The sequence below is a fragment of the Mustelus asterias genome, unplaced genomic scaffold (assembly GCF_964213995.1).
Source record: "Mustelus asterias unplaced genomic scaffold, sMusAst1.hap1.1 HAP1_SCAFFOLD_533, whole genome shotgun sequence".
NCBI lineage: Eukaryota > Metazoa > Chordata > Chondrichthyes > Carcharhiniformes > Triakidae > Mustelus > Mustelus asterias.
This window is the reverse complement of record NW_027590484.1, coordinates 234,864-306,952: the sequence shown is the minus strand read 5'-3', so window position 1 is coordinate 306,952 and position 72,089 is coordinate 234,864. Positions and strand designations below refer to the sequence as shown.

Here is a 72,089-nt window from a genome sequence, read left to right as displayed (position 1 = left end):
CTCCCCTCCCCCTTTTCCCCCCTCTTCCCTCTTCCCCCTTCCCCCCTCTTCCCCCTCCCTCCTCCTCATGCCCCCTTCCGCTTCCCCCCTCTTCGTCCCCCCTTCCTCCCCCTCCCCCCTCCGCTTCCCCCCCTCTCCGTCCCCCTTCCTCCCCCTCCCCCCTCCCTTCCTCCCCCTCCCCCCTCCCCCCCTCCCCCTCCCCCTCCCCTCCCCTCCCCCCTCCCCCTCCCCCCTCCCACCCTCCCCCTCGCCCCTCCCACCCTCCCCTCCCCCGGTCCCCTCCCCTCCCCCCATCCCCTCCCCATCCTCTCCCATTCCCCCCTCCCCCCTTCCCCCCGTTCCCACTCCCCCCTCCCCTTCCCCCATCCAACCATCCCTCCCCCCATTCCCCTTCCCCCTTCTCCCCTCCCCCACCCTCCTCTTCCCCCCCTCCCACCATCCCTCCCCCCATTCCCTGCCCCCTTCCCCGCTCCCCACCCTCCCCTTCCCCCCTCCCTCCTCCCATTCCCCTCCCCCTATTCCACTTCCCCCCTCCCCCTTCCTCCCCCTCCCGCCTCCCCTTCCCCCCTCCCCTTCCCCACCTGCCTCCCCCCTTCCCCTCCTTCTCCCCCACCCCCTCACACACCCCACCCCTCCCCTCTCCGGCCCCACCCCCGGTCCCTCCCCCCCACTGTTGCCTCGTAACGGTCCAGTGAGCGGGGCTGGCGAGCCCCCCCAAGTCCCTTCCCTCCCCACTCCCCTTCCCCCTATCCCCTCCCCTCTCCCCCTCCCTCCCTCCCCCTACCCCCTCTCTCCACCCCTGCCCCCTGCCCCCCCTCTCTCCCTCCCCTACCCCCTCCTCCCTCCCTCCTCCCCCTAACCCCTCCCCTCTCCGCCTCCCCTCCTCTCCTCCACCCACTCTCCTCCCCCCTCCGCCCCCTCCCGTCCCCACCTTCCCCCCTCCCCCCTCCCCTCCTCCCTGACCCCCTCCCCCCCTCCTCCCCTCCCCCCTCCTTTCGCGCTCCCCCCTTCCCCCCTCCTCTCCCCCTCCACCCCACCTCCCCCTCCCCTCCCCCTCCCCCCTCCTCCCCCCCTCCCCTCCCCCTCCCCCTCCCCCACCTCCCCCTCCCCATCCCCTCGCCCTCCCCTCCTCTCCTCCCCCCTCTTCTCCCCCCCACCACACCCTCTCCTCCCTCCCTCCATCCCCCTCCACCCCCTCCCCTCCCCCCTCCACCCCATCCCCACCCCCTCCATCCCCCCTCCCTCCCCCTACCCCCTCCTCCCTCCCTCCCCTACGCCCTCCCCCTCCGCCTCCCCTCCCCCTCCCCTCTTTTCCTCCCCCTCCTCCCCCCAACACCCCCTCTCCTCCCCCCTGCACCCCCCCTCCCCTCCCCCCTCTCCCCTCCTCTCCCCCTCCCCTTCCCCCTCCTCTCCCCCTCCACCCCACCGCCCCTCCCCCTCCCCCCACCCCTCCCCCTCCCCCCCAACTCCCCCTCCCCTCCCAATCACCTCCCCCCTCCCCTCCTCTCCTCCCCCCACTCCTCCCCTCACCACCCCTCTCCTCCCCCCTCCACCCCCTCCACCCCCTGCCCTCCCCCCTCCACCCCCTCCACCCTCCCCTACCCCCTTCCACCCCCTCCCCCCTCCACCCCCCTCCACCCCCTCCCCTCCACACCCTCCCCTCCCCCTCCCCTCCACCCCCTCCCCTCCACCCCCTCTCCTCCCCTCCATCCCCTCCCCTACCCCGCTCCCCTCCTCCCTCCCTCACACCCCTCCCCTACTCCCCTCCCCTCCTCCCCTCCCTCACCCCCTCCCCTCCCCCTCCCTCCCCACTCCCCTCCCCCCTCCTTCCCCTCCCCTCCCCCCCTCCCCCCGGTCCCTCCCCTCCCCCCCCCCACTGTTGCCTCGTAACGGTCCGGTGGGTGGGGCTGGCCAGCCTCCCCCGGTCCTTCCCCCCTCCCCCCCTCCCCTTTCCTCCCCCCTCCCCACTCCCCTCCACTCCCCCCTCCCCTCCCCATCCCCTCCCCCCTCCCATCCTTCCCCCTCTCCTCCCCCGCTCCACCCCCCTCCACCCCCTCCCCTAACCCCCTCCCCTCCCCTCCCCCCTCCCCTCCCCTCCCCCCTCCCCACCTTCCCCCCTCCCCCCCTTCCCCTTCCCCCCTCCCATCCCCCCTCCCCTCCCTCCGCTCCTCCCCTTCCCCTCCCCCCTCCACCCACCCCCTCTCCCCCCTCCCCCTACCCCCTCCCCTCCCTCCCCCCCTCCACTCCCCTCCCCCTCCCCCCCTCCCCTTTTCATTCCCTTTCCGGGAGTGAAGGGGTTGATGTACACGGAGAGATTAAAGAGTTTGGGCGTGTACTCACTGGAGTTTAGAAGGATGACGAGATCTGATCGAGGTATATAAAATACGAAAAGGGATTGATAAGGTTAACATGGACCAAATGTTTCCCCTTGTGGGGAATCTAGAACAAGAGGTGACAGCTATATGTTGAGAGGTGGTAGATTTAAAGCTGAAATGAGGAGCGATTACTTCTCACAGAAGGTGGTGAGTTTGTGGAACTCGGTGCCCCATAGCGCGGTGGAGTTTGAATCATTAAATGGTTTCAAGAAGGAAATAGATATATTTCTGATTTAAAGAAAGAACAGGTCAAAGAGATAAGGGGAACAGGAGGGGAGATGGGTTGGAGACCAGGGAGAGATCAGCCATGATCTGGTTGAATGGTGGATCAGGCTCGAAGGTCTGAATTGCCTACTTCTCCTCATTCCTCTGTGCCTATGTAACATCTACACCCAAACAAACATGGCTCAATGTTTCGGATCCCAGTAGCGTTTGGGTCAGTGCAAATTTGGGAGGTGTAACAACTCCTAAGCATTTTGTTCTGGGTCCGATTACTTGCTAGTCGGCTAGTTGCTGCCCCTTTTTTTGCATTGTAGAAGTGACTCAGTTCTAATATTTCCCAATTCCCAGTGGAGATTTGACCCAACTTGTTCTGCTGGGCGAGCTGAGCAGCAGTGAAATAATCAGAGTATGTGTCTGAATACAACTGTACCATTCCATCTCTGTGCTGGTTGGCAGTGTGAAAGGGTGAAATGTTTAGTAGTTTTTGAGAGGGAGGGGAGGTGGTGGACGGGCCAAGTTCTCTGTGACCAAAACCAATCATCTCCCCTGCGTTTTATACCCTGGTGATGGAACAGAAAATTCATCTTGCACAATGTTGTTCAGAAGATGGCTCGCTTGCCTTGTCATTCTTATCGAGAGGTCGTGCTGCAATGGATTATTAAGGATTTTCTTGCCTCTTGATTCAGGGTCCTAAATCAAAAGTGGAAGTAACAATTTTGTGGGTATAATTAGTGCACCTACTTAGGAAGACAGAAGCAAAAATAAGACTCTAAAATGGCCTCTAATTGGAAAATGAATTTCAATTAAAATGCGTGTTACACTTTTCTATGAAGAATAAAGAAGTCTCATGCATCTCGGATCAATGTGCAGAGGGTTCATCATTATAAGCAATGATGCAGATTAATAAAACCATTTAAAGAAAAGTAAACTAAGCACTCAGGTTCATTCCTAGGTGAAAACTGGGGAAGTAATGTTTTATAAATCCTGCATGTTGGGATGCAGCAGTAGGCCCTGACTTTGCCGTCTAAACTGTCATCTTCACCCCTGCCATGAGGAGCTGATGGACCTTCTGCATCTAGGATTAAGGCTATCCAAGCCAAACTTTGCTCACGGTTCCTCCCACACACTTGCTTTGAATTTGCATCTCCTTTCGTAACACCCTTTGCACCCTTTTATTGTCCATTCCTACTGAACTGTTGACCACCCCATTTCTTGGTCCCCATGTTAACTGATATTGTCAATGGGTTCCCTTTCCTTTGCTACTGTCCCATTCCCCTTAAAATCTGACACCATCACCAACTTAAAAAAAAACTACCCCTCTCCCTCTGTCCTTGCAAATTTCCTCATCTCTTACCTTCCTTTTCCCTCAAATCCCTTTCCAACTTTCCTACAGTTTGATGTTTGACTTGTTCAAACAAATTTCTGTCATGTCTCAGTACTGAAATTCTCAGCATCAGATAAATGGTGTCCTGTGTAACTGTGAGCATGGTAAACTATCCTTGATGTGTCTGCGGCCTTTGACACATTTCAGCATCCAATCCCGTTCACCGTTAGGTTGGATGAGACTGTCCTCGTCTAGTTTGATTCTTACCTGTCCATCCATAAACCGAGACTGAACCACAATATTTGTAACCTTTTGTCCCTGAGGTGACATTTTGACTAAATATCAGCTCCATCACCAAAATATCCCACTTACATTTTTGTAGCATTGCCCTGCTCCCACCCTGATTCAGCTGATCTGCTGCTGAAACCTTCGTTCGCATCTCAACTATTCCAGTGCTGTGGCTGGCCTCCTGTTTGCCAAACATTGTTCAAAACCCTCTGAATCCTAACTTGAATCAGGTCTGCTCAACCATCACCTCCAGTCTAGCAACGCCTCAGTTTTCATGTCATCCTTGTTCTCAAATCCATCGAATGCCTTACCCCTTCCTGCCTCTTGCAGTCCCGCAGATCGTTGTGCTCCTCCATTTCTGGCAACTTGCACGTCCCTGCTTTTGACGGGTGATCATGATGCACAGTGGTTAGCACTGCTGCCTCACAGCGCCAGGGACCCGGGTATGATTCCCGACTTGGGTCACTCACTGTCTGTGTGGACTTTGCACATTTTCCCCCTGTCTGCGTGGTTTTCTTCCGGCTGCTCCAGTTTCCTCCCACAGTCCAAATGACATGCTGGTTAGGGACATTGGTCGTGCTAAATTCTCCCTCAGTGGCGACTAGGTGATTTTCAAAGTAACTTCATTGCAGTGTTAATGTAAGCCTACTTGTGACGTTGATAAATTGCCTTTAGCTGCCTAAGCCCTACATTGGAGGTTAGCGAATGTTGTCCCATTGTTTAAGAAGGGGAACAGAGACTTCCCCGGGAATTATAGACCGGTGAGTCTCACTTCTGTTGTCGGCAAGATGTTGGAAAAAATTATAAGGGATAGGATTTATAGTTATTTGGAGAGTAATGAATTGATAGGTGATAGTCAGCATGGTTTTGTGGCAGGTAGGTCGTGCCTTACTAACCTTATTGAGTTTTTTGAGAAAGTGACCAAGGAGGTGGATGGGGGCAAGGCAGTGGACGTGGTATATATGGATTTTAGTAAGGCGTTTGATAAGGTTCACCATGGTAGGCTTCTGCAGAAAATGCAGATGTATGGGATTGGGGGTGATCTAGGAAATTGGATCAGGAATTGGCTAGCGGATAGGAAACAGAGGGTGGTGGTTGATAGTAAATATTCATCATGGAGTGCGGTTACAAGTGGTGTACCTCAGGGATCTGTTTTGGGGCCACTGCTGTTTGTAATATTTATTAATGATCTGGATGAGGGTATAGTTGGGTGGATTAGCAAATTTGCTGATGACACCAAAGTCGGTGGTGTGGTAGACAGTGAGGAAGGGTGTCGTAGTTTGCAGGAAGACTTAGACAGGTTGCAAAGTTGGGCCGAGAGGTGGCGGATGGAGTTTAATGCGGAGAAGTGTGAGGTAATTCACTTTGGTAGGAATAACAGATGTGTTGAGTATAGGGCTAACGGGAGGACTTTGAATAGTGTGGAGGAGCAGAGGGATCTAGGTGTATGTGTGCATAGATCCCTGAAAGTTGGGAATCAAGTAGATAAGGTTGTTAAGAAGGCATATGGTGTCTTGGCGTTTATTGGTAGGGGGATTGAATTTAGGAGTCGTAGCGTTATGTTGTAACTGTACACAACTCTGGTGCGGCCGCACTTGGAGTACTGTGTGCAGTTCTGGTCCCCACATTACAGGAAGGATGTGGAGGCTTTGGAGAGGGTGCAGAGGAGGTTTACCAGGATGTTGCCTGGTATGGAGGGGAGATCCTATGAGGAGAGGCTGAGGGATTTGGGATTGTTTTCGCTGGAAAGGCGGCGGCTAAGAGGGGATCTTATTGAAACATATAAGATGATTAGAGGTTTAGATAGGGTGGATAGTGATAGCCTTTTTCCTCTGATGGAGAAATCCAGCACGAGGGGGCATGGCTTTAAATTGAGGGGGGGTAGTTATAGAACCGATGTCAGGGGTAGGTTCTTTACCCAGAGGGTGGTGAGGGATTGGAATGCCCTGCCAGCATCAGTTGTAAATGCGCCTAGTTTGGGGGCGTTTAAGAGATCCGTAGATAGGTTCATGGACGAAAAGAAATTGGTTTAGGTTGGAGGGTCACAGTTTTTTTTTTTAACTGGTCGGTGCAACATCGTGGGCCGAAGGGCCTGTTCTGCGCTGTAATGTTCTATGTTCTATGTTCTATGTTTGGAATACTCTTCCTAAACCTCTCCCCCCTTTTAAACGTACCAGTTTGACCACATCTATACTAATATAACTTGTGGCTCAGTGTTAAATATTTTTAGACCAGTCCCGTGGAGTACTTTGGAGATTGTTTCTATGTTAAAGGTGGTTAAACTACACATTGATGTACTCTGTGCAGTTCTGGCTTCCAAATTATAAAAAGGATACAAAGATGTGAAAAAGAAGATTGACAAGGGTGATAGTACCACTGAGAGGCTATCCTGTATCAGGAAAGACTGGGCTTATTTTCTCTAGAAAAGGAAAGACTGATGGATGGACGGCCTGGTAAGTTCGCACAGGCCAATTGGACTGAATGTTTTGTTTCTTGTCACCTGTAATGACAAAATAATGTTGGACCTGACTAGCTATAGCGGCAGTTTGCTGGGGAGATGAGATGAACCATTATGAAATGCCTATTGTAAGTTCATGTTTCTCATTAGGCGCAACGTAGTTGGTAGCATTCTCACCTCTGAGTCAGGTGGTTATGGGTTCAAATACCACTCCAGTGACGTCAGACTAGAAACCCAGATTGACACTACGACAAAGTACTATACTGTCAAAGACGCCGCCTTTCGGATGAGACACAACCCATTCTTCCCTCTTGTTCCGGTATAAAGGTTCCCAGGGCAGCATTTTGAAGTGTCCTGTGTCCTGTCTCGTATTTATCACAGTAAGAAGTCTCACAACACCAGGTTGGAATGTGAGTGGAGAGAGGGTTAAGCACGGGTGCTTAACCTGTGCTTAACCCCCTCTTCACTCACACTGTCTGTACCTTTAAGAATTAATTACCTGTAAAGACTCGCATTCCAACCATTATTTTGTAAATTGAGTTTGTGTCTTTATATGCCCTTTTTGTGAACAGAACTCCCACTCACCTGATGAAGGAGCAACGCTCTAAAAGCCTGTGGCTTGTGCTACCAAATAAACCTGTTGGACTTTAACCCCTGGTCTTGAGACTTCTTACTGTGCTTACCCAAGTCCAACGCCGGCATCTCCACATCGTATTTATCACTCAGTTAATATCATAAAAACAGAGTGTTGACGTCATGAAAGGTACTATAGAAATATAATTCTTTGCTTTTTTTATCTCGACCCTTTGAGATTCGAGATTTGGCAAAATAGGGTTTTGAATCAAGATTCATTCTCAAGACAACAGCTGGTTTTATTGTCTTAGGCATCTAGTTTGTCATCTAGTTTGCCCAATTTAAAGGGAGAGAGAACATTCCCTCGGTACCAAATGGCATTGGCCCTGTGTGGAACGTGTATTGTTCTGCTTGGAAGTCCACCTGATGAATGAAAAATCAGCGGGTGTAATATTTATAATGCAGTGTCATTTGGATGAATAAATTTTCCACTCTGCAAGTTTCTGTTTGTGATAGACCTGTTTATTGACTGTTCATCGAATGTTTTCTGTGCGAGATGGACAGTGGGTGATGCAGCATTTATATTCAAAGTGCCTAAACCAGAGGTGAAAGAGGAGGATCCGGCCTATGAAGAAAAAGTGGTAAAATCAGTAAAGGAAGCATTTGTTGAAAATATTTTCATTTGTACATAGTATTGCAATTCATTCATACATGGAAAGTCTCTTTGCTTTACATTCATTTTAATTTGGATCAAATAGTTCACAAATTAGAATTGATTAGGTTATCATCTTGGGGGAACCAGCTGTGCGTCACTGCCACCACCCAGAGAAAGTACAGCTTTGCTCGAGGGTGCTGGTCTTGTTTTAAAATTTTCAGCTTTACCGCTCCATCTTTTAGAGCAGGTGCCCATTTAATCCTCGTCCATCAGTGCTGATTCGCAATACTTTCAGCCTGAATTTCCTTCGGAGGATTTTTAGTATCCTGACTTCACAGGGTGGTTAGTCCCATGTTTGAAAGCTGGTACTGGCAATTGCAATCTTTCATTCGCTGAATGATGCACATCATTCAATATTAGATAACTTAGAATATGGCCAACTTGCAGAAGGATCAAACTATTGTTAGATCAGCAATGATAATGTCCTAAGAAGACGATGATAATGTGGTAACCATAACTGATAGGTGAGAGACATGCTTCTTCAGTAAGTAGTGGCCTTTTAATGTTGATTGATATTTCCCCGTTCCTTGTGTTGTGATGCTTTGAACTAAGCAGAGGTTTTGTGTCCTATTTGTGTTGTGGCCGTGAGGTGAATGGCCAATCCATGACATTGAGGGGATATTTGACTAAGTGTGGCATCAAGAAGACCGAGCAGAATTGAACTCAGTGGGAATCAGGAAAGCTGTCCACTGGTTGGAGTCGTACCTCACACAAACGAAGATGGTTGTAAATGTTGGAGGCCAATCCTCTCAGCCCCAAGACATGATTGTAGGAGTTCCTCAGGGTGGTGACCGAGGCCCAAACTTTTTCAGCTGCTTCATCATAATGTCGGATGTAAGGGTGTTTACAGATGAGAATTGCACTACGTTTTGTACAGTTTGCAGCTCCTCAGATACCGAGGCAGCCTGTTCTTGCACGCAGCAAGACCTGGATAATGTTCAGGCTTGGACTGACAAGTGGCAACTCACTTGTGTACCACCCGAGTGCCAGGCAATGATCATCTCCAACAAGAGAGACTCGAGCCATTTTCCCCCTTAATAATCAGCCGCTTTACCATTGTTGAATCTACCGCCATCAACATTCTGGGGGTTACCATTGACCAGAAACTGAACTGAGCAGATAATTACTGAGAGCTACAAGAGTAGGTCAGAGGCTGGGAATTCTATGGAGAATGACCCACCACTTAAATCCCCAAAACCTACCCATAATCCGTAGGCAGGAGTCAGAAGTGTGAAGGAATATCCTTCATTTGCCTGGATGAGTGCAGTCCCAACAACATTCAAGAAACTCAGCACCTTCCGAGGCAAAGCAGTCACTTGATTGTCACTCCATTCACCACCCATAAATTGGCAGCAGTGTGAACCATACGCAAGATGCACGACAGTATCTTTTCAAGGCTCCTTTGACAGCACCTTCCAAATCCATGACCTCTAACACCTAGAACAACAAGGACAGCAGATGGAAGACAAGACTAGGAGGGGCAAAAGTAGACCACATGGCTCTTCGAGCCTGCTCTGCCATTCAGTTTGATCATTGCTGATCTTGGGCTTCAACTCCATTTCCCCGTCCATTGTTGATGTGCGTACCACACAGACTGCAGCTGTTCAAGAAGGCTGCTCACCACCACCCCCACCTTGAGGGGAATGGATGCCGGTCTAGCGAGTGATGCCCACGTCCCATGACCCTCCTTTTTGTGGGCTGCGATAAGTGGAGTTGTGGCCTTTTCAAATCAGCAATTAGTTGTCTTTTTGCATTGTTCAACTGTATAAATATAAACTGTATAAATATTCCCCAGTGCTTCATGGATGGAACGAATCATATTTTTAATCTCTCAAAATTGAACAGGTGTTGGCTTTTTAACCTTGGACACTCTTGCTTTGGTTTTGCAATAACCTCTGAGCTAATGGAGCAATTTTAGCATCAGGGTAGTGCCAGCAAACCATTGGAAATGCTATAGAATAGAGGTTATTAACAACTAAGCTATTTTAGAAATATTGTGGTAGATAAATGGCTGTTTTTACCGTAAGATATTAACCACCAAGCTTCCTCCTCTTGCCTGCACAAACATTCGACTAACTTGTGCTTTTAACAGTTTTTTATTGTGAGTTGGATTAACATCAGTACAGATACAGTCAGTAACACAGGGTGCTGAGGGGAGAGGGGTTACTGAGTGACAGTGTGAGGGAGCTGGATTAACATCAGTACAGACACAGTCAGTAACACAGGGTGCTGGGGGAGAGGGGTTACTGAGTGACAGTGTGAGGGAGCTGGATTAACATCAGTACAGACACAGTCAGGAACACAGGGTGCTGGGGGAGAGGGGTTACTGAGTAACAGTGTGAGGGAGCTGGATTAACATCAGTACAGGCACAGTCAGTAACACAGGGTGCTGGGGGGAGAGGGGTTACTGAGTGACAGTGTGAGGGAGCTGGATTAACATCAGTAAAGATACAGTCAGTAACACAGGGTGCTGGGGGGAGAGGGGTTACTGAGTGACAGTGCGAGGGAGTTGGATTAACATCAGTACAGATACAGTCAGTAACACAGGGTAGTGGGGGGAGAGGGGTAACTGAGTGACAGTGTGAGGGCATTGGATTAACATCAGTACAGATACAGTCAGTAACACAGGGTGTTGGGGAGAGAGGGGTTACTGAGTGAAAGTGTGAGGGAGCTGGATTAACATCAGTAAAGATACAGTCAGTAACCCAGGATTCTGGGCGAGAGGGGTACCTGAGTGACAGTGTGAGGGAGCTGGATTAACATCAGTACAGATATAGACAGTAGCATACGGTGCTGGGGGGATTGCGTTACCGAGTGACTGTGTGAGGGAGCTGGATTAACATTAGTACAGATACAGTCAGTAACACAGGGTGCTGGGGGAGAGGGGTTACTGATTGACAGTGTGAGGGAGCTGGATTAACATCAGTATAGATACAGTCAGTGACACCAGTTTCCACATCCTTCCTCATTACAGGAAGGATGTGGAGAAGATTGCAAGGGTGCAGAGGAGATTTACAAGGATGTTGCCTGGATTGAGTGGCATGCCTTATGAGGATAGGCCGAGGGAGCTCGGTCTTTTCTCCTTGGAGAGACGTAGGATGAGAGGAGACCTAATAGAGGTATATAAGATGTTGAGAGGCATAGATCGGGATTCTCAGATGCTTTTTGCCAGGCTGGAAATGGTTGCTACAAGAGGACACAGGTTTACGGTGCTGGGGGGGGGGGGGGGGGGGGGGGTTGGTACAGGGGAAATGTGATGGGGAAGTTTTTCACACAGAGGGTGGTGGGCGAGTGGAATCGGCTGCCATCAGTGGTGGTGGAGGCAAACTCAATAGGGTATTTTAAGAGACTCCTGGATGAGTGCATGGGACTTAATAGGGTGGTGGGTTATAGGTAGGCCTAAAAGATAGGGATATGTTCGGCACAACTTGTGGGGCCGAAGGGCCTGTTTTGTGCTGTAGCTTTTCCATGTTTCTAATCCTGAACAGTGCTAAATTTGAGGCTGTCACGTATAGTACTATACACATTTGTGTACTATCCTGTATGTAGAAATATAGGTTGTGTTTGAAGAGCATTTTTCAATTTACTAGCACAAAGTGAAATCTCAATTACAGTGGGAATGATTTAATATCACCACAGCAGAGAAGGTTGTCTTTATTCTTCTTTCCCCACCTCACCCAAATGTTACTCAGTTGCCCAATTTACAAAGTAATACCAGGTGAAAGGCTGTTTTCCAAAGACACGTACTATTACGCCTCATTAAAAACAAATCTGCAGCCCCCACAAGAACTGTAGATTGACTGTAGATTAAATGAGATGTGTTTGCATACTCTTGTCACGTTAATTCTCAATGCTTTATTTTCTTATTAACATTTTTTTTTGCTCGACAGATTTGATTATCTGCTGCAACAGACCGAGCGTTTTGCCCACTTTATCCAACCTGCTGCACAGAAAACTCCAACGTCTCCTTTAAAGATGAAACCCGGGCGCCCTCGATTAAAGAAAGATGAGAAACAGACGCTTCTGTCGGTTGGACGGTAAGATATATTCCAGGCAATGTGTTTTTGGATTCATGATGCAAATTCTGAGAGATTTCAACTTGGAAAGTGTTCCTGGCGTTTGAAGGCCAAAGAGGCGTTAATGTTGGGATCAAAGTAGAATGGTGGAAGTAAAGCTTTCATTCCTCCTTGAGGTTTTGGGGCCTCGGCTTTCAGTGATTTGGATATAACTCTTTACTGCTTCATCCATATTTGCAGACTAGGTTAGGAGCAACCACAAATTGGGAACATATGATGGGGTTGCAAAGAGGGCATAGCCCAGTGAGTGGGCAAAGCTGTGGCAAATGTAGTTCAGTGTGGAGAAGTGTGAGGCCACCCACTTTGGAACTGAGAAAGGCAAATCTAAGTGTTTTCGACAAGAAAGATTAGTTGTGGAGGAGCAAAAGAGATTTGAGTTTCCATATAAATAACACGATATTACTGCACTGTTACAAAAGATAATGAAATATGCTAAGAGGAAGATGGCATTTATCTCAAAATAGATTGGGAAGAAAAAATGAGGAAGCTGTACAGAGCCTTGGTCAAACCTCAGCTGGAGAACTGCCTTTGGTTCTGGGCAACGAACCTCAGGAAAGTAATATTGGTCTGGCACCGGGATGCTATCTGGTCTTAGTGTCAGGTTATGAGAACATAACATGTTCCGTAAATCTGGCTTTCATTCCGTTGAGTTTAGAGTATTAAACAGAACCAAATTGAGGAGTTTAAAATGATTAGGGGATTTGGTAGGGTAGATACAGAGACTAATTTCTTTTGAGGGAAATCTGGTTCAAGGGGGGCGCATCTTAATATTAGAACGAGGTTAGTGAGGATTGAAAGTGAGGGCTATTTCGTTCCACTTGGTGGAAAGTTCTGCCCCAAATGGCGACGGGTGTTAAATTTTCTGAATGGATTTTTTTCTTTGTTGGCTGCACTATCAAGTGATATGAAGCAACAGCAAGCATGATTTAATTGAATAAACAGATGTCTGAGGTTGCATGGCCTACACCTTTTCTCTGCCTTTTTAAAGTTGAAACAGCATCTTAGTCACCAAGTGTTCAAATATCCTGCATCCGTATAACAGGCGTGGAATTCCTGTCAACATTGTATTGAAAACACGGATGTTATGAAAAGTGTCACATCGAATTAAATTAAAAAGTACTAATATGCTGTGTAATCTACCAGGGTCTTGGGAGAGTATTTACATAACAGTAGATTTCAAAGTTTATGTTTGGAATCAACTTTAAATTAAAACAATGGCCACCTGCATGAATTGCAATTTTGAATCTTAGTTCAATAACATGCTGTACGTAGGGCATGGTGGCACAGTAGTAAGGGTGGCAGTGTGGCAGTGGTTAGCACTGCTGCCCCACAGCGCCAGGGACCCTGGTTCGATTCCCGGCTTGGGTCACTGTCTGTATAGTGTTTGCACATTCTCCCCGTGTCTGCGTGGGTTTCCTCCGGGTGCTCCGGTTTCATCCCGCAGTCCAAAGATTAGGGTTAGGTGAATTGGCCATGCTAAATTGCCCCTTAGTGTCAGGGGAACTAGCGAGGGTAAATGCATGGCATCATGGGGATAGGGTCTGGGTGGGATTGAGGCCGGTGCAGACTCCATGGGCCAAATGGCCTCTTTCTGCACTTTAGGATTCTATGTACTAATCTTCACCACAAAAGTGATGCACAATATCCAAAATAATTTGTACGGTGCTGTTTATTCTGAAGTGATTGTGGATTTGAAATTGACTGCAGGAACAGCTCTTTTAAATTGGTTTGGAAAGTAATAGTAACCCCTCGCACAAACAATTCACTTTTAATTCTTAGCTATCGGCATCGTCGTACGGAACAGGAAGAGGATGAAGAGCTACTGTCAGAAAACAGCAAGACAACCAATGTCTGTACAAGGTTTGAAGAATCCACATCATGTGTGTAAAGCCATTTTATTCGTTATTTCATACATGAGTTAATGTAGCTCAGTTTTCACTACCTTTTCCCAATTGCTTTCACATTTTCAGTCACCATTCATCGATGTGCAGTGTTCAATTTTGTCAAAATGAGACTTGTGGGAACATTTGAGACTGTTGTAATTAAATCTCCAAAAACAGCAACTCCCATTCTCCTGGTTTAATTGGCTGTATTTATTGGCATAAGGGGTCTTTTTAATGGAACAATCTACTAATGCTGACAGACACCACGGACTCACTCCAGCCTAACTTGTAATCTGACATCATGTTTTCTGACTGGATATTGTGGATATTGAGTATTTTGAGGTCAGCTTCAGCATGAATAAAATGCAGGGTAATGCTGAAAGTTCTCCCTCATGCCAGTATGACATGTGTTTCATATATCAGCCTTTCACCTTGCTCTTTGTTTTGTTCAGCTTTGCCCTCTCAACCAGTGCTCCCAAGGAACTGAGTTGAAGCTGCTCCAACTTATTTTTCATGGGGTCCCAGCAGCCATTTTAACATGTTAGTGTGCGCCACATGAAAAGGAACCATCTGTTTTCATGATGAATAATTGGATTATCATACAGATTGCGTACATGTAACATGCTGTCCTTTTGGTGTTGAGAATCATGTATAATCAGTTCCTTACCCTATGAAATGGTGAGCTGAATGATCTGTTCTCCCAAATGGCATTTCCCCAATCAAAGAACAACGAAAAGTACAGCACAAGACAGGCCCTCCAGCCCTCCCAGCCTGTGCCAATCATGATGCCCTTACTAAAATAAAGAAAAACCCTTCTGTCCTTATTTGGGTCTGTATCCCTCTATTCCCTCCCTATTCATTTACCCGTTGAGATGCTTCTTAAATGTTGCTAATGTGCCTGCTTCCATCACCTCCCCTGGTAGTGCATTCCAGGCACCCACCACTCTGTGAGAAACTTCCCCCACACATCTCCCTTAAATTTTATCCCTCTCACCTTGAACCTGCGCCCCCTTGTAATTAACACTTCCACCCTTGGAAAAAAGCTTCTGACTATCCACCCTACCTATGCCTCTCATCATTGTGTCCACCTCTATCAGGTCTGTCCTCAGCCTCTGTCTTTCCAATGAAAACAGTCCTAGTTTATTCAACCTCTCCTCATAGCCAACACTCTTGAGACCAGGCAACATCCTGGTGAACCTTCTTTGCACTCTCTCCAAAGCTTCCACGTCCTTCTGGTAGTTTGATGACCAGAACGGCACGCAATGCTCCAAATACTCATAACATATTCAAAATCCCAGTAATGTCCATGCAATGATTTCTCACAAACCAGTCAAAGCCCAGTAACCTGGTTCCTCACCATCATTCCTTCTCTCTGCCCTCCCAATCTTGCTCATACTTGCCTTCGTGAAGTTTAGGTGCTCTGTTTAACAGTTTATGTTTCTTTATATACTTTGGCCTTGTTTTATTGGTCAATTTCGTTGCTATAGAATGGTAGTAGTCGTGGTGAAAATCACCACCTTCGTTTTGGAGCCTGCGTCTGAACGCTGACATTCTTTATGCAAACATTAAGACCCTAATACTAAATGGATTGTGCTGCTTGCTTTTTGTTGTCTCAAGCTATCATGGTGCTTTCAGTTCAATGGTTCCTGAAACAGTAATACTTTTCCTTTTGGTCATGGCACTGATTTCATTTCCCCTTGAGCTGTACTCTGTACAGACTCTTGCAACGGTTGAAGGCTCTAAATGTTTGGGGTCTCTTCCACAGATGTAAAAGGAGGGAAACTCCGCGACTATCAGATCCGTGGACTGAATTGGCTGATTTCTTTATCTGAGAATGGCATGAATGGTATCCTGGCAGATGAAACGGTATGAATACACATTGATTGTAGACATAACAATTGTTTGGTGTAGGCATGTGAGATGTTTAGTTTAAAGGATTTAATAAGATAAATGTCTCTGTAGTGCACTGGTTATCAAGTTCGCCTCACGTGAAAGGTTCCCTGTTCAAAACGGGGTGAAGCATTCATTATATGTATTCAAGAGGCGGCTCGGTAAAGCACTTGGGGTGAATGGGATCAAAGGTTATTGGAGGGGAGGGGGGAAGCAGGATGAGGCTATTGAGTTGGATGATCCGCCATGATCGTAATGAATGGCGGAGCAGGCTCGAAGGGCCAAATGGCCTCCTCCTGCTCCTATCTTCGATGTTTCTAAATAGGGAACAAGTATCTTCTCCCGGATGTTCGAGGGTGTACCATTCAAAGATTAGCGGAAACCTGGAACGTTTGTTTTCTCCTCCTTCCTGCCAAAACCTAGCTTTTTATTTTATGGAAAACTTGAGGCACGGTTAGTCTGGACATGTCAAAACTGAGACGAAGATTTTTGTTAGATTAGTGTGAAGGGAAATGGAACCAAGGCAGATAAATGGAGTTACGATGTAGATAAGCTATGATCGAATTAAATTGCAGAACAAACTTGATGGGCCGAATGGTTTCTTCCAGTACATTTCAGAAATGCTTCAGGACAACAATGATGAAAAAAGTCTTTGATTCTAAGAGAATTAATTGTTTTACTTTGTTTAACAGGGTCTCGGGAAGACTTTGCAAATTATTGCTCTTCTTGGGTACATGAAACACGATAGAAACATTCCTGGACCTCACATGGTTCTAGTCCCCAAGTCTACACTGCACAACTGGATGCTTGAGTTCAAAAGATGGATACCGACTCTTCGAGCTATTTGTTTAATTGGTGACAAGGATCAAAGGGTAAGAACTGTGTTTTATGTTTCCAAAAATACTGTTGGAAAATACAGCTGATGCATGGAGTTTAATTTGAAAATGCATTGCACGTTGTGGAAGTAATCCGTGCAGTGCTTGTTGGATCTCCTGCCACATGTTGGCCGACCCCAGTGGGAAAGTACAAAGGCCGAATGGCCTCTTCCTGCACTGTAGGGATTCTATGGTTTGGAGAGTTGCAAAGAGCCAATTGCCCTTTGGCCCCTCTCCACCTTTGCCCGTCATGCCCTTGACTCTGCTCACTGCTGGCGGGGCTGGAAAACCCCAACGTCAGTGTTTTATTCAGTTAAATTTGTGTGATTCATGCCTGTGATCAGATCTGTTTCTGCTGCATCCCAATTGTCTTCTAGAAAAATAAATTTCTGGTGTTTGGAAAACTGAAATGTAACCCACTTCTTACTTTATCAGGCAGCTTTCATCAGAGATGTCCTCCTTCCTGGAGAGTGGGACGTTTGTGTGACGTCGTATGAAATGCTCATCAGGGAGAAACCTGTTTTCAAAATATTTAATTGGCGATATGGTTATGGATGAAGCCGAAAGGATCAAAAATGGGAAACCCAAGGTAAGTGTGTTTTCCGTTCATTTTCTCTGCTCTCTTCCCCATCCCGTCCATTACCACCAGAGTTAATGGCTACCATTGTAGTGAATGCTACATTTTCTGCCTCATCTTCAGGTGAATTGGGGAGAAACGCAGGCTTGATTTGTAGCATGGGGGCATGAGGAGGGGGCGACATGGTAGCTCGGTGGTTCGCACTGCTGCCTCACAGCGCCAGTGACCCATGTTCGATTCCCAGCTTGGGTCATCGTCTGTGTGGAGTTTACACGTTCTCCCCGTGTTTGTGTGGGTTTCCTCCGAGTGCTCCGGTTTCCTACCACGGTCCAAAAAAATTGCTGGTTACGTGCGTTGGCCGTGTTAAATTCTCAGTGGACCGAAGTGTGGCGACTAGGGGATTTTCAGAGTAACTTCATTGCAGTGTTAATGTAAGCCTACTTGTGCCACTAATAAATAAACTTTAAAACTTTGTAAACCATGTGTCACATTCTCGGTTATATATCATGGAGTGAGGTTATTTTTGAGCAAGGTGCAGTTATGTGTGGGACCAGACAGAAAATGAGGCACAGAAGTTTGCTGCACACTGTTCCCCTGGAGAGGGGAATGCAAAGACGGGGTAAGACGGAGTGGCAAAGAACAGTAAAAAAGAATTCAGTGTGGATGGAAGTGACTGTTCTCTGGTGAATGAGATAACGAAGGACAGGAAGATTGGAACAAAAGGTTGGAGGGAAATCCAGGAATAGAGATTTTGAAATGAAGGAAAATGATACATTTTGAGTACTCATGGTTAATATAATTGTTATTTGCTGCTTTCACTGTTCCTTCGCACTTCCATCAAAGCTTTAAGAGCTAAATTAAAAGGGTTATTTATTGTCACAGATGGAATGCGAATCTTGAGGAAAAGAGCGCTTTAATCTCACAATCCAATGCAGACAAATCATTTTTTAAGTTAAAGTTTATCAGTGTCACAAGTAGGCTTACATTAACACTGTAATGAAGCTACTGTGAAAATCCCCTGGTCGCCACACTCTGGCGCCTGTTCGGGTAACACTGAGGGAGAATTTAGCACAGCCAATGCACCCTAACCAGCATGTCTTTTGGACTGTGGGAGGAAACCGGAGCACCCGGAGGAAAACCACACAGACATGGGGAGAACATGCGGACTCCACACAGTTACCCAAGCCGGAAATCAAACACTGGTCCCTGTTGCTGTGAGGCAGCAGTGCGAACCGCTGTGCCATATTCAACCAAATTACTCCAGGGGTTCAGAAACTTCTGGGAAAGTTATTGCACCATCAATTATTGAGGCTCGATAGTTAATCTCTGGGTTTTAACACCAGTGGAAGAGTGGAGTGGAAATATTTGAATTGAAAATCAAAGATCAGATCTGCTTAATCAGACCGTAGTGTGATCTTGTTTTAAAAGCTTTTTAACCAGCTGCTCCTTCCACAACCATTGCTTTTTAACCAGCTGTCACTTCCACAACCATTGCTTTTTAACCAGCTGCTCCTTCCACAACCATTGCTTTTTAACCAGCTGTCCCTTCCACAACCATTGCTTTTTAACCAGCTGCTCCTTCCACAACCATTGCTTTTTAACCAGCTGCTCCTTCCACAACCATTGCTTTTTAACCAGCTGCTCCTTCCACAACCATTGCTTTTTAACCAGCTGTCCCTTCCACAACCATTGCTTTTTAACCAGCTGTCCCTTCCACAACCATTGCTTTTTAACCAGCTGTCCCTTCCACAACCATTGCTTTTTAACCAGCTGTCCCTTCCACAACCATTGCTTTTTAACCAGCTGCTCCTTCCACAACCATTGCTTTTTAACCAGCTGCGCCTTCCACAACCATTGCTTTTTAACCAGCTGCTCCTTCCACAACTATTGCTTTTTAACCAGCTGCTCCTTCCACAACCATTGCTTCGATTTGAAAGAAATGCCATTCAATTGTGGACGGCTCTGGAAGTTTCCATATTCGCGTCTTGCAAGTTATCGATAACCGTTTGTAATCTTGATGTACTATTAGTACACTTGCTTTTTGCTTCCTAATGCAAAGCATTTGGTGCCACTATATCTGAATTAATTGGAGAAATGACAGACACGAATAAACACCTAAAAGATCAGCGAACTTTTAAATGCAGTCTGAATCTACAGTTGTGCCAGCAGTATGATTCAAACTTGTACCCAGTTTGTACAGTCATGTTTTTAAATCTGCTAAATTTACAGCTCTCTGAAATAGTGAGAGAATTTAAAACAACAAATGTATTATTGCTCACGGATTCACCACTTCAGAACAACCTGCACGAACTCTGGGCTCTGCTCAACTTCCTCCTCCTGGATGTCTTCAATTCGTCTGCAGTAAGTAATGAGAAAAGCAGCTTGACAGTGACTGTACCGTTTGTCTCAGGTTCAATTACAGTGTTTCAACCTATTTCTCTTTGGAAGGCATGAGAGAATGCTGCAAAGTTGTGTCTTTTTCATTTTTGAACCCAGTGTCAGGGGAAGCTGTCCAACTTGCTGGAGGGTGTTGTGTGACACCATTGTTCCTTGCATTGGGAGCAGCCAGGGAGCTAAATGGCCGCAGTCTGTGTATTAATTTATCCACCTGCTCACATTTTCTGAGCACTATATTCACCATATGTGTGCCGATGCAGAGTCCAATTGGTGATGTCTGCTCCTCTAATCCTTCAAACTGCTATTGACCATTCCTGATGCTCAGTGTCACATCTGCCTTACACTGCGAAGCGGATTTAACATGCTTGATGTTTCCTTGAGCAAAACTGTCACCTTGTGTCATAATTCTAAACTTACATTAAAAGCAGGCTGGGGTGAGAGCTTACTTTATCCATATCTATCTCAATCCACAAATTAGCTATCAGAAGTATTTTAGTATTTATTTATTTTTGTTAAAGTAAGAAAAGCTATGTTTCTAACTGAATGCCTAACTGCCCATTCTTCCTGTGTGGGTGTCCTGTAGCTTGTTACAGAGATGGGAGTAGGTGGTCCAAGGGAAAAAATGATTTTTTTCCATGTTGAATTGCTCACATGCCGACCAGCTGAAACTGATTTGCAATTGTTATGAGCAGCTGGGCATGTGTTTTATGATATCATTTGTGAACGATCTAATTTGGATGCTACCTTTTTAAAATTGCCATTCTTGTTCTTCTCGTGATAAATAAAGTAATAATTGAAACCTTTGGATGAGGCGTTGATGGAAGTAACACAATATGCTAAAACGTTTGGGGTTGGCATGACGAGAGCCACTTGTTGTTCTTTGCAGGACTTTGATTCTTTGTTTGACACAAACAACTGCTTCGGGGACCAGAAGCTGGTTGAGCGATTGCATATGGGAAGCTTCTTATCTTATCTGTATTCTGATGCTGGTACGTCATTAAAATGCAAAGTTATTTCGGGCCCATCGTCCTCAGAAATATTATTCACAAAGTTGTATATTTGTGTGATGAAGTGATGTGCCTTGAGAGTGTTTGGGGCTAATTTGAATAAACAGCAAGGTTTCTTTTCTTCATTTACTGGGTGTGGATGTCGTTGACTAGACCACCATTTATTGGCCATCCCGAGTTGCCCTTCAGAAGGTGGTGGTGAGCTGCCTTCTTAAACCACTGCAGTCCCTGAAGTTCTAGGTACATCCACAGTGCTGTTAGGGAAGGAGTTCCAGGTTTTTTGATCCAATGACGGTAAACAAACAGCGATATGTTCCCAAAGTCAGAATGCGGAGTGACTTGGAGGGAAACTTCCAGGTGGTGGTGTCCCCAGGTACCTGCTGCTCTTGTCCTTCTAGGTGGCAGTGGCTGAGAGTTTGGAAGGTGCAGCCTAAGGAACCCTGGTGAATTCCTGCAGTGCATCTTGTAGATGGTACACATGGCTGTCACTGTTCATCGGTGGTGGAGGGAGTGAATGTTTGTGGAAGGGGTAGCAATCCAGTGGGCTGCTTTGTCCTGGATGGTGTTGAACTTCATGACTGTTGTTGGAGCTGCACTCATCCAGGCAAATGGAGAGTATCCATCATACCCCTGACTTATGCTTTGTATCTGGTGGAGAAGCTTTGGGGAGTAAGGAGGCGAGTTACTCACCGCAGGATTCCTGGCCTTTGACTTGCCCCGGTAGATTTAGAACTGTTAATTTATTGATTAAAAATGTGATGGCAAAAACTGAGGATCTATATTCTACTAAATGTTTATCCCGAGCAGTGTTAAATTTTGAGTTACAGCGTGTGAATTACAAATTAATTTGACTTTTATGAAGTGATAAAGAACATAAGAAATAGGAGCAGGAGTAGGCCATCCAGCCCCTCGAGCCTGCCCCGCCATTCAATAAGATCATGGCTGATCTGAAGTGGATCAGTTCCACTTACCCTCCTGATCCCTATAACCCTTAATTCCCTTACCGATCAGGAATCCATCTAGCCATGATTTAAACATATTCAACGAGGTAGCATCCACCACTTCAGTGGGCAGAGAATTCCAGAGATTCACCACCCTCTGAGAGAAGAAGTTCCCCCTCAACTCTGTCCTAAACTGAGCCCCCCCTTTATTTTGAGGCTGTGCTCTCTAGTTTAGCTTCCTTTCTAAATGGAAATAATCTTTCCACCTCTACCCTATCCAGCCCCTTTATCATCTTATAGGTCTCTATAAGATCCCCCCTCAGCCTTCTAAATTCCAATGAGAACAAACCCAATCTGCTCAGTCTCTCCTGATAATCAACACCCCTCATCTTTGGTATCAACCTGGTGAACCTTCTCTGCACTCCCTCCAAGGCCAAAGTATCCTTCCACAATTAAGGGGACCAATACTGCACACAGTATTCCAGCTGCGGCCTCACCAATGCCCTGTACAGATGCAGCAAGACATCTCTGCTTTTATATTCTATCCCCCTTGCGATATAGGCCAACATCCCATTTGCCTTCTTGATCACCTGTTGCATCTGCAGACTGGGTTTTTGCGTCTCATGCACAAGGACCTCTAGGTCCCTTTGCACAGTATCATGTTGTAATTTTTTTCCATTTGGATAATAATCCAATTTGCTATTATTTCTTCCAAAGTGAATAACCTCGCATTTGTCAACGTTATACTCCATCTGCCAGATCCTCGCCCACTAGCTCAGCCTGTCCAAATCTCTCTGCAGATCTTCTATGCCCTCCACACGATTCACTTCTCCACTTATCTTTGTGTCGTCAGCAAACTTTGTAACCGTACACTCAGTCCCCTCCTCCAGATCGTCTATATAATGGTAAATAGTTGAGGCCCCAGTACCGATCCCTGCGGCACGCCACTAGTTACCACCTGACAACCAGAAAAGCACCCATTTGTTCCGACTCTCTGCTTCCTGTCGGATAGCCAATCCCCCAATCCCCGCTAACATCCTACCCCCAACTCCGTGTGGCCCAATCTTCTTCAGCAACCTTTTGTGAGGCACCTTGCTAACGCCTTTTGGAAATCCAAAAACACCGCATCCACCGGTTCCCGTCCGTCAACCGCACTAGTCACATCTTCATAAAAATCCAACAAGTTTGTCAAGCACGACTTTCCCCTCATGAATCCATGCTGCGTCTGCTTAATCGAACCATCCTTATCCAGATGGCCTGCTATTTCTTCTTTAATGATGGATTCCAGCATTTTCTAATTGCCACCACTTCTTGCAGACATGACTTACCTGCGATCCACTGGAATTAAGTGGTGGCTCTATTCGTGTAACGAGAATGGTTTCTGCCCAGTCCAGCTGCATCCCACTTAGAATGGATTAGAAATGTTAAAGGGCACAAAGCTAAATGAACATTTACCAGGTGTTCTTGCATTCAGTAAATAGTGCCTGAAGTAAACATGGCATTTAAGGTGCTGGAATAGGCAACTTAGAAATTGATGAGACGAATAGATAATTATTGCCTTTCACTCGATGTAGGCAACTACCACAGGTGTTTTTAATTAGGGTGGACATTTTACCCAGATCTGAATAATTTGAATCACTTCAGATATTACATAATATGGTGAAGGGGGAGAGATTTCTTCAGCTTCATTTACTCTCAATTATGTTTTCTGTGGCCAGATATTGAACTCCTCAGTTGACCTTGGTAACAAGGCCCATTAAGCATCCCCACGGGCTGTTCCAATTGCTGATCCCGACGTTGATAAGAGCATTTCAATTGATGCTGGATCTCCAGTAGAACTGCTTCCTGATCACCCATTTGGGTGGATTAGCAAATTTGCTGATGACACCAAAGTCGGTGGTGTGGTAGACAGTGAGGAAGGGTGTCGTAGTTTGCAGGAAGACTTAGACAGGTTGCAAAGTTGGGCCGAGAGGTGGCGGATGGAGTTTAATGCGGAGAAGTGTGAGGTAATTCACTTTGGTAGGAATAACAGATGTGTTGAGTATAGGGCTAACGGGAGGACTTTGAATAGTGTGGAGGAGCAGAGGGATCTAGGTGTATGTGTGCATAGATCCCTGAAAGTTGGGAATCAAGTAGATAAGGTTGTTAAGAAGGCATATGGTGTCTTGGCGTTTATTGGTAGGGGGATTGAATTTAGGAGTCGTAGCGTTATGTTGCAACTGTACACAACTCTGGTGCGGCCGCACTTGGAGTACTGTGTGCAGTTCTGGTCCCCACATTACAGGAAGGATGTGGAGGCTTTGGAGAGGGTGCAGAGGAGGTTTACCAGGATGTTGCCTGGTATGGAGGGGAGATCCTATGAGGAGAGGCTGAGGGATTTGGGATTGTTTTCGCTGGAAAGGCGGCGGCTAAGAGGGGATCTTATTGAAACATATAAGATGATTAGAGGTTTAGATAGGGTGGATAGTGATAGCCTTTTTCCTCTGATGGAGAAATCCAGCACGAGGGGGCATGGCTTTAAATTGAGGAGGGGTAGTTATAGAACCGATGTCAGGGGTAGGTTCTTTACCCAGAGGGTGGTGAGGGATTGGAATGCCCTGCCAGCATCAGTTGTAAATGCGCCTAGTTTGGGGGCGTTTAAGAGATCCGTAGATAGGTTCATGGACGAAAAGAAATTGGTTTAGGTTGGAGGGTCACAGTTTTTTTTTTTAACTGGTCGGTGCAACATCGTGGGCCGAAGGGCCTGTTCTGCGCTGTAATGTTCTATGATCAGGAAGACTTGCTAAATTAAAGTGTTTTTATCACATTTTGGGAGGTGCAGGGTAAGGGAAATAGAATAATTTTTATTTGCTGAAATGTCTATCCACTATTTGAGAAGCTGAAATGCGTTGGGGGAGAGGAGGAATGGTAGGTTACAATTACTCGGAATTATCTCCTCTTCTGTTCACACTACAAGCTCCATTTCCTAACCATTCACTCCAAACCTCTGTCTGGTTCCTGTCTGTCTGAGGCTTCACCAAACTCTTTGCAATTGTGATATTCTAATTGAGCCTGAACTACATTTCCAACCCCATATTCTCAATATTACCAATACCACCACCATAATATCGCCCGCCCTTGTTCAAACCCTTAATTAGCACGAGGTTTTCCTAAACAGCCTCCCACCTTGCACCACGTGGAAGATTAAATTGACCAGAACTGCTGCTGACATGAACCAAGTTCTGTCCAACGCTCCATTTGTGCATCGCTGATGGTCAACCTTCAGCTGTTTAGCCCAAAGCACTGGAATTCTTTCCCTAAATCTCTCTGCCTCTCGAGCTCATCCTAATTGGGCGGCACGGTAGCACAGTGGTTAGCACTGCTGCTTCACAGCTCCAGGGTCCTGGGTTCGATTCCCGGCTCGGGTCACTGTCTGTGTGGAGTTTGCACATTCTCCTCGTGTCTGCGTGGGTTTCCTCCGGGTGAACAAAGAACAATACAGCACAGGAACAGGCCCTTCGGCCCTCCAAGCCCGCGCCGCTCCCCGGTCCAGGATTGAATCCTGAATCCAGGATCCCCGCCCAATTTTCCAGCCTATCTACATCCTAATATCCTATCCACTGAGCTGTCCCTCACAGCTACGATGCTTTGTTCATCACAACCTATTTACTCACCCCCACCCCCCCCATTCCAGACCATGTGATCTCCAGGGAGAGGCGAAAACCCCAGGGCCAATATGGGGGAAAAAAAAATCTGGGAAATTCCTCTCCGACCCCCTGAGGCGATCGAAACGAGTCCAGGAGATCACACTGGCGCTGATCAGAAAATGCTTCCCAACCCTATTCATTTCCACTTCTGCTTTACGAACACCATCTGAATTCCCTGCCCCTAGAGACAGGTTCCCAACTATTCGCAGTCTCGCTCTGTACTGGCACCAGCAAGATGATAATAGAATGAAGCCTTGAAATGAGAAACAAAGAACAATTAGCCCGCGCCGCTCCCCGGTCCAAACTAGACCACTCTTTTGTATCCCTCCATTCCCACTCCGTTCATATAGCTGTCTCGATAAGTCTTAAACGTTCCCAGTGTGTCCGCCTCCACCACCTTGCCCGGCAACACATTCCAGGCCCCCACTACCCTCTGTGTAAAATATGTCCTTCTGATATCTGTGTTAAACCTCCCCCCCTTCACCTTGAACCTATGACCCCTCGTGAACGTCACCACCGATCCGGGGAAAAGCTTCCCACCGTTCACCCTATCTATGCCTTTCATAATTTTATACACCTCTATTAAGTCTCCCCTCATCCTCCGTCTTTCCAAGGAGAACAACCCCAGTTTCCCCAATCTCTCCTCATAACCAAGCCCCTCCATACCAGGCAACATCCTGGTAAACCTCCTCTGTACTCTCTCCAAAGCCTCCACGTCCTTCTGGTAGTGTGGCGACCAGAACTGGACACAGTATTCCAAATGCGGCCGAACCAACGTTCTATACATCTGCAACATCAGACCCCAACTTTTATTCTCTATGCCCCGTCCTATAAAGGCAAGCATGCCATATGCCTTCTTCACCACCTTCTCCACCTGTGACGCCACCTTCAAAGATCTGTGGACTTGCACACCCAGGTCCCTCTGCGTCTCTACACCCTTTATGGTTCTTCCATTTATCGTATAGCTCCTCCCTACATTATTCCCACCAAAATGCATCACTTCGCATTTATCAGGATTGAACTCCATCTGCCATTTCTTTGCCCAAATTTCCAGCCTATCTATATCCTGCTCCGGTTTCCTCCCACAGTCCAAAGATTTGCGGGTTAGGTTGATTGGCCAGGTTAAAAATTGCCCCTTCGAGTCCTGATGCGTAGGTTAGAGGGATTAGTGGGTAAAGTATGTGGGGGTAAGGCGTGGGTGGGATTGTGGTCGGCGTAGGCTCGATGGGCCGAATGGCCTCCTTCTGCACTGTAGGGTTTCTATGACGATGATTTAAGACACTGCTTTAAAAACTCCTTGGTCACCTCTCAATGGGTTTTTTTGGGAGCTCGGTGTCAAATTTGTCTGATAATTGCCCCTGTGATGATCCTGTAGACATCTTATTATCATAGAATCCCTACAGTGCAGAAGGAGGCCATTTGGCCCATCAAGTTTGCACCAACCCCACATATTTACCCCGCCAATCCCATTGACACCAAAGGTTTATTTAGCATAGCCAATCACCCGAACCCGCACATCTTTGGAATGTGGGAGGAAACCAGAGCAGACACGGGGAGAATGCACAAACTCCACACAGAGAGTGACCCGAGGCCAGAATTGAACCTGGGTCCCTGGCGCTGTGAGACAGGAGTGCCAACCACTGTGCCACCATGCCGCCTCTGTGAAAGGTGTTGTAGAAATGTACATTGTTGAGGAATGAGGAAAGTGAATTTAAGGTTACTATCCCCTTAATCCCACTTAGTTACCCCACTAACCTACACATCTTGGGACACCTAAGGGGCAATTTAGCATGGCCAATCCACCTAACCTGCACATCAGACTGAGAGGGGAAACTGGAGCACCCAAAGGAAACCCACGCAGACACGGGGAAAACATGTAAACTCCACAAAAACAGTCACCCAAGGCCAGAATTGAAGCCGGGTCCCTGGTCTGTGAAGCAGTAGTGCTAACCACAGCCACCATACCGCCCTGATCTAGTATTGTGCAATGCGGCAGGGTTAATTGGTAATCTCATAGCAAAAGATCAACAGGCAAACATTCATATCACAATTGAATTCCATCTGATGGTCTGCAAGTGGCATATTTCCACAATCATAAACAAGAATCTTGTCCCTATGTAATTGGCTTTAAGTTTGAGAGGAGAGCCTGCTAAGGTTGATAGTGAACAGTGAAAATGTTGAATTCTTTCTTTATATGTTTATCAATGAAATTGGGAAATATAAACTCTGCAAAAACATCCATCTGTGGCTTATTGAGAGCATTAACGATTGTGTTAGATTAAGAGAAGAGGCTTATCATATGACAAGGAATAGTAACAAGCTTGAGGATTGGGAGCGTTTTAGAAACCAGTAAAAGGGCACAGAAGATTGATTAAAAATGGAATATGAGGGTAAACTATCAGAGCTTTTACAAGTATATACAAAAGAAGGTCACCTAGTTACAGGAAGGATGTAAATAAGGTTGAAAGAGTGCAGAGAAGGTTCACAAGGATGTTGCCGGGACTTGAGAAACTGAGTTACAGAGAGAGATTGAATAGGTTGGGACTTTATTCTCTGGAGCGTAGAAGATTGAGGGGAGATTTGATCGAGGCGTATAAGATTTTGATGGGTATAGATAGAGTGAATGCAAGCAGGCTTTTTCCACTGAGGCTAGAGAAGAAAAAAACCAGAGGGCATGGGTTAAGGGTGAAAGGAGAAAAGTTTAAAGGGAATATTAGGGGGGGCTTCTTCACGCAGAGAGTGGTGGGAGTGTGGAATGAGCTGCCGGATAACGTGGTAAATGTGGCGTCACTTTTAACATTTAAGAAAAACTTGGATGGGCTGATGGATGAGAGGGGTGTGGAGGGATATGGTCCAAGTGCAGGTCAGTGGGACTAGGTAAAAAATGGTTCGGCACAGACAAAAAGGGCCAAAAGGCCTGTTTCTGAGCTGTAATTTTCTATGGTTCTATGGTTACTGTATTTTCTCATAAAGGGTTGGATTCCAAGGCCTGAACTGTTCTGTTGCAGAATAAAGCTGTTGACATTCTAATCTGAAGTTGTAGGTGTTTTCATCAAGTGAACATTCAGCCCACACCTATGGATGTGCTTCAACCCATGGCTTGTTCAGCTGTTTTTGTTGAACCTGTGCTTCAGTCCACAGAACTGTTCAGTGCAGCTTTTGTAACATTGCATTATTTTGCTTGACCTCCTTGGGCATCATCAGTGTGTAAAAAGCATGTATTCTCACCTGAATTAGGTATTGAGACCCTTCCTCCTCCCACATATTAAAGCTGAGGTAGAAAAGAGCCTGCTGCCAAAAAAGGGAGTCAAAATGTATGTGGGCCTGAGCAAAATGCAACGGGAATGGTGAGTGCACAACTTGTGAATCTTAATGTGTTGCATTGTGAAGTACGGCATCATCTTGCAACAACTCATTGAAATTGTCCTGCACTTCAATCAACAATTAGAGCATTTGTAGAACTAAGGGAATAGATTCACCAGTGTAAGCGAGTGTGATTTTACCCAATGCATCAATAATAGGCTGACTCCCTACTATTGACCATCCTGCTTCCGTCTGATCTGTAAGATTTTTGTGTTTGGAATTCTAACTTCCCTCAATCATTTCCATTATTTTTGCCCAAAACAGAAGATCATCATTGAATTCAGACTGGACGATTGCCATTCAAGTGTGATTATTACAGTGCTTTCAAACTACTTTGCTCTCAGCTTTGGGCTTTCTTCTTTCAAACCCCAATGCAGCCCATTATTGATACCCACCTGATCAGGTACTAGTGAGGTGTCCCCTCCAAACTTATTAACCATGTCTATCTAGTTGGTCAAGGAGAACGCTGCAAAGCCCTTCAAAATGAGACTGCACCCGATGTAACACAATGTCATTGCCTCACGGTGATGCCAGGATCGCTGCCATAAATATAAAATAGTCACTCATAAATCAAACAGGAATTTAGGAGAAGATTCAAAAAAGAAAGTGGCAGAGTGGTTAGTGTGGAGCTCACTACCACAAGGAGAGGCATGACATTGATGCATTTTAGAGAAGTTTGTTAAACATAGAATGGAAAAAGAAATCGAAGGTGTGAGGAGACTCTTATCATGAACACTGATCTGGAATTGTTGATCTAAGTGGCCTGTTTCTGCGTTACAAATACTTAATCCCAGAGTACTTCACATTGCTCGCATCCAAATGACATGAAAAGGAATATTCCCATCCCTTCAAACCCTGGCCACCTGGGATGAATTGTGCTTTGTATCAAAGAACAAAATGTCGAGTGTGTATTAGTCATAAGATATGGGTTTCTATATCTGTGAGGCTTAGATGGAGCACCCTGTTCCCTGGTAGGTGAGAGGGGTTGGAATGTGGATCCTACACTTTGTCCGAGGCACCTAGAGAACAAAGCATTCATTTTAGGTTGTAATTGCTTTCTGTTGAGCTCCATTAAAAAAATGAATTTATCTCCAAGTTGGTCTGATGAGTTTTAATTCTGGTCTTGCTGACAGGTACACCAGGATATTAATGAAGGATATTGCCATCCTGAACTCCTCAGGGAAAATGGACAAAATGCGTCGATTGAATAGACTGATGCAACTGCGCAAGTGCCGCAACCACCCCTATCTGTTTGACGGAGCTGAACCTGGCCCACCTTACACCACTGACACTCACCTGGTAGTTAACAGTGGCAAAATGGTGGTACTGGACAAACTGCTGCCGAGAGTGAAGGAGCAAGGTCAGCCGCAGGCCTGGTCAAGGCTTTTGTTTCCCTTTCTGTCTTTCAATCTTTCTATAGGAAGGAGACATGGAGTGATTTGATAGTTTCGTGGATAATTGAGTAGCTCGGACGGGGTGGGGTGTGGCCAACATAAGGCATAAGGCCCAAATTAACGATTGCCAGGCCGTAAAGGGAAATTAATGGAAAATATTCCAAAATGTGTTATAAATTAATGTGCAATAAACTCTGGAATCAGCAATGGTTTTAGTTGTAGTAGGACAGGCAAATAAGCTTACTGAGATATCCTTGAGGAGATAACCAAACTAAAACACAATGCAAATTAGGTTTTAGAATATGTTCAACAAATCTGTGATCAGAGAGTAAATATAGTAATAAAGTTCACGCTTTGTGAAATAGATGACATTGTCTCAATGGATGAAGAATTAGCTTAATGTTAAAGTTCCTATTTTGGGAGAATGTAGGTTTGGATTCAGATTCGATTGGAAATTCAAAGAGCATGCCAGTCACTCGAACTCGAATCCATGACCAAATTAGTTGAGACTCTGGAGACCAGGAGGAATTGAACAAAAACTACTGTGTAGTCCGATCCATATAGAAGGAAATCAGGTGGAGTGGGAAATCAAACATCCTGGTATATAGATTGGCTGTAAACAACCGCCTGCATGGTTATTTGTGCATTTCCGAGTGCGATGTCACACTTTGTCATGCTCTGGAGCAGTACTGTACCTGTGCTGCAGACTGATCAAAAATAGAGCAGGATTTTTAGTAAATGAAAGGGGTTTGTGATGTTTATCCTTCGTAAGCATGCAAGGATTTCCACGACGATGTCTGCAAAAGAATTTGAAAATGATCACTGATGACACCATGGCAGCATTTGACCTGTGCAGCAAGGTACAGCAGATTGCATGCTGTGATGTTATGGGTTACAAATCAGCACAGGTTTTAATGAGTTAAAAACTGCTGAACATACTCAACTAATCTGGTAGCATCAGCGAAGGGTCAACTATGACTCTTCAGAACTCCCCTCTCCACAGATGCTGCCTGACCTGCTGAGTATTTCCAGAACTTTGCTTCCATCTATTTAGCTTTTATTTCACAAGTTTTAGTGACTGTTTAAAACAATAGTGTGTCTTGCTCTGAAATCGCATCCTGTTTTAGTCATTCTGGCCTGCCACACGCCATCCACTGGGGCTGGGGGCTCCCAAAAACTGGCCGATTTACCATCAAATATTCTTCATGAGGAGAGTTGGATCACAGGCCTCTGCAATGCTTGATGGGCCCCAACCTCCTTCCGGGGGAATAGCTACAGGAGCCAAATACTCTGAAAATTGGGGGCTAACGTGTTGGGAGAAGGTGAATGGAATAATTACATGGTTTGGGATTGCAGCTATTTTTTGATTCGGGTTTAATTTTTGCTGCCCAATCTGTAGCACCGTCTGGAATCCACCTGAAATATAAACCCTTTGAAATCATTCCCATCAATCAAGGCAGCTGGGTCACATGGACAGTTCACATTGTATGAATTATAAAATTGGAGTTGGTTATGTGTGTTCATTTATGCCTCCTGTACTATCACTAGATTACTCTGCATCCTACTTGTTCCCACTGAAATTTGGTTTCCATTATCCACATCAGTAGATGTAGGTTTTTGAAGCATTTGTGTATCTGCGCTGTGTTCTTGGCTACCGATCAACCGATTACCCTGATGAATGATCTTCTTTTCCACAGGTTCTCGGGTGTTGATCTACAGCCAGATGACCAGGGTGCTGGATATCTTGGAAGATTATTGTATGTGGAGAAACTACGAGGATTGTAGACTGGATGGACAGACACCGCATGAGGAGAGACAAGTATGTTTTTTGCCCTGTGCTTTCAAAAGTGAGTTTGTTTGAGGAAAGTTCTCACCTCTTAAATTGATCTGAGGCTCTATTATCTAAGTAAGAATTCTAGACTTAAGGTTACAAAACTGACTCAAGGTTTTCAAACAAGAAATATGAATATTCAATTTGAATCTAGCATCTATTTGTATTTTTAAAAATGAAACTTTCCAACAATTAGTAAAAAGATTGGTCCAATTGTTTGTTCAATTCTGGCTTAACTTTTCTCTCTCATCCCTCCAGGATTCTATTTCTGCTTTCAATAGTCCTGGGAGCTCAAAGTTTATCTTCATGTTAAGCACACGCGCTGGGGGTCTTGGTATAAATCTAGCCATGGCAGATGTAGTAATCCTATACGACTCAGACTGGAACCCTCAGGTAGACCTCCAAGCTATGGTAAGTTACTGAGCGATTAGTTATTTGTGTTCTGAGACCCACGTACTGTTGAATATATAACTATTGTAGCTGGTTTTAACATCCAAGTGCACTGATCAAGCGACATTTGGTATTTTACTGCCACGGATAACCCCTCAAATCTTCCGTGTGTTGCTCCCATGGTTCTTTAGAACTCCGCTCGACTGAACTGGTGGAAATATTTCAGCAAAGGCCTTCAGTTTGCTTCTCTTTATTTGAATGGAGCGTGCGGTTGTTTTCAGAATTGGCATGGTATGATTCCAGCTGACTGGGCATCTTGTTTCTCCTCACCAATTAACTTCCAAATCCAATTGAGAGTTTGGAAATGAAATCCATTTTAAGTTTCAGTAATGCTGAGGTGTCACTGTCAGGAACTGCCTTCCGTGATTCAGTTTCACACAAAACAACTGATGCACGGATTTTAATAAGTGCTTCGTGATTGCCTCGTGCACCAAGGGCTTATGAATTCAAATCTCACTCATTTGCGAAGTTTGAATTAAAGTTTATAATGAGCAGCAAAAGGGAGCAGGGCTCCCCAATTGTTCAGCTGCTTCACTAATATGCTTCAGGGAAGAGCATCTGTCAGTACTTGACTCCAATCCACAAACACAGTGGAGATCCTAATTCCCCTCCAGTGTGAAGTGGCAAGTTTCTCAATTGCTTCATTGATCCACCAGCCAGTTACTGGATTGCAATCAATGCATCTGAGAAATAATTAAATAGGTCCAGGTGCTGCCTTTGTTTTCTCTGCCCTCAGTGGGCAGAGAATTCCAGAGATTCACCACCCTCTGAGAGAAAAAGTTCCTCCTCAGCTCTGTCCTAAACTGACCCCCCTTTATTTTGAGGCTGTGCTGTCTAGTTCTAGATTCCTTTCCAAGTGGAAAGAATCTCTCCACCTCTACCCTATCCAGCCCCTTCATTATCTTATAGGTCTCTATAACATCCCCCCTCAGCCTTCTGAATTCCAACGAGTACAAACCCAATCTGCTCAGTCTCTCCTCATAATCAACACCCCTCATCTTTGGTATCAACCTGGTGAACCTTCTCTGCACTCCCTCCAAGGCCAATATATCCTTCCACAATTAAGGGGACCAATACTGCACACAGTATTCCATCTGCGGCCTCACCAATGTCCTGCACAGATGCAGCAAGACATCTCTGCTTTTATATTCCATCCCCCTTGCGATATAGGCCAACATCCCATTTGCCTTCTTGATCACCTGTTGCACCTGCAGACTGGGTTTTTGCGTCTCATGCACAAGGACCCCCAGGTCCCTTTGCACAGTATCATGTTGCAATCTTTTTCCATTTGGATAATAATCCAATTTGCTATTATTTCCTCCAAAGTGAATAACCTTGCATTTGTCCACCTTCAGTCCCGTTAGTCTACCAAGCACTGACTCCCTGGTAACATTAATTGTATTGAGTACCTCTCCTCCTACCAACCCTCTATCGTTACTATTCGGTAAACTATTTGTGTCTTCCACCGTGAAGACCGACACAAAAAACTATTTAAAGTTTCAGCCATTTCCTCATTTCCCACTATTAAATCCCCCCTCTCGTCCTCCAAGGGTCCAACGTTCACTCGAGCCACTCTATTCCTTTTTATATATTTGTAAATGCTTTTACTGTCATTATTTTTATATTTAGAGCTAGCCTCGCTTCATAACCTATCTTTCCTTTCTTTATTGCTTTCTTAGTCGTTCTTTGTTGTTTCTTAAAGTTTTCCCAGTATATTTCCTCAGTATATTTCGGTGCTTTGAGGTATTAACTTTAAATGGCAGCGTTGAACCTTTGGGGTCCCATGAGAAGTGTTAATCATTCCCAGCCTTCACTCCAGAATTTTATCTTGCATTCTTTTCTCTGACTGAGTTATGGCACGGATGTTAAAGCTTTGTGTTGGGGATTGTGAATACATTGGATACTCCCTCAGTAACCTGTTCTTTTTCAAATACCGCAGAACATTTTAAAATTAAACTTCAATATTTTCACAGCTAACTTCTCTAATCGTCAATGATTTTAAAATGAATTATCATTACAATAGATTGGGACCTACCACCTGGAACTGTGCAATCTGGCATATGTGTTCCTGACTTTTGGTGAAATAGTCCTAAAAAATGCAAAAATGAGCATGAAACCCTCTGCAATCTTCCACAGTGTGTGAACAGCCAGTTAAAGTACGCTGTGCAACAAAGTGGGCTCAATAGTTTCCACTATCGCCCTTGTGCGTCTATTTAGTAACATGTGAACCCGTCTCTTCCATTACTACAAGTTTAATGCCCTCCATACCAGGATGTTGCCCTGGTATGGAGGGCATTAGCTGTGAGGAGAGGTTGGAGAAACTTGGTTTGTTCTCACTGGAACGATGGAGGTTGAGGGGCGACCGGATAGAAGTCTACAAGATTATGAGGGGCATGGAAAGAAGGGATAGTCAGAAGCTTTCTCCCAGGGTGGAAGAATCAATTACTAGGGGGCATAGGTTTAACGTGTGAGGGGCAAGGTTCAAAGGAGATGTATGAGGCAAGTTTTTTACACAGAGGGTGGTGGGTGCCTCGAACTCGCTACCAGGGAAGGTAGTGGAAGCAGATATGGACGTGAGTTTTAAGGGGCGTCTCGATAAATACATGAATAGGATGGGAATAGAGGGATCTGGTCCCCGGAAGGGTAGGGGGTTTTAGTTCAGTCGGGGCAGCATGGTCAGTGCAGGCTTGGAGGGGCCGAAGGGCCTTTTCCTGTGCTGTAATTTTCTTTGTTCTTTACAATTTCTTAACATCGAGACTGAATTCTTTCAGGAAGGTTAGTCGATCAGAATCTCAATGAGCTGGGGAAAGATGAAATGCTGCAGATGATTCGTCACGGTGCTACCCACGTATTTGCTTCTAAAGAGAGCGACATTACAGACGAAGATATTGATGCTATATTAGAGAGGGGTGAAAGAAAGGTAAAACTAACATCAGGAACGGGAGTGCCCCTTGCTCTGCGATTCCAATCCTGCAACTTCATGGCTCCCCTGTTCAATACTCTTCTTACAATGCTGCTGCAATATTTTCATCGGCACAATAAATCTCACTTAATCTGCATCTCAGAAAGTTCTGCAAACTGAGTATCAAAAGCTCATTGCATTAAATGCATTGTACTGTCATGGTTTTGTTCAGTCTCTTTTACTTCATACCATTGTCATTGTGCCAAGAGGAGATGATTAAACAATTGGATTCAACCCTTAATTTCAGCTTTGGAATTGTTTGTGTTTACAGCAAAAAATTTTTGTTTAAAGCCTTTATTGTGGGTTTTGACAAAACGATTGAAATGAGTTCATCTGTCTTGGTGAAGTTAGGGCCATTGAATCAATCTTGCTATGCTCATGTAAAGTGTTTAGCTGGCAGCTAATACCCAAGTACAAATGTATATTCTGAAATGGTTGTCATCGGCTTCACACATCAATATCTTTGTTGCTAAACAAATAATGTTGGTGTTTATATCCATTGCATCACTGGAACTAGTTTTCTCTGTAATAGGAATTACACTATCTAAAAGCTAAACCATAGTCCCATTATTTGAAATCTCCTTGGTTTTAAATACGATGCTATTGCAACTTCTGAAGGCCTGTGGAATATGAACAATTACTTGGAGTCATTGATGTTTACAGCATGGCAACAGGCCCTTCGGCCCAACTTGTCCATGCTGCCCTTTCTTTTTTAAAACCCCTAAGCTAATCCCAATTGCCCGCATTTGGCCCATATCCCTCTAAACCAATCGTACCCATGGAACTATCTAGTATTTGTGTGGAACACAAGTCGAGACAAAACTTTGTCATAGAAGCATGGAAGGTAAGACAGGAGGAGTCAATTTGGCCCTTCGAGCCTGCTCCGCCATTCATTGTGATCATGGCTGATTGTCCAACTCCATAGCCTAATCCTGCTTTCTCCCCATAACCTTTTTATCCCATTCGTCCCAAGTGCTAGATCGAGTCACCTCTTGAATGCATTTAATGTTTTAGCATCAACACCTTCCCGCGGTAATGAATTCCACAGGGCTCACCATTCTTTGGGTGAAGAAATGTCTCCTGGTTTCGTACTAAATGGTCTGCCCCGAATCCTCAGACTGTGACCCCTAGTTCTGGACACTCCCACCATCAGGAACATCCTCCCTGCATCCGCCCTGTCTCGTCCTGTTAGAATTTTATAAGTCTCTGAGATCCCCCCCCTCATTCATCTGACCTCCAGTGAAAACAATCCTAACCTCGTCAATCTCTCCTCATACGTCAGTCCATTTTACCCACTGCACTAAGCTTTGATCTCAGTGAGAAGTCCCACAACACCAGGTTAAAGTCCAACAGGTTTATTTGGTATCACGAGCTTTCGGAGCGCTGCTCCTTCCTTGGGTGAGTCACCTGATTAAGGAGCATGATAGCCATGATGTGTAGATGCCGGCGTTGGACTGGGGCGGGTATGGTAAGAAGTCACACAACGCCAGGTTAATGTTAATCAGGTGATGAAGGAGCAGTGCTCCGAAAGCTCATGATTCCAAATAAACCTGTTGGACTTTAACCTGGTGCTGTGAGACTTTTTACTGGATAGTATAGTGTCACCTCTTAAAGAAATCAGTTGCCGTTTTAGTTGAATTTTGAAGTTGCCAAAGTGGCACAAAGTGTGTGGCCCCAGAAAGTTCAGTTCTAAAATATAACCTGCCACCACACGGTGGCACAGTGGTTAGCACTGCTGCCTCACAGCGTCAGGGACCCAGGTTCGATTCCCGACTTGGGTTACTGTATGTACGGAGTCTCCCTGTGTCTGTGTGAGTTTCCTACGGGTGCTCCGGTTTCCTCCCACAGTCTGAAAGATGTGCTGGTTAGGGTGCATTGGCCATGCTAAATTCTCCCTCAGTGTAACTCGAACAGGCGCCGGAGTGTGGCGACTCGGGGATTTTCACAGTAACTTCATTGCAGTGTTAATGTGAGCCTACTGATGATACTAATAAATAAACTTTAAAACTTGACAAAAAGTGAACGCGAACGTTTTGCTCAAACTCTGATTAACTATTTTTTAAAACTGCTGATTAATTTTATTTCTTTCGAATGGGAGATCATGGCCAACTCTGAGTAATGCATTTTCTTCCAGTCAGCTGCAACATTCTTGCCTCTCGGTTCGATGATTATCATAGAAACTCGCCAGTGCAGAAGGAGGCCATTCAGCCCATCGTGTCTGCACTGACAACAATCCCACCCCAGGCCCTATCCCCACAACCCCACACATTTACCCCGCTAATCCCTCGAACCTACACATCCCTGGACACTTTGGGAAATTTAGCATAGCCCATCAACCTGACCCCCACAGCTTTGGACTGTGGGAGGAAACCGGAGCACCCGGAGGAAACCCATGCAGACACGGGGAGAACGTGCAAATTCCACGCAGACGGCCACCCAAGCCGGGAATCAAACCCGGATCACTGGAGCTGTGAGGCAGCAGTGCTAACCACTGTGTCACCGTGCTGCTCCTATAGATTCAATTCCAAAGTCATACAAAAGGATAATATATAAGCAAGTTTTCTTTTCTTTTAAACTTCTATGTACAAGAGGAGGGATGTTAGTACTTGGGAAATAAGCTGGGCAGTTGTTGCTGTGTCCAGAACTTCCTTTTCAACAGTATAATAAGGCATATGTACAGCAAAGCTCTCTCCAATCTGCCTTAAATTAATATCATCCTTCCATTCTCATCCCATGTTCAGTGGTGTGATTAGTTTCCACTTTCAAAACATCTATTATTGTGGACTTCCCAAATAAGATTACAATTTGATGAATGCATTGAGAGACAGTATTCTTGGTGTCACGCCCATTGAAAATTGATTGGAAACTCAATCAGTTAATTTAGGATTCTCAACGCCCATCAACGGTGATAGATTTTCATCCCATAATCTGGGCTTCAGGAATCTAAGGGCAATGTATTAACAAATTGGACCGCACAATCTCCTTTCCTCTCTAACTTCATCCATTCCCAAACCAGAGCAGTATCTGATGAGATAATGAAACCTTGAGCTGAAATATCAAAGAGCATTTTCAACAACTTACTTCTAGATGATGAAAAATTGAAGGAATAAGTTCAGGACCATGAATATGAGTTCGAGGCTCTCCGATAACAAATTCTATTCCAGGACCATAACTCACAACGCAGGGAGAGGCCATTCGTCCAATTGTAGCCATGCTAGCTCTTTGCTAAAGCTAATTCCACTTCCCCTGCATTCTCCATTAAGCCTGCACCTTCCTCTGCTTCACACATGTATCTCATTTTCCTTCAAACAATGCAGCAATCTCTACCTGAACGGTTCTGTGCATCAAAACATTCCAAAAACCTTGAGCATCACGGTGGCGCAGTGGTTAGCGCTGCTGCCTGATAGTGCAAGAGACCTGGGTTCAATTCCGGCCTCGGGTCACTGTCTGTGTGGAGTTTGCATACTCTCCCCGTGTTTGCATGGGATTTCTCCGGGCGCTTGTCCAAAGATGCGTTGATTGGCTGTGCTAAGTTATCCCTCAGTGTCAGGGGGATTAGGACTGTAAATACGTGTGGTTACGGGGATGGGCCCTGGGTGGGATTGTTATCGGTGCAGGTTCAATGGGCCAAATGGCCTCCTTCTGCACTGTAGATTCATTGGGCGGAATTTTATCTGCACAACGTTCGTCCGATCCTGCCCGAGGCCAACAGAGAATGCTGTTCTCCAGCTGCGCCCGCCCCCGAACTGGGACGGGCGTGCCGGTGAAACTCCGGCCAATGTATCTGAGTAAAGATATTTTTCCTAAACAACGCCCCCTCTCTCTTTTCACTATAATGCAAACTTTCAATTGAAGACCTCCTTATCAGTCACTCCTCAATCAGAGGAAACAGATCATGCCTACATCAAATATCAGAATAAAACAATGACTGAAGCAAACATTATTTACCTAACTTCATTCCTCCTATCACCTGAGCCATTGTCTTTGATCCCATTTACACTGAGGCCTAATAAGAGTCACACTGCTGCATCTCTTCCTTGTTTCTATTTTTACTTTCTCTACATCATCATCACCGTTCAGACCAATTGGAAAATTATCTACAGTATTATTTGTTATTTATCTCTATACAAAATACAAACAGCCTTCTTTGTACTCTTTGAAGTGGAAGAGCAAGTCAGTCGCAGAGCTCCCCCGACAGTATTCCCAAATAAATTAACTAATAATTGGAACTGAGTAAAGAAAATAACTCAACAAAGATTAGAATCAACTGTTTAAAAGATTAAATTCTCAGATAAATAAAGCAAATTGAGATGAAGAGAAAACTACTGTCAACATCACTTCCATTTTGTGGGATATATTTTAATAGACTTCTCATTGGTGACGCCGGCAGAACAAATTGCAAACTTGGATAGATTTGCTTGCCATCCACTTCAGGTAAACAAGGAGGCGAGGTGAAGAATTTAAAGTTCATTAATTAGTGTCACAACTAAGCTTACGTTAACACTGCAATGAAGTTGCTGTGAAAATCCCCGAGTGGCCACACTCCAGCGCCTGATCGGGTACACTGAGGGAGAATTTAGCATGACCGATGCACCGAACCAGCGTGTCTTTCAGGCTGTGGGAAGAAACTGGAAGGAAACCCACGCAGACATTGGGAGAACGCGCAGACTCCGCACAGACAGTCACCCAAGCCGGGAATTAAATCCCAGTCCTTGGCGCTGTGAGGCAGCAGTGCTAACCACTGTGTCACACCGTGCCACCCTAAAGCTATTGGACAGGGTGCATTAATGACCATGTACTGATAACACCTTTTCTTTGCCAGGGATGTGGGTAACAGTGACAGGGCAGAATTTATGCCCCAGCATTGCGTGTCCCGAGCATTAGGTGTCAACTCCAACGCTTTGGATTCGGGACTGTTTCAGGGCATTGCTTCCTTACTCTGAAGGACATTAGGTTGGGTTTTTACAGCAAAGTGACAACTTTTCATGGTCATTATCTGATGCCAGCACCACACCTGATCGCATTATGCAGAAAATGTCATCGCCACTGACCTCGAGGAGGGCTGCCCGGAGCTCACTGTGGCGTGGATCGGCTCACTGTGGCAGTGCTCCGAAAGCTGGTGATTCCAATTAAACCTGTTGGACTTTAACCTGGTGTTGTGAGACTGCTTACTGAGCAAAGGTATTGGACCTGGATGCGACAGGAGCCATACATACATCAACACTTTGGCCCATGTGGGGATCGAACCTGCGACCTTGGTATTATTAGTGCCACCCTCTAACCACCTGAGTGAACCGGCCATAAAGGAGCCAAACGTTTTTAGCTGTTTAGCAGCTAACGTGTTTGAAGACCATTTCACACCTCATTAGACCGTACTCGGTGGAGTGTCTGCAGTTGTTAATGTCAATGAATAAGCAATTGATGAGGCAATTGAGCAACATTGGATAGAGCTGGGATTTTGACACCTTGTTAAATTTACTGCTCTGTGGAGGAGTTGACTGTTTTCCAGTGATACACCTGGTTATTGGTACTTCCATTCGACCTTAAAAAGAAATCAACTCGAGTATCTGTCTCACTCACTGTCCCGGCTGGAGAAAATTCACACCTCTTTAACCTTTGCTTAACCTTCTCTCCACTCACATTGTCTGCACCTGTAAAGACTTGATTACCTGTTAAGACTCGTATTCCAACCATTATCTTGTAACTGAGTTTGTGTCGATATGTGCCCTGTTTGTGAAACAAATCCTGCACTCACCTGATGAAGCGGCAGTGCTCCGAAAGCTCGTGCTACCAAATAAACCTGTTGGACATTAACCTGGTGTTGTGAGACAACTTACTGTGCCCACCCCAGTCCAACGCTGGCACCTCCACATCATCCCTGCCCCTTTTCAAATTCAGTGTTACTTTCAGTCCTGGAGCTATTAAGTGCCAGGCCCAATGTGCATGGAGTGCCTGGCAAATGGGAATTCTATTAGGGACCAGTCCCAACATCCATTCCATAGGTGGCACCATATTTCAAATATGTTTCCAACCCTTTGGCCAAATTTCTCTGGCTGTTCACGTCCCGCTCCCACTGCCAGTGAGAATGGAGAATTTGGCACTCAGCCAAGTCCTCCATTCACAGCAGCAGGACTGGAGAATCCGAGGAACGGTGGAGATTGGAGAATCCAGCCCTTTGGCTTTTGCCACATTCTCCGCACAGCCCACCATCAAACCTGCCACAGGCGGCTTGGGAGAATTCCACCCTTGGTTTCAGAAATTGAGAATTCTGCCCCAGGTCCTCGCACAGACCCTTGAGGTGCATCACTCAGCATTTCTCCCCACCATGACATATCTCCTCTCATCATTACTCCTTGTTTCCTGGCCTTCAACCAGTTTCTTACCTATTTGCTGGGGTGCCCTTGAATCCTTGCAGTTTTGAGTTTAATCATAGAATCCCTAAAGTGCAGAAGAAGGCCATTCGGCCCATCTAGTCTGCACCAACCACAATCCCACCCAGGCCCTGTTCCCATAACCCCACATATTCACTGTTAATCCCCTGGCACTAGGAGCAATTTAGCACGGCCAATCCACCTAACCCGTACATCTTTGAACTGTAGCAGGCAATCAGAGCACCTGGAGGAAACCCACACAGACACGGGGAGAATGTGCAAACTCCACAGAGACAGTGACCCAAGACTGGAATCAAACCCGGGTCCCTGGCGCTGTGAGGCAGCAGTGCTAACCACTGTGCCACCAAGCCGTCGTAATGACTAGGCTTCTATGTAGAACATTATCCAATGATATTCCGCATCATAGGGCCTCCCATATTTTACTGGGGTTGTTCCTTCCTCAGAGACACTGAGGATCCTGGACCTTACGTTCTGGAATTCCCTCCCTAAGCCATTCCTGGAGAAGACAGATTTTTCCCCCTTCAGTCAGATTGAGCCATTGCACACTGCATAAGGTGGGTGTCCAGGGAAATACTCTGCATCAGTGACAAATTTGGAGAATGTGAGGCATTGCATTGCAACTTCTGAAATACAACATTGTTAATGTCTTACAGGCATTTTCCAGCTTCAATTATCAACATGAAACCTCATGTGATACCTGTGCTCTCAAACAAGATCCTCAAAACCCTCCTGTTCCTCTACCTTTACACTCACCTGATGAAGGAACAGCGGTCCGAAAGCGCATGATTCCAAATAAACCTGTTGGCCTTCAACCTGGTGGGGTGAGACTTTTTACTGTATCTTTACACTGACCAAGCACACCCTACGCTGGCCTTTACTGACATAACAGCTACATAATGCTGTCGCAATCACAATGCCTGTTACAATGAGCTGCATTTACATAGCATCTATAACATAGTCAAACATCTTAAAATGCTTCACAGGAGGGTTAGCAAGGAAGATGTGACAGAGTCACGTAGTAGGACAGATGACCATAATCTTGATCAAATAAATAGGTTTTTTTGGCGTGACTTGAAGGAGACAGTTGGAGAGGCAGAGAAGTTTAAGGAGTGAACTCCAGGCCTTACACCACTCAGACGTTTTGGTTGGGTATGGGAGTCTCTTTGAAAAGAAAAAGATTTGGACACCATTGTGGCATTTAAAGGGACCATCCTCCTGAAAAAAGAGTGTCTTGCAAATATGGTTTCATGGACTGATCCAAAGGAGACTCATCAGGGCCCAGGATTTCTCTCCCAGATCCTGACCTTACGGCCGAGGTGGCCAAAGGGTCTCAGAACGCTGCCGTTTCATAAGCTGAGTCTCACCTGATGAAGGGGCAGCGCTCGCAAAGCTCAGTGATACCAAATAAACTTGTTGGACTTTAACCTGGTGTTGTGAGACTTCTTATTGCGCCCAGTCCAGTCCAATGCCGGCATTTCCATATCAGAGCCAAAGGTGTGGCAGAGAAATCAAAATCAGGAAAGCACAAAAGATACGGCACAGAAATATCAAAGGGTTGTCGAGGCTGAGGAGGTCACACAGATTGTGAGGGCTGAGACAATGGAGGAATTTGAACATTTCAAATTCAGGTCTGGTTGAATGTTGGCCAGTGGTGACAGACTTGGTGTGAACTATGATGATGTGAGAAGGATTGCAGCACTTTCTTTGGAATGTTGTATCAGTATTTTGGACCTCAGGTTTGCTGCTTCTGGCCTTCCGGATCTGTTGTCATTGGGGATTTTGTTGAAAGGCCTGGGACTGCGATTAAACAGAAACCTCACAGGAATCAAGGACTCTGGAATACTATGGATGGCATTCACCACTTGCCTACAGGAGTGGCTGAACTGTTCCACTGAAGTGGGTGGCACAGTGGTTTACACTGCTGCCCGGGTTTGATTCCGGCCTCGGGTGGCAGTCTGTGTGGAGTTTGCACGTTCTCCCATGGTCTGCCTGAGTTTCCTCCAGGTGCTCCGATTTCCTTCCACAGTCCAAAGATGTGCGGGTTAGATGGATTGGCCGTGCTAAATTGCCCCTTGGTGTCAGGGGGACTAGAAGGGTAAATACACATGGGAACAAGGCCTGGCTGGGATTGTTGTTGGTTAAAGCTCAATTGGCCGATTGGCCTCCTTCCGCACTGTGGGGATTCTATGATTGTATCGAGTTAAAGAGGACTAATGTTGTTTTATGTGCAAAAAATGAGATGTGTCCCAAGATCTGTAGGTTAGGGGGATTCGCAAGGTAAATGCTTGGGGCAACGGGGATAGGGCAGTTTCTGGGTCTGGGTAACATGCTCGATTGGAGAGTCAGTGCAGACTCGATGGACCAAATGACCTCCTTCTGCACTGTAGGGATTGTATGCTGAGCAAAGTTGCCAATTGAAAAGCAAAAGGAAGAATCTTCTGGCTATATCCTTGCCCCGTTCATGAGTGGAAATATCCCAGTTTGTCATGAATGGCACCAGATGATCTGTCACCCAGATCCACATCAAGGCAGGTGAGAGACCACCTACAGTGGGAAAGGCTGAGGTCGGGGACAAGTAAGGGAGAAAGGGAAAGAAGTGGAATGACAAAGGGGAGTGGATAGAGAGAAAGATACATTTTGACAGCAAAGGTGACCAAGGAATTAATAGAGAAAGGGAAACAATGATAGAAGATAGAGATTATGAAAAAAAGGCAGATGTACCGACAAGCAGGGACAAGCAGAAAGAGGGAGCAAGTCAGATCCACAGGAAAATACACAAACAGAGGCAGAGAGAAAGAGCGGGAGACCGTGCAAAAGGCAAAGGGACCAAATGACATTAAACTTTTTACGAAATGTGAGACAGAGTTGGGAAGAAAGAAAATATAATTAAAATGGAGGGAGTGAATTGTAAAACAAAAGATTTGATTTGATTTGATTTATTATTGTCACATGTATTAACATGCAGTGAAAAGTATTGTTTCTTGCGGGTAATACAGACAAAACATACTGTCATAGAGAAGGAAAGGAGAGAGTGCAGAATGTAGTGTTACAGTCACAGCTAGGGTGTGGCCAAATCTATGAGAAATTGCATGAGAGCGTTGTCAGAGAGTTTGAAAGAGTTTGAATGAAGTTTTAGAAGCATAGAACAAGAGTAAAATATAAAATTAGAAGCTGGGCACAGCTCACCTCACTCCGAAGAGAACAAGCATGGGCTTGTGAAAAGAAGGAATTAAACAACAACTGCATTTATATAACATCCTTAATGGAGTTGAAACAGGTGAAACAAAAACAAAGTCACAATTTCCCAATTCATGTGTTTTGGTGAAAATGAGGCAGTCGGCAAGGAGTTTGTGTGAGTCTGAGGGAGACCATGGCTCTGATTCACTGGAATACCAACTGTGTGCAACCTAACCAAGGGACAGAGATGAATATCACGATTGCATCAGGCATTTAGAACAGATGTTAATAATAACCTCATCACTTGTGTGCAGAACAGCTTTGAACAACAGAGATAAATATTACCCACATGACAATCGATGGCTGCATTACAAAATCCTGTACAATGTGACTTTCGTTGGTATGTTTTTGAATGCAAGAGTGAATCTGTCACACCTCCTCCAAACCCCAAAATTTCCCTATGTAATGATGTAGATGATAGCATTGCCCACTTCTGATCAAGTGGACCACATTATCCATTTCAAAGTGTCCCTTTTTCCAGAGTAGATGAATATGTCTGTGATAAATGCTTTGTGCACTTTTGCCATTCACCTCTGCTTCTCAATTAGGTCATAATGTGGAGATGCCGGCGTTGGACTGGGGTAAACACAGTAAGAAGTTTAACAACACCAGGTTAAAGTCCAACAGGTTTATTTGGTAGCAAAAGCCACACAAGCTTTCGGAGCTCCAAGATCCTTCTTCAGGGAGTGGTAATTCTGTTCACAAACAATTAGGTTGCACACCAGTCACGCAGCGAGTATTCCAGGGATGGAAAGTGACAGTCTCCTTATACATACACAAGGTCCTTTTGTTGATCCTTTTATGGTGAATAAAACTATACATTTTCCATTTCTTCTTCTGTCCACTCCCCATCGCGCGGTGAACCATGCTGCTGGCAAAAGCAATAAGATTTGTAGCACCAACAATCTCCATTAGAAAATTAACAAGCAGAGACGACAGCATGTCATAACATTTGGTGTTCTCCAGACAAGGTCTTTGCTGATCAGCTTTTATTTCAGTTGCGCACATAAATCAAGCTTGTGATGCCTTTGTATTCACTGGAGTTTCGACCTCCTGTGAATTGTAATAATTTCCGCAGCTAAGTTACTCGTTCAGTGCGTCCAAACCGCAAGTTGACCAAAACCAAGCACACATTTCGTTCCATGTGTTTCATTTATCAGATCAGGTTAATAGAAGGCAGAAAGAGAGACTTCTGCTGTTCCCAGTTGATAAAACCATAAGCACAGGCATTATGGAAACCAGGACTGTCCCATTGTATTTGCCACATGTGGAAATTACCAACTGACTCAAGAACAGCTTCTTCCCTGCTGCCATCAGACTTATGAATGCCCCCCCTCGCATCACACTGATCTTTCTCAACACCCTAGCTATGACTGTAACACTACATACTTCTCCTTTCCTTTTCTATGTACAATGTGCTTTGTCTGTATAGCGTGCAAGATGCAATACTTTTCACTGTACACTAATATATGTGACAAGAATAAATCAAATCAAAATCAAATCAAATAAATTCCTCCTCCTACAGTTCCTATCAACTCCAAAGTTCGAACAACAAAAGAAACTGGTCATTTGTGATTTCAGAAAAAAGAGGGGCAATTTTACAATGTGGATGTTTTCCTTTAATTTCTTTGATCCTTTTTAAAAAATGAATTGTCCTTTCTTTCCATGCCCTCACTAAAATACTGGGTGGAACTTAATGCGTTTTCCCGTGGGAAGGTTGGAGCTGGTGGGGAAGGCATTTAATCAGGTGGGAGAGTGATTGATGCGGACCCTGCCACTTTCCTGCCTCATGAATGGCCTTCCTGCCTGCCAACAATTGAGGCCGTTAGGTGGGCATTTAATGATCACCTAAGGGCCTCATCCTGTCACTGCCGGTATTCACCCAATGGTGGATGGGGGAACTTGTCATGCGGGGAGCCTGAAAAGTAAGCATTGATCACTCTCACACTGTCAGGTTGCTTGTGGGTTCCTGGATGGGGAGGGGGGAGGGCGGAGGTGGCTTATTTAAAGGCTCTGAAGTGTTTTATCAAAGAACCAGACATTAGGAAAGGGGAGCCAACTGAGAGCCACCCATCTGTCCTTGCTGCCAAATCTACTCCTCTGCCCCACAATCCAATTCCCGCCATCACACACCTGGATGCCCAGGCCTCTGCTATGGCACTGCATTGGTTGTAATCTGCTAACATTCCCGAGGTTCATGACAGGCCCAAGTGGACTGGAAACTGCAAAATGTAACAGCTCTACTCCATGAAGGAGGGAGTGAACCAGCAGGAAACTGTAGGCTGTGACTCCCTGGACGGAAATCTCCCACCCAGGTCTGTGTCCCATCGTGAGAGGAGAGGAACTTGGTGTGTTTCCCGCTCTCGAGCTGGCGGGAAACCACACCATTTCTTCCAGCTCCCAACTCATTAATTATGCGCCCAGGGGTTTAACACCATATTCTATGGCAGGGCAAGTCTGATAGTGCAAGAACCACCATCATATCAGGGGACCATATTCTTTCTTCTGAGAAAGAAGATGAGAGTCGAGGAACACTCTGAGGCAGACAAATGGATTTCGTTGCTGACACTGAAGCTCATCTAATTTTCGTTTATTGCTCACTCTCCCTTTATTTGTTTCTTCCCGGTCTCCGACTCTTTCCATCTCACTCTCTTCCTTTCACTGACCTGTGTCCCCTCCAGTCCCCCGACCCAGTATCCCCACTATTTCCCCATCCCCTCTATTCTTTTGCTCTGCTCCGCACTGTGTCACCATTATTCACCCCTTCTGCACCACAACTATCCCCTCTATTCCATCCTGATCCCTCCATTCCCTTCTCTGTTCCCCCTCACTGTTCCCTCCATTAACCCCCATCGCCACTATTTCCCTATCTCTATACATTGTCCCTCTAATCTAATTCCCCATCCTGCTCACCCCGTATCCCCGCTTCATCCTCATTCCCGTTGTCCCATATCTCCCCGCCCTCTCATTCCCCGTGTCCCAATCACTCTCACCCCCATTTCATCCTATTCCTTTATTCCCCATATCCCCTCTGCGCTTCACCCCCATATCCCGCCTCCATATTCCACAATTCCCCTCATCCTCATATCCCCCTCACTACATATTCCACATATCATCACCCTATATCCCCAGCATATCGCCACCCCATCCTCCCATCCCTTCACCCATATAACTCCCATACCCTCAACCCCCATATCCCCACCCCCTCATATCCCCACCTCCCTCTCTAACCATTATTTTCATTTCTCCATATCTCCCGTACATTCCCATCGCCCTCATCCCTATAATGCCCCCATTCCCCATAACCCCAATCCTCTCATACCCATACCTCCTTCATTCACATATCCCTGATTCCCACATCCCCCTAATTTCCCATGTCCCACTCACCCCCACATGACCCTCACCCCTTTTCCCGGCCTCCATATCACCCTCACCCCCATATTTCCCTTATTCCCCATATCCCCACCTCCTCATTCCTCAAATCCCCATTTCCTTCATTCCCCATATCCCCCATCCCATATCACCCTGACCCCTTGATCCCCTGACTTCCATATCACCCTCACCCCCAGAACCCCCTCATTCCCTACATCCCCCATTCCCCATTCCCCTCATTCCCCAAATCCCCATCCCTCTTGTCCCCTCCTCTCTCTGGTCCAGAGATAGAGAATCTGGTGAACTGGTGCGATGACAATTATGTATCTTTCAATGTCAACAAAATGAAGGTGATAGTCATCGACTTCAGGGAACGTCGTGGAGGACATGCCCCTGTCTACATCAATGGGGATGAAGTGAAGATGGTCGAGAGCTTCAAGTTTCCAGGTGTCCAGATCACCAACAACCTGTCCTGGTCCTTCCATGCCGATGCGATGGTTAAGATGCCTCTACTTTCTCAGAAGACAATGGAAATTTGGCATAGAAAACCATAGAAAATTACAGCTCAGAAACAGGCCTTTTGGCTCTTCTTGTCTGTGCCGAACCATTTTTTGCCTCGTCCCACTGACCTGCACTTGGACCATATCCCTCCACAACCCTCTCATCCATCAACCCGTCCAAGTTTTTCTGAAATGTTAAAAGCATTTACCACTTCATCCGGCAGCTCATTCCACACACCCACCACTCTCTGCGTGAAGAAGCCGCCCCTAATATTCCCTTTAATCTTTTCTCCTTTCACCCTTAAACCCATGGCCTCTGGTTTTTTTCTCCCCTCGCCTCAGTGGAAAAAGCCTGCTTGCATTGACTCTATCTATACCCATCAAAATCTTATACACCTCTCTCAAATCTCCCCTCATTCTTTTACACTCCAGGGAATAAAGACCCAACCTATTCAATCTCTCTCAGTAACTCAGCTTCACAAGTCCCGGCAACATCCTTAAAAACCTTCTCTGCACTCTTTCAACCTTATTTACATCCTTCCTGTAACACGGTGACCAAAACTGTACACAATACTCTAAATTCGGCCTCAGCAATGCCTAATATAACATTACCATAACACTCCAACTTTTATACTCGATACTCCGATTTATAAAGGCCAATGTATCCAAGGCACTCTTTACAACCTTATCCACCTGTGACGTCTCTTTTAGGGAATTGTGTACCTGTATTCCCAGATCCCTCTGTTCAACTGCACTCTTCAGAGTCCTACCATTTACCCTGTACGTTCTACGTTGGTTTGTCCTTCCAAAGTGCAATATCTCGCACTTGTCTGCGTTAAATTCCATTTGCCATTTTTCAGCCCATTTTTCTTGTTGGTCCCTCTGCAAGCTTTGAAAACCTTCCTCACTGTCCACTACACCTCCAATCTTTGTATCATCAGCAAATTTGCTGATCCAATTTACCACATTATCATCCAGATCATTGATATAGATGACAAACAACAATGGACACAACACCGATCCCTGCGGCACACCACTAGTCACAGGCCTCCACTCAGAGAAGCAATCCTCCATAACCACTCTCTGGCTTCTTCCATTGAGCCAGTGTCTAATCCAATTTACTACCTCCCCATGTATACCCAGCGACTGAACCTTCCTAACTAACCTCCCAAGAGGGACCTTGTCAAAGGCCTTGCTGAAATCCAGGTAGACAACATCTACCGCCTTCCCTTCATCCATTTTCCTGGTAACCTCCTCTAAAAACTCTAATAGATTGGTCAAACATGACCTACCACGCACAAAGCCATGTTGATTCTCCCTAATAAGTCCCTGTCTATGCAAATTACGTATAGATGCTATCCCTTATCACACCTTCCAAGACCTTGCCCACCATCGACGTCAAACTTACTGGCCTTTCATTTCCCGAATTTATTCTGGAACCTTTTATAAACAAAGGAACAACACGAGCCAGCCTCCAATCATCCGGCACCTCCCCCGTGAATACTGACATTTTAAATATGTCTGTCAGAGCTCCTTCATGTTCAACACTAGCTTCCCTCAAGGTCAGTGGGAATACCCTGTCCGGTCCTGGGGATTTTCCCACTCTGATTTGCCTCAAGACAGCGAGCACCTCCTCCCCTTTAATCTGTAAAGGTTCCATGACCTCCCTACCTGTTTTCTCTATTTCCGGAGACTCCATACCCGTTTCTTCAGTAAATACGGATGACAAAAAAACATTTAGTATCTCCCCCATCTCTTTTGGTTCCATACACAGTCTACCACTCTGGTCTTCAAGAGGACCAATTTTGTCCCTCACTATCCTTTTGCTCCTAACATATAGAAGCTCTTTGGATTTTCCTTCACACTGGCTGCCAAAGCAACCTCATGTCTTCGTTTAGCTCTCCTGATTTCCCTCTTAAGTAGCTTCTTGCCCTTTTTATACTCCTCGAGCATCTGATCTGTTCCTTGCTGCCTGTACATTTCATACAACTCTCTCTTCCTCTTAATCAGTGTTACAATCTCCCTCGAGAACCAAGGTTCCTTATTCCTATTTACTTTGCCTTTAATCCTGACAGGAACATACAAACTCTGCACTCTCAAAATTTCTCCTTTGAAGGCCTCCCACTTTCCATTTAAATCCCTACCAGAGAACAGCCTGTGCCAATCCACACTTCCCAGATCCCTTCTCATTTCATCAAATTTGGCCTTTTTTCCACTTCAGAACTTCAACCCGAGGACCTGATCTATCCTTATCCATGATCAGGTTGAAACTAATGGCATTATGATCACTGGATCCAGAGTGTTCCTTCACTCTCACATCCATCACCTGCCCTAACTCATTTCCCAATAGGAGATCCAAAATCGCACCCTCTCTCGTTGGCTCCTCTGTATACTGATGCAGAAACTTCTCCTGAACACATTTTACAAATTCTACCCCGTCTAAACCTTTAACAGTATATGAGTCCCAATCTATATGTGGAAAATTAAAATCCCCTCCTATCACAACTTTGTGTTTCTTGCAGTTGTCAGCTATCTCTCTGCTGATTTGCTCCTCCAATTCTCGCTGACTATTGGGTGGTCTATGACACAACGCCATTAATGTGGTCTTACCTTTCCTGTTTCTCAGCTCCACCCATAGGGCCTCTGTCGACATGCTCCTCAATCTATCCTGCCTGAGTACAGCTGTAACATTTTCCCTGACCAACAATGCCACCCCCCTCACCTTTTATCCCTCTGCCTCTATCCCGCCTGAAACATTGGAACCCTGGAACATTGACCTGCCAGTCCTGCGCCTCCTGTGGCCAATTTTCACTAATGGCTATAATGTCATATTTCCCCATGTGTCGATCCACGCCTTCAGCTTATCTGCCTTCCCCACAATACTCCTGGCATTGAAATAGACACACCTCAAAAGTTTATTTCCACCACACTCTACCCTTCCATTTGTGATTTTGCTTGAACTAACCTGTCTTTTGACTACTGCTCACTATCTGCTCTGGCACTCTGGTTCCCATCCGCCTGCAAATCTAATTTAAACGCTCCCCAATAACACGAGCAAATCTCCCTGCAAGTATATTGGTTCCCTTGTCGTTCAGGTGTAACCCATCTCTCTGAAACACATCCCACCTGCCTCAGAAGAGGTCCCAATGACATAGAAATCTGAAACCCTGCCCCCTACACCAGTCCGTCAGCCACGTGTTCATCCGCCCGAGCATCCTACTCTTACCCTCACTGGCACGTGGCACAGGTAGCAATCATGTGGCTCTCTTCATGTGGCTATCGAGATAAGCCTTAAATGATCCTAGCGTGTCTGCCTCAACCACCTTGCTTGGTAGAACATTCCAGGCCCCCACCACCCTCTGTGCAAAATACATCCCCCGCATATCTGTCTTGAACATTGCCCCCCTTACCTGAACTTGTGACCCCTTGTGTTTGTCATTACTGACCTGGGAAAATGCTTCCAACTGTTCACCCTATCTATGCCCTTCATAATTTTGAAAACTTCTATTAGGTCGCCCCTCAACCTCCGTCTTTCCAGTGAGAACAACCCAAGTTTACTCAATCTCTCCTCATAACTAATACACTCCATCCCAGGCAACATCCTGTGAAACCTTTTCTGTACTCTCTCCAAAGCCTCCACCTCCTTCTGGCAGTGTGGCGACCAGAACTGGACGCAGTATTCCAAATGTGCCCTCGCCAACGTTCTATATAAGCGCAACATCAGACCTCAACTTTTATACTCTCTGCTCCGTCCAATAAAGGCAAGCATGCCATATGCCTTCTTCACCACCTTTTCCACCTGTGCTGCCACCTTTCAGGACCTGTGGAGTTATGGACTCAATGCCCAGCTCCCTGTCTCTGGAGAACAGTCTCAGTCACAGCCCTCTGAGATTCCTGATTTACAGAAATAAACAACTAAATAAACAAATAAATAAATGTTGGGAGGCTGATTTTAAAAAGTCTCCCCAAGGAAAGGACACAGCTTTTTCCCAGTTGAAAGAGGGGAGTTTATCTCTTTCTGTGACCGAGATGTTGTCTATTCAGACTCGGAATATCGTGTCTTGTGCTGCCAAATAGACCTGTTGGCCTTTAACCTGGTGCTGTGGCCCCGCCCACCATCACACACCGTCACAATGCCCGTCTGATTGACGGCAGCTCCGGACCAATAGGAGGAGAAGGGGGCGGGACTGGCGGACCGAGCGGGAGCGGCTGGTCCTCCAACCAATCGGAGTGAATGAGGGGCGGGGCTGAGAGTGGAGCATGCGCAGTGTGCTGATGGCGATGTGTGATCTGATGACCAGTCACTCAGTGAGTGGAATGGCGGTTCGGGGGGAGCGATGGATCCAGTGGGTGGGCGGAGCGGATTCATAACCAGGTTTCTGTAAAGCGGAAACACAGAGAATGAAATCCCCTATTCCCCGTTTGTACCCAACAGGAGCCCAGTATTGTTCCCCGTTTCGGCCCCGAGTTCACGGCCGCCATGTTTACAGCGGGGCTGTGCGCCTGCGCCGCCGCCATCTTTGTGAGGGGCAATGTGAGATGAGCGCATGCCCAGTGCCATCTTTGTGAGGGGCAATGTGAGGTGAGCGCATGCCCAGTGCCATCTTTGTGAGCGGCAATGTGGGGAGAGCGCATGCCCAGTGCCATAGATGTGTGGGTTTGAACAAAGGGCAGAGGTTAAAGGTGAGAGTGTTTCAGAGGGGATGTGGGTACAGAATGTTGAGCAGACTGTGTTGGAAATCTGGAACTCGCTGGCTGAGTGGCTGCTGGCGGCAGGAACTCTCTGATTGAAGAAGCTTCTGGACAAACACATCAATACACAAGGTATAGTCGCTGATAGTCCAAGTCCATCGATTAGGGTCAATTGGTATTGAGGGGGCGAGTTGTGGGGGGAAGTGGGGCAAGGGGTCGCGGGGAGGGGTTGAAGGGTGCGAGAGGCTGTGGTGAGGGGTTGGGGGGGGGGTTGAAGGGTGCGAGAGGTTGTGGGGAGGGGGTGAGAGGTTGTGGGGGGGGGGGCGTTGAAGGGTGCGAGAGGTTGTGGGGAGGGGTGAGGGGTTGTGGGGGGTGTTGAAGGGTGCGAGAGGCTGTAGGGATGGCGTGAGGGGTTGCGGGGGGGCAGGAGATGAGGGGTGGCGGGGGAAGGTAAGTTTGCTGATGACACATAGGTTGGTGGATTTGCGGATAGCGATGAGGACCGTCAGAGGATACAGCAGGATAGAGATCAGTCCAAGACTTGGGCAGAGAGATGGCAGATGGAGTTTAATCAGGACAAATGTGAAGTAATGCATTTTGGAAGGATAAATAAAGATAGGAAATATTACAGTAAATGGCAGAACCCTTCGGAGTATTGATAGGCAGAGCGATCTGGGTGTACAGGTACACAGGTCACTGAAAGTGGCAATGCAGGTGGAGAAGGTAGTCAAGAAGGCATACGGCATGCTTGCCTTCATCGGCCGGGGTATTGAGTTTAAAAATTGGCAAGTAGTGTTGCAGCTTTACAGAACCTTATTTTGACCGCACTTGGAATATAGTGTTCAATTCTGGTCACCAAACTACCAAAAGGATGTGGAGGCTTTGGAGAGGGAACAGAAAAGATTTACCAGGATGCTGTCTGGTCTGGAAATCAGCCTCCCACCATTCATTTGTTTATTTGTTTCTCTGATTCAGGAATCCCAGTGGGTTGTGGCTGAGGCTTTTTTCCAAAGAGTGGGAGCTGAGAAAAGAGCTCACACTGGAGACTCTGTGTCTTTTTTCACTGCACCACCCAGCCCCCCGCCCCCCCTCCCCCCCAACGCCCTTTGCTTTTCGATGCTATCAATTTCTTGTGTTCCCTCGCACTCTTTCCTGTACCCATCACTCTCTTCACTATACTCCCTCGCACTCTCAATTTCTCTCTCCAAACCTTCATCCTCCCCCTGCTTCACTCATGCCCTTCAGAGACGGAAATCTGCCGTCCTCACCTGGTCTGGTCTACATGCCATTCCAGAGCCACAGCAACATGTCTGACGCTTAACTGTCCTCCAAAATTGCATAGCAAGCCATTATGTTCAAGGGCACAGTGGGTTAACACTGCTGCCTCACAGTGACACGGTGGCACAGTGGGTTAACACTGCTGTCTCACAGTGACACGGTGGCACAGTGGGTTAACACTGCTGCCTCACAGTGACACGGTGGCACAGTGGGTTAACACTGCTGCCTCACAGTGACACGGTGGCACAGTGGGTTAACACTGCTGTCTCACAGTGACACGGTGACACAGTGGGTTAACACTGCTGCCTCACAGTGACACGGTGACACAGTGGGTTAACACTGCTGTCTCACAGTGACACGGTGACACAGTGGGTTAACACTGCTGTCTCACAGCGACACGGTGACACAGTGGGTTAACACTGCTGCCTCACAGTGACACGGTGGCACAGTGGGTTAACACTGCTGCCTCACAGTGACACGGTGGCACAGTGGTTAACACTGCTCCCTAATAGTGACACGGTGACACAGTGGGTTAACACTGCTGCCTCACAGTGACACGGTGACACAATGGTTAACACTGCTGCCTCACAGGGACACGGTAACACAGTGGGTTAACACTGCTGCCTCACAGTGACACGGTGACACAGTGGTTAACACTGCTGCCTCACAGCGACACGGTGACGCAGTGGTTAACACTGCTGCCTCACAGTGACACGGTGGCACAGTGGTTAACACTGCTGCCTCACAGTGACACGGTGACACAGTGGGTTAACACTGCTGCCTCACAGTGACACGGTGGCACAGTGGGTTAACACTGCTGCCTCACAGTGACACGGTGACACAGTGGGTTAACACTGCTGTCTCACAGCGACACGGTGACGCAGTGGGTTAATACTGCTGCCTCACAGTGACACGGTGACACAGTGGGTTAACAATGGTGTCTCACAGTGACACGGTGACACAGTGGGTTAACACTGCTGCCTCACAGTGACACGGTGACACAGTGGGTTAACACTGCTGCCTCACAGCGACACGGTGACACAGTGGGTTAACACTGCTGCCTCACAGCGACACGGTGACACAGTGGGTTAACACTGCTGCCTCACAGTGACACGGTGACACAGTGGGTTAACACTGCTGCCTCACAGCGACACGGTGACACAGTGGGTTAACACTGCTGTCTCACAGTGACACGGTGGCACAGTGGGTTAACACTGCTGCCTCACAGCGCCAGTGAATTGCGTTCGATTCTCGGCTTTGATCACTGTCTGTGTGGAGTTTTCACGTTCTCTCCGTGTCTGCAGGGGTTTCCTCCGGGTGCAGCGTATAATGTGACCTCAGCATTGTAATTTTGGAATTCTGCAATCACCCTGTGGACACAAAGATCACCAAAATAGTGGGCATTTTAAAATTCAGCTTTCTCACAGTGGATCTTTCTCTCTCTCAGTTCCTGCAGGATTGCTGTAATGTCTAAACTGACAGCAGGCATATAGGTTGCAAATATTTTACAATTGAGGAAATGTTTACAGGTATCGACACATAGAGAGAATGAGACAGAGAGAAAGACAATGCGATAGACAGAGATCGAATAAGACTGAGAGAGAGATTGAGACTGACAGAGAATCAGACTGAGGGAGAGATTGAGACTGACAGAGAATCAGACTGAGGGAGAGATTGAGACTGACAGAGAATCAGACTGAGAGAGAGATTGAGACTGACAGAGAATCAGACTGAGAGAGAGATTGAGACTGACAGAGAATCAGACTGAGAGAGAGATTGAGACTGACAGAGAATCAGACTGAGAGAGAGATTGAGACTGACAGAGAATCAGACTGAGAGAGATTGAGACTGACAGAGAATCAGACTGAGAGAGAGACTGAGACTGACAGAGAATCAGACTGAGAGAGATTGAGACTGACAGAGAATCAGACTGAGAGAGATTGAGACTGACAGAGAATCAGACTGAGAGAGCGCGTGGGAAAAAGAGACTGAGACACGATCCCGACACGACCCTCAGAATTAAAATGGAGGGTGTGTCCCTCATTGAATCCCCCCTCCCACTAACAGCCTCAGTTTAACCCACCACATCCAGCTGTTTCCACATCCGCCTCGTTCTCTTCTCTCTCTCTCTCTCTCCACCTGTTTCTGCTGCATTTTATATCATGTTGGAATCTGTGAAGGAACCACATTTCCACCACTGTTTTCACAATCTCTCTCTCTGTCACCTTTCCTTCATTTCCTTCAATCACAAAGATACATAAAGGGACGCAGAGAGAGGGAGAGAGCGAGTAAAACCCTCAATAACATCCCAAAAGAAGAATTGAAGAGGCTGCTACAGTTTTTATTGAATAATTCATCCCATCCAATTTAGCACAGACACTGTTTGGGGATGAAGCAAATGGAGGAGGCTTCCTGAGGGCCCTGTGAGATTAGGGCTTGAATTGAGGACTAGTCATATAGGCTGCATTAAACCTTGGGGCAAAGAGCAGGAATCGCTCCACTCCAGTGAAACACAACAATCCTGAAAGCTGGAGTGACAGAGGCAGTGATATTAAACCCCTGTCCCGACCACCTGCCCCTGGCAATTTTCCAATTCACACCACCCCATCTACAAACACAATCCGGACTCTGGAATTGGGAACAAGCCATTTCCAAGTCCGGGGAATTTTAATTTCATCCCTCCCTCCTCCTTCCCAAGTGTTTTACAGTCACTGAGCCAGTTCCATTTTAAATTGGCATGTTTACAATTTGGAGTTCGGGAAAGGCAGCTGGTTATTGATGCACAGCCAGATCCCATGGGCAACAATTTGACGATATCCGGATGGGACAAAGGGGAGAAATGTAATTTTCCCAGCCTCATGCCTGGTGTAATCCTCCCACCCAAACACTGAACGCCATGTATATTCCGAGTCTGAATAGACAACATCTCAGTCACAGAAAGAGATAAACTCCCCTCTTTAAACTGGGAACAAGCTGTGTCCATTTCTTGGGGAGACTTTTTAAAATCAGCCTCCCAATATTTATTTATTTGTTTATTTAGTTGTTTAATTCTGTAAATCAGGAATCCCAGAGGGCTGTGACTGAGTCTTTTCTCCAGAGACAGGGAGCTGGGGACTGAGTCCATAAGTCCACAGGTCCTTAAAGGTGGCAGCACAGGTGGAAAAGGTGGTGAAGAAGGCATATGGCATGTTTGCCTTTATTGGACGTGGCATAGCGTATAAACGTTGGGGTCTGACGTTGCGGTTATATAGAACGTTGGCTCGGCCACATTTGGAATACTGCATCCAGTTCTGGTCGCCACACTACCAGAAGGACGTGGAGGGTTTGGACAGAGTACAGAGGAGGTTAAACAGGATGTTGCCTGGGATGGAGGGTATTAGCTATGAGGAGAGATTGAGTAAACTTGGGTTGTTCTCACTGGAAAGACGGAGGTTGAGGGGCGACCTAATAGAAGTTTTCAAAATTATGAAGGGCATAGATAGGGTGAACAGTTGGAAGCATTTTCCAGGTCAGAAATGACAAACACAAGGGGTCTCAAGTTCAGGTAAGGGGGGCAATGCTCAAGACAGATATGCGGGGGATGTATTTTGCACAGAGGGTGGTGGGGGCCTGGAATGTTCGACCAAGCAAGCTGGTTGAGGCAGACACGCTAGGATCATTTATGACTTATCTAGATAGCCACATGGACAGAGCCACATGATTGCTACCTGTGCCACGTGCCAGTGAGGGTAAGAGTAGGATGCTCGGGCGGATGCACACGTGGCTGAGGAACTGGTGTAGGGGGCAGGTTTTCAGATTTCTTGGTCATTGGGACCTCTTCTGGGGCAGGTGGGACCTGTACAAGAGAGACAGGTTACACCTAAACTACAAGGGGACCAATATACTTGCAGGGTGGTTTGCCAGTGTTATTGGGGAGGGTTTAAACTAGATTTGCAGGGGGATGGGAACCAGAGTGCCAGAGCAAACAGTGGAGCGGGGGTGAAGGTGAATGATGTTAATAGTTCATGAAATATCACAAATAGAAGGGTTGTGTGTGGTGATAATAATCTTCTGAGGTGTGTCTATTTCAATGCCAGGAGTATTGTGGGGAAGGCAGATGAGCTGAGGGCGTGGAATGACACATGGAATTATGACATTATAGCCATCAGTGAAACTTGGTTGCAGGAGGGGCAGGACTGGCAGCTCAATGTTCCAGGGTTCCGATGTTTCAGACGTGATAGAGGCAGAGGGATGAAGGGTGGGGGAGTGGTATTGCTAGTCAGGGAAAATGTTACAGCGGTGCTCAGGCAGGACAGATTAGAGGGTTTGTCGACCGAGGCCATATGGGTGGTATGACCACATTCATGGGGGTGTATTATAGACCACCCAATAGTCAGCGAGAATTGGAGGAGCAAATCTGCAGAGAGATAGCAGACAACTGCAGGAAACATAAAGTTGTGATCGGAGGGGATTTTAATTTTCCACATATAGATTGGGACTCCCATACTGTGAAAGGTCTAGACGGGTTAGAGTTTGTAAAATGTGTTCAGGATTTTTTTCTAAATCAATATATAGAGGTACCAAACAGAGAGGATGTAAAATTAGATTTCCTTTTAGGAAACGAGTTAGGACAAGTGACGGAAGCATGTGTACGGGAACACTTTGGTCCCAGTGATCATAACGCCATTAGTTTCAACTTGAGATCCTAAATGAATACTTTGCGCCGGTATTCACAAAGGAGAGGGATGTGTTGACTGGTAGTGTGTCGGAGGGGAGCGTTGAACCGTTGGAGAAAATCTCCATGACAAGGGAGGAAGTGTTCGGTTTTTTTAGGGAATATAAAGTCTGATGGAATCTATCCAAGGCTGCTCAGGGAGACGAGAGATGAAATCGCTGGGCCTCTGATGCAAATCTTTGTCTCGTCACTGGACACAGGTGAGGTCCCAAGAGGATTGGAGGATAGCTAATGTGGTCCCATTATTTAGGAAGGGTAGGAAGGATAACCCGGGAAATTATAGGCCGGTGAGCTTGACGTCCGTGGTCGGGAAGTTGTTGGAGAGGATTCTTAGAGATAGAATGTATGCGCATTTGGAAAGGAATAAACTCATTAACGATAGTCAGCATGGTTTTGTGAGAGGGAGGTCATGCCTCACTAACCTGGTGGAGTTTTTTGAAGAAGTGACTAGAATGGTTGACGAGGGAAGGGCAGTGGATGTCGTCTCTGTGGACGTCCGTAAAGCGTTTGACAAAGTGCCTCGTGGCAGGTTGGTGCAAAAGGTTGGATCTCATGGGATAAAGGGGGAGGTGGCTAGATGGGTGGAGAACTGGCTTGGTCACAGAAGACAGAGGGTGGTAGTGGAAGGGTCTTTTTCCGGCTGGAGGCCTGTGACTACTGGTGTTACGCAGGGCTCTGTATTGAGACCTCTGCTGTTTGTGATTGAAATAAACGATCTGGAAAAAAGTGTAACTGGGGTGATCAGTACGTTTGCGGACGACACGAAAATGGCTGGACTTGCAGATAGTGAGGAACATTGTCAGAGGCTACAGAAGGATAGAGGATGGAAATTTGGGCAAAGAAATGGCAGATGGAGTTCAATCCCAATACATGTGAAGTGATGCATTTTGATAGAACTAACGTAGGGGGGGGGGGGAGCTATCCGATAAATGGCAGAACCACAAAGGGTGTCGATACGCAGTGGGACCTGGGTGTGCAAGTGCACAGATCCTTGAAGGTGACGTCACAGGTGGAGAAGGTAGTGAAGAAGGCATATGGCATGCTTGCCTTTATAGGACGGGGCATACAATATAAAAGTTGGGGTCTGATGTTGCGGTTATATAGAACGTTGGTTCGGCCGCATTTGGAATACTGCGTCCAGTAGCAGAAGGACATGGAGGCTTTGCAGAGAGTGCAGAGGAGGTTTAACAGGATGTTGCCTGGTATGGAGGGGCTTAGTTATGAGGAGAGATTGGGTAAACTGGGGTTGTTCTCACTGGAAAGACGGAGGATGAGGGGATAATTAATAGAGGTGTATAAAATTATGAGAGGCAGAGATAGGGTGAACGGTGGGAAGCTTTTTCCCAGGTCAGTGGTTACGTTCACGAGGGGTCGTAGGTTCAAGGTGAAGCGGGGGAGGTTTTACACGGATATCAGAATGACGTCTTTTACACAGAGGGTGATGGGGGCCTGGAATGCGCTGCCGGGCAAGGTGGTGGAGGCGGACACACTGGGAACGTTTAAGACTTATCTAGATAGCCACCTGAACGGAGTGGGAATGGAGGGATACAAAAGAATGGTCTAGTTTGGAGCAGGGAGCGGCGCGGGCTTGGAGGGCCGAAGGGCCTGTTCCTGTGCTGTATCGTTCTTTGTTCTTTGTTTTGTCCTTGATCATGGATAAAGATAGATCTGGTCGTCGGGTTGAGGTTCTCAACCGGAAAAAGGCCAAATTTGAAGGAATGAGAGAGGATCTAAAAAGTGAGAATTGAGACAGGCTCTTCTCTGGCAAGGATGTGATTGGTAAGTGGGAGGCTTTCAAAGGAGAAATTTTCAGAGTGCAGAGTTTGTCTGTTCCTGTCAGGATTAAAGGCAAAGTGAATAAGAATAAGGAACCTTGGATCTCGAGGGATATTGGAACTCTGATGAAGAAGAAGAGAGAGATGTATGAAATGTATTGGCAACAGGGAGAAATAAGATGCTTGAGGAGTATAAAAAGTGCAAGAAACTACTTAAGAAAGAAATCAGGAGGGCGAAAAGAAGACATGAGGTTGCTTTGGCAGACAAGGTGAAGGATAATCCTCAGAACTTCTACTGGTATATTAAGAGCAAAAGGATAGTCAGGGATAAAATTGGTCCTCTTGAATATCAGAGTAGACGGCTATGTATGGAACCAAAACGAATGGGGGAGATATTAAATAGGTGTTTTGCATCCGTATTTACTAAGGAAACTGGCATGGCGTCTATGTAAATAAGGCAAATACGTAGGGAGGTCATGGAACCTTTACAGATTAACGGGGAGGAGGTGCTTGCTGTCTTGAGGCAAATCAGAGTAGATAAATCCCCAGGACCGGACAGGGTATTCCCTCGGACCTTGAAGGAGTCTAGTGTTGAAATTGCAGAGGCCCTGGAAGATATATTTAAAATGTCAGTATCCATGGGTGAGTTGCTGGATGATTGGAGGATAGCTCATGTTGTTCCGTTGTTTAAAAAACGCTCATAACGTAATGCGGGAAATTATAGGCCGGTCAGTTTGACTTTAGCAGTCGGTAAATTATTGGAAGGAGTACTAAGAGATAGGATCTCCAAATAATTGGATCGACAGGGACTTATTAGGGAGAGTCAACATCGCTTTGTGCCTGGTAGGTCATGTTTGACCAATCTATTAGAGTTTTTCGAGCAGGTTACCAGGAGAGTGGATGAAGGGAAGGCGGTGGATGTTGTCTGCATGGAATTCAGTAAGGCCTTTGAAAAAGTCCCACATGGGAGGTTACTTAGGAAGTGTCAGTCGCTAGGTAAACATGGAGAGGTAGTAAATTGGCTTAAACATTGGCTCAGTGGAAGAAGCCAGAGAGTGGTAGTGGAGGATTGCTTCTCTGAGTGGAGGCCTGTGACTAGTGGTGTGCCGCAGGGATCAGTGCGAGGTCCATTGTTATTTGTCACCTATATCAATGATCTGGATGATAATGCGGTAAATTGGACCAGCAAATTTGCTGACGATACAAAGATTGGAGGTGTCGTGGACAGTGAGGAAGGTTTTCAAAGCTTGCAGAGGGATTTGCCAGCAAAATGGGCTGCAAAATGGCAGATGGAGTTTAATGCAGACAAGTGTGAAAGGACAAACCAAGGTAGAACATACAAGGTAAATGGTAGGACTCTGAAGAGTGCAGTAGAACAGGGGGATCTGGGAATACAGACACATAATGCATAAAAGTGGCGTCACCGGTAGTTAAGAGTGCTTTTGGTACAATGGCCTTTATAAATCAAAGTATTGAGTATAAGAGTTGGAATGTTATGGTGAGGTTGTATGAGACATTGGTGAGGCCGAATTGAGAGTATTGTGAGCAGTTCTGGTCACCTAATTACAGGAAGGATATTAATAAAGTTGGAACAGTGCAGAGAAGTTTCACAAGGATGCTGCCGGGACTTGAGAAGCTGAGTTACAGAGAAAGTTTGAATAGGTTAGGACATTATTCCCTGGAGCATAGACAAATGAGGGGAGATTTGATAGAGGTGTATAAAATTATGATGGATATAGATTGAGTGAATGGAAGCAGGCTTTTTCCACGGAGGCTAGGGGAGAAAAAAACTAGAGGACACGGGTTAAAGGGGAAAAGGGAAGATCAGGGGGTGGGGGGGGGGGGCGGGGGGGCTTCTTCACACAGAGTGTGGTGGGAGTGTGGAATGAGCTGTCAGATGAAGTGGTGAATGCGGGCTCACTTTTACCATTTAAGAAAAGCTTGGACAGGTACATGGATGAGAGGGGTGTGGAGGGATATGGTCCAGGTGCAGTTCAGTGGGACGAGGCAGTCAATGGTTCGGCACAGGCAAGAAGGACCAAAAGGTCTGTTTCTGTGCTGTAATGTTCTATGGTTCTCGGTTCTAACAGACTGGGAATAGATCGGGGCAAGCTTGGAGGGCCGAAGGGCCCGTTCCTGTGCTTTATTGTTCTTTGTTCTGAGCCCACACTGGACACCCCCCCCCCCCAGATCCTGTGTCTCATCCCACCATCTCACTTCAACCCTCTGTTTTGCTGTCAATGTCTGTATTTCCCTTACCCCCGCGCTAGATTTCTTTGTTCTGTAACTCTCCCCAACGCCCAACCATTAACTCAGTAAATCCTGCCCTGATTCCATCTACCAAAATGCATAATCTCGCATTTATCTAAATTAAACTTCATCTCTCATTTGTCAGCCCACTGGCCCAATTGATCAAGATCCCGTTGCAATCGGAGATAACTTTCACTGTCCACTATGCCACCAATCTTGGTGTCATCTGCAAACTCAGTAACCATGCCTCCTAAATTCTCACCCAAATCAATGTAACACGGGACATGGAGAAATCAGACATTGGTATAGTTAATGCTGGTATTTAGCATCATGCTTCAACGCCGCTACCTTTCCCTGACCTGAAATAGATGCTCTATTCAGAAATTATTTAACACTCGGGTATTCCTGGAGGAACAGACGGACGGTGCATAGTGAAACTTTATGCTGTTGATGGCAGCCTAGAATCAGAACGATTGAAGGAACTCACAAGGTCAATCCTATTTTTGATGTGAGTGGGGTGAGAGAGAGAGAGTGTTGAGGTGAAGGGGAATTTTGATATGAGAGGGTCAGTGTTGAGGTGAGGGGTGTTGCTGTGGACGGTGGGAGTTGAAGTGAGAGGCGGTTGCTGAGGTGAGAGGGAGTGTGTTGATGTGAGGAGAGAGCTTTCAGATGAGAGGGGAACAACATTGTGTTATATCAATACACACTGATCCGACAAACACTCCCAGGATATTTACTGCAGGGATTAGGTGCGAAGTCAGTCTGTCCCCTCACGCTGCCAGCCAGAGTGCGGAAGGAATGGTGACAGCCCTTAAACACGGAGGAAACATCATCTGCAACATCCCATCAAACACTCCAATGTCAGCTACAGAGGTCCAGTGTCACTCCCACCCCATCTTAACTGTGTGACCAGGCTGCTACATGGCTGCTAAAGTGAAGGTTCAACTTAGTCAGGCAACCTTCAAGCTCGATATCCGTAAGCTTGCGCCCATCAGACATTTACAAGGATAAGCTGATTCTACACTTGCCCATCAAATACCCTCATTGTAGATGCAGCACAGGCCCAGATACATAAACTAACTCCCTCTACACTGTCCAAACACAAATCTCCAGTGCAGGTATAGCAGAGGGTGAGATACACAGTGTGGACAGGTGAGAGGGGAAAGTGTTGAGGTGAAAGTGGGAGTGTGGAGATGAGAGGGGGAGAGCGTTGAGGTGAGAGAACAAAGAACAAAGAACAATACAGCACAGGAACAGGCCCTTCGGCCCTCCAAGCCCGTGCCGCTCCCTGGTCCAAACTAGACCATTCTTTTGTATCCCTCCATTCCCACTCCGTTCATGTCGCTATCCAGATAAGTCTTCAACGTTCCCAATGTGTCCGCCTCCACCACCTTGCCTGGCAGCGCATTCCAGGCCCCCATCACCCTCTGTGTAAAATATGTCCTTGTGATATCTGTGTTAATCCTCCCCCTCCTTCACCTTGAACCGATGAACCCTCGTGAACGTCACCACCGACCTGGGGAAAAGCTTTCCACCGTTCACCCTAACGATGCCTTTCATAATTTTATACACCTCTCTTAAGTCTCCCCTCATCCTCCGTCTTTCCAGGGAGAACAACCCCAGTTTACCCAATCTCTCCTCATAACTAAGCCCCTCCATACCAGGCAACATCCTGGTAAACCTCCTCTGTACTCTCTCCAAAGCCTCCACGTCCTTCTGGTAGTGTGGCGACCAGAACTGGATGCAGTATTCCAAATGCGGCCGAACCAACGTTCTATACATCTGCAACATCAGACCCCAACTTTTATACTCTATGCCCCGTCCTATAAAGGCAAGCATGCCATTTGCCTTCTTCACCACCTTCGCCACCTGTGACGTCACCTTCAAGGATCTGTGGACTTGCACACCCAGGTCCCTCTGCGTATCTACACCCTTTATGGTTCTGCCATTTATCGTATAGCTCCTCCCTACGTTAGTTCCACCAAAATGCATAACTTCGCATTTATCAGGAATGAACTCCATCTGCCATTTATTTGCCCAAATTTCCAGTCTATCTATATCCTTCTGTAGCTTCTGACAATGCTCCTCACTATCTGCATGTCCTGCCAATTTTGTGTCGTCCGGAAACTTACTGATCACCCCAGTTAGACCTTCTTCCAGATCGTTTATATAAATCACAAACAGCAGCGGTCCCAATACAGAGCCCTGCGGAACACCACTAGTCAGAGGTCTCCAGCCAGAAAAAAGACCCTTCCACTACCACCCTCTGTCTTCTGTGACCAAGCCAGTTCTCCACCCATCTAGCCACCTCCCCCTTTATCCCATGAGATCCAACCTTTTTCACCAGCCTACCATGAGGGACTTTGTCAAACACTTTACGAAAGTCCATATAGACGACATCCACGGCCCTTCCCTCGTCAACCATTCTAGTCACTTCTTCAAAAAACTCCACCAGGTTAGTGAGGCATGACCTCCCTCTCACAGAACCATGCTGACTATCGTTAATGAGCTTATTCCTTTCTAAATGCGCATACATCCTATCTCTAAGAATCTTCTCCAACAACTTCCCCACCACGGACGCCAAGCCTATAATTACCCGGGTTATCCTTCCTACCCTTCTTAAATAACGGGACAACATTAGCTATCCACCAATCCTCTGGGACCTCACCTGTGTCCAGTGACGAGACAAAGATTTGCGTCAGAGGCCCAGCGATTTCATCTCTCGCCTCCCTGAGCAGCCTTGGATAGATTCCATCAGGCCCTGGGGATTTGTCAGTCTTTATATTCCTCCCTTGTAATGGAGATTTTCTCTAACGGGTCAACAATCCCCTCCGAGACACTCCCAGTGAACACATCCCTCTCCTTTCTGAATACCGACGCAAAGTATTCATTTAGGATCTCCTCTACTTCTTTGGGCTTCAAGCATAATTCCCCACTTTTGTCCCTGAGAGTTCCGATTTTTTCCCTGACAACCCTTTTGTGCCTAACGTATGAATAAAATGCCTTGGGATTCTCCTTAATCCTCTCTGCCAAGCACATTTCGTGACCCCTTTTTGCCCTTCTAATTACCCGTTTGAGTTCTTTCCTTCATTCTTTGTACTCCTCCAGAGCTCCCTCCGTGTTTAGCTGCCTGGACCTAACATACGCCTTTCTTTTCTTTTTGACCAGTCCCTCAATTTCCCTGGTTATCCACGGTTCTCGAATCCTACACTTGCTATGCTTTTTTACAGGCACATGCCTGCCCTGTAGCCCTAACAACTGTTCCTTAAAAGACTCCCACATGCCAGATGTGGATTTACCCTCAAACAGCCTCTCCCAATCACCAGCTGCCAATTTCTGCCTAATCCCACTAAGGTTAGCCTTCCCCCAATCCAACATCTTACCCTTGGGACACCACTCATCCTTTTACATCACTATCCTAAAGCTAACAGAATTGTGGTCACTATTTGCCACATGTTCCCCCACCGAAATTTTAAGACCTGACCGGGCTCATTCCCCAGTACTAGGTCCAGTATAGTCCCCTCTCTAGTCGGGCTATCTACATATTGTTCCAAAGAACCCTGCTGTACGCATTTTACAAATTCCTCCCGATTCAGAGTCCCAGCTCTCAGCGATTTCCAGTCTATACCAGGGAAATTGAAGTCTCCCACGACAACAACCCTATTTTTCCTCCACCTATCCAGTATCTCCTGACATATCCGTTCTTCCACTTCCCTTCGGCTGTTGGGGGGCCTGTAGTATACCCGCAACATAGTGATTGCGCCCTTCCTGTTTCTAAGCTCCACCCAGAGTGACTCGTTGCACGACCCCTCTGAATCGTCCTCCCTCTGCACCGCTGTAATATGCTCTCTAACTAATACTGCAACTCCCCCACCTCTTTTGGACCCTCCTCTGTCTCGCCTAAAACACTTGTACCCCGGAATATTCAGCTGCCAGTCCTGTCCTTCTTTCAACCAAGTCTCTGTCACCGCAACCAGATCCAATTTCCTCGTGAGCATTAAGGCCCTAAGTTCCTCTGTCTTACCTGCTACGCTCCATGCATTGAAGTAAAAGCACTCCAGACCTCCAGGCCCAGTGAGGTCATCCTCCCCCAGAGTGCTCTTCTTCTTTGCCAGCCTTGTCCCAGCCCCAAGCTCGTCCCCAGCCTCTCCACTTGTAGACCTAATATTTTGATCCCCACCCCCCTCCGACATTCAGTTTGATCACGGATCATCATCAACTTCAATATCCTGATCGTCCCTTGCTCCCATATCCCGTGATCACTTTAGCCCCAAGAGCGATACATAATTTCTTCCTGAAATCACGAAAGGTTTTGGCCTCAGCTACTTTCTGTGGTAGCGAAGTCCATAGATCATCAGAGTGGAGAAATTTCTCCTCACCTCTGTTCTAAAAGGTTGAAGCTAATCCTCAAACCATGAACCCTCGTCCTCAACTCCCTGAGCATCGGGAACATTCTTTCTGAATCTACCCTGTCTAAACCTGTTCCAAGAATATATGTTTCACTCGAATGAACTCCAATGAATAAAGCCCTAACCGAATGAGTCCCTCTTCATATCACAGACTTGCCATTCCAGGAATCAGCCTGGTAAACATTCGCTGTACTCCCCCTATAGCGAGGATATCCTTCCTCAGATAAGGACACCAAAACTGCACACAATAGTCGAAGTGTGGCCTCAGCAATGCCCTGTACAACTGCAGTGACTCATCTCTATTCCTGTACTCAAATCATATCCCGATGAAGTGCAGCATTACAGTTGTCTTCTTTACTGCCTGTTGTACATGCGCGCTGACTTTCACTTACCGCTGCATACGGACACCAAGGTCTCGCTGAGTATCCACCTCTCTCAATTTACACCCATTCAAATAATAATCCGCCTTCCTATTATTGATGCTAAAGTGGATAACCTCACATTTATCCACATTTTACTGCAACTGCTTTGCACGTGACCACACATTGAGCCTGTTCCAATCACACTGAAGCATGTCTGCATGTTTCTCACAGCTCACCCTCACCCAACTTTTATCATCTGTAAATTTGGAGATGATACATTTCGGTCCATTTTCAGAATAATTAATAAATAATGTGAGCAGTTGGGGTCCGTGCACAGATTCCTGCAGTACCCCACTAGACACTGACTGCTAATCAGAAAAAGGCCAATTTATTGCCAACTCTTTGCTTTCTATCAGCGAACCAGCTTTCTATCCATCTCAAAACATTGCCTGCATTCCCATGTGCTTTCACTTCACTTGGTAGTCTGTTACATGAGACCTTGTCGAAAGCCTTCTGAAAGTCTCAATAAACCACATCCACTGGTTCTCCTTCGTGAACTCTGCTGATTGCATCCTCAAAAAATTGCAATAGATTCTTCAAACAAGATTTCCTTCCTGTAAATCCATGCTGACTTTGTTCTCATCCATGAACCCGTCCAAGTTTTTCTTAAATGTTAAAAGCATTTACCACTTTATCCGGCAGGTCATTTGAACACCCCACCACTCCCTGCGTGAAGACGCCCCCTTTAATATTCCCCTTAAACTTTTCTCCTTTCACCCTTAACCCATGCCCTCTGGTTTTTTTCTCCCCTAACCTCAGCGGAAAAAGCCTGCTTGCATTCACTCTATCTATACCCATCAAAATCTTATACACCTCTATCAAATCTCCCCTCAATCTTCTACACTCCAGGGAATAAAGTCCCAACCTATTCAATCTCTCTCTGCAACTCAGCTTCTCAAGTCCCGGCAACATCCTTGTGAACCTTCTCTGCACTCTTACGACCTTATTTACATCCTTCCTGTAACTAGGTGACCAAAACTGTACACAATACTCTAAATTCGGCCTCACCAATGTCTTATATAACCTTACCATAACACTACAACTTTAATACTCGATACTCCGATTTGTAAAGGCCAATGGAGCAAAGGCAGTCTTTACGACCCTATCCACATGTGACGTGACTTTTAGGGAATTCTGTACCTGTATTCCCAGATCCCTCTGTTCAACTGCACTCTTCAGAGTCCTACCATTTACCCTGTACGTTCTACTTTGGTTGTCCTTCCAAAGTGCAATATCTCACACTTGTCTGCGTTAAATTCCATTTGCCATTTTTCAGCCCATTTTTCTAGTTGGTCCAAATCCCTCTGCAAGCTTTGAAAACCTTCCTCACTGTCCACAACACCTCCAATCTTTGTATCATCAGCAAACTTGCTGATCCAATTTACCACATTATCATCCAGATCATTGATATCGATGACAAACAACAATGGACCCAACACCGATCCCTGCGGCACACCACTAGTCACAGGCCTCCACTTAGAGAAGCAATCCTCCACAACCATTCTCTGGCTTCTTCCATTGAGCCAGTGTCTAATCCAATTTACTACCTCCCCATGTATACCTAGCGACTGAACCTTCCTAACTAACCTCCCAAGAGGGACCTTGTCAAAGGCCTTGCTGAAATACAGGTAGACAACATCGACCGCCTTCCCTATATCCACTTTCCTGGTAACCTCCTCTAAAAACTCTAATAGATTGGTCAAACATGACCTACCACGCACAAAGCCATGTTGACTCTCCCTAATAAGTCCCTGTCTATCCAAATATTTGTAGATCATATCCCTTATCACACCCTCCAATAAATTGCCCACCACCGACGTCAAACGTACTGGCCTATAATTTCCCGGATTTCTTTTGGAACCTTTTATAAACAACGGGACAACATGAGCAACCCTCCAATCATCCGGCACCTCCCCCGTGAATACTGACATTTTAAATATGTCTGCCAAGGCCACTGCAAGTTCAACACTAGCTTCCCTCAAGCTCCGTGGGAATACCCTGTCCAGTCCTGGGGATTTATCCACTCTGATTTGCCTCAAGCAGCGAGCACCTCCTCCCCTTTAATCTGTAAAGGTTCCAGGACCTCACTACCTGTTTGCCCTATTTCCGTAGACTCCATGCCCGTTTCCCCAGTAAATACGGATGCAAAAAAACCATTTAGTATCTCCCCCATCTCTTTTGGTTCCATACACAGTCTACCACTCTGGTCTTCAAGAGGACCAATTTTGTCCCTCACTATCCTTTTACTCCTAACATACCGAGAGAAGCTCTTTGGATTTTCCTTCACTCTGTCTGCCAAAGCAACCTCATGTCTTCTTTTAGCCCTCCTGATTTTCCTCTTAAGTAGCTTCTTGCACTTTTTATACCCCTCGAGCATCTGATCTGTTCCTTGCTGCCTGTACATTTCATTCAACTCTCTCTTCCTCTTAATCAGTGTTACAATCTCCCTCGGGAACCAAGGTTCCGTATTCCGATTTACTTTGCCTTTAATCCTGACAGTAACATACAACTCTGCACTCTCAAAATGTCTCCTTTGAAGGCCTCCCACTTTCCATTTACATCCTTACCAGAGAACAGCCTGTGCCAATCCACACTTCCCAGATCCCTTCTCATTTCATCAAATTTGGCCTTTTTCCAGTTGAGAACTTCAACCCGAGGACCAGATCTATCCTTATCCAGGATCAGGTTGAGACTAATGGCATTATGATCACTGGATCCAAAGTGTTCCCTCACACTCACATCCATCACCTGCCCTAACTCATTTCCCAATGGGAGATCCAATATCGCACCCTCTCTAGTTGGCACCTCTATATACGGATGTAGAAAATTCCCCTGAACACATTTTACAAACTCTCCCCCATCTAAACTTTTAACAGTATGCGAATCCCAATCTATATGGGGAAAATTAAAATCCCCTACTCTCACAACTTTGTGTTTCTTGCAGTTGTCAGCTATCTCTCCGCTGAATTGCTCCTCCAATTCTCGAAGACGATTGGGTGGTCTATAATACAAGCCCATTAATGTGATCATACCTTTCCTGTTTCTCAGCTCCACCCATAGGGCCTCTGTAGTCAAATTCCCTAATCTATCATGCCTGAGTACCGCTGTAACATTTTCCCTGACCAACAATGCCACCCCCCCCCCCACTTTTTATCCCTCTGCCTCTATCCTGCCTGAAACATTGGAACCCTGGGACATTGAGCTGCCAGTCCTGCCCCTCCTGTAGCCAAGTTTCACTAATGGCTATAATGTCATATTTCCATGTGTCTATCCACGCCTTCAGCTCATCTGCCTTCCCCACAATACTCCTGGCATTGAAATAGACACACCTCAAAATATTATTTCCACTACACTCTACACTTCCATTTGTGATTTTGCTTGAACTAACCTGTCTTTTTACCCCTGCTCCACTATCTGCTCTGGCACTCTGGTTCCCACCCCCCTGCAAATCTACTTTAAACGCTCCCCAATAACACTAGCAAATCTCCCTGCAATTTTCTATATCAGAATATAGAGGTGCCAACTAGAGAGGATGCGATATTGGATCTCCTATTGGGAAATGAGTTAGGGCAGGTGATGGATGTGAGTGTGAGGGAACACTTTGGATCCAGTGATCATAATTCCTTGTAAGTTACGTGTAACCCGTGTCTCTTGTACAGGTCCCACCTGCCCCAGAAGAGGTCCCAATGATCCAAGAATTGGAAACCCTGCCCCCTGCACCAGTTCCTCAGCCACGTGTTCATCCGCCCAAGCATTCCTCA

At 46.2% G+C, this 72,089-nt stretch overlaps 1 protein-coding gene across 1 annotated transcript; it reads left to right on the top strand.

The window, feature by feature from the left end:
- Window positions 1–11,845: 11,845 nt before the first annotated feature.
- LOC144486958 (SWI/SNF-related matrix-associated actin-dependent regulator of chromatin subfamily A member 5-like) lies at window positions 11,846–34,468 on the top strand (the record flags this gene model as incomplete). The annotated part of the gene is given in 13 exon segments (XM_078204974.1): window positions 11,846–11,992; window positions 13,811–13,911; window positions 15,680–15,780; window positions 16,497–16,676; window positions 17,115–17,224; window positions 17,226–17,268; window positions 19,486–19,617; window positions 20,540–20,606; window positions 28,523–28,634; window positions 29,784–30,010; window positions 31,742–31,863; window positions 32,134–32,286; window positions 34,349–34,468. Coding segments are annotated over 13 exon segments (1,615 nt in total), but the record flags the coding sequence as incomplete, so codon positions are not given.
- Between the last annotated feature and the right edge of the window lie 37,621 nt (window positions 34,469–72,089).